The sequence below is a fragment of the Pecten maximus genome, chromosome 11 (genome assembly GCF_902652985.1).
Source record: "Pecten maximus chromosome 11, xPecMax1.1, whole genome shotgun sequence".
Lineage (NCBI taxonomy): Eukaryota > Metazoa > Mollusca > Bivalvia > Pectinida > Pectinidae > Pecten > Pecten maximus.
Genome location: NC_047025.1, coordinates 11,610,980 through 11,677,249, shown reverse-complemented (window position 1 = coordinate 11,677,249; position 66,270 = coordinate 11,610,980). Strand labels below are relative to the sequence as shown.

At 35.3% G+C, this 66,270-nt stretch overlaps 3 protein-coding genes across 3 annotated transcripts; 1 reads left to right on the top strand and 2 right to left on the bottom strand.

The window, feature by feature from the left end:
- Positions 1-9,408: 9,408 nt before the first annotated feature.
- Positions 9,409-14,498, bottom strand: LOC117337916 (mediator of RNA polymerase II transcription subunit 10-like). Its single transcript, XM_033899061.1, has 4 exons — positions 14,132-14,498; positions 11,675-11,758; positions 11,279-11,381; positions 9,409-10,782 (listed from the first exon to the last, which is right to left on the bottom strand). The coding sequence occupies exons 1-4, from the start codon at positions 14,269-14,271 to the stop codon at positions 10,687-10,689; spliced, it is 423 nt and encodes a 140-aa protein (XP_033754952.1). The 5' UTR covers positions 14,272-14,498; the 3' UTR covers positions 9,409-10,686.
- A 2,488-nt stretch (positions 14,499-16,986) lies between these two features.
- LOC117337231 (mitochondrial import inner membrane translocase subunit Tim21-like) lies at positions 16,987-25,865 on the top strand. The gene is made up of 6 exons (XM_033898105.1): positions 16,987-17,482; positions 17,684-17,746; positions 18,924-19,021; positions 19,966-20,039; positions 22,897-22,996; positions 25,625-25,865. The coding sequence occupies exons 1-6, from the start codon at positions 17,227-17,229 to the stop codon at positions 25,712-25,714; spliced, it is 681 nt and encodes a 226-aa protein (XP_033753996.1). The 5' UTR covers positions 16,987-17,226; the 3' UTR covers positions 25,715-25,865.
- A 504-nt stretch (positions 25,866-26,369) lies between these two features.
- LOC117337230 (hemocyte protein-glutamine gamma-glutamyltransferase-like) lies at positions 26,370-49,189 on the bottom strand. Its single transcript, XM_033898104.1, has 16 exons — positions 49,015-49,189; positions 45,434-45,684; positions 44,766-45,005; positions 44,148-44,417; positions 42,809-42,927; positions 42,498-42,611; positions 41,839-42,013; positions 41,166-41,325; positions 39,720-39,823; positions 37,736-37,895; positions 37,210-37,298; positions 35,098-35,177; positions 34,488-34,707; positions 33,180-33,346; positions 30,611-30,753; positions 26,370-29,885 (listed from the first exon to the last, which is right to left on the bottom strand). Exons 2-16 carry the CDS (start codon positions 45,681-45,683, stop codon positions 29,735-29,737), a joined length of 2,442 nt encoding a protein of 813 aa, XP_033753995.1. The 5' UTR covers position 45,684; positions 49,015-49,189; the 3' UTR covers positions 26,370-29,734.
- Positions 49,190-66,270: the final 17,081 nt, after the last annotated feature.

Here is a 66,270-nt window from a genome sequence, read left to right as displayed (position 1 = left end):
CCATACAAATGGTACATGATCGCTGTTCACATCATTTGCATGAGGTTCACTCCCCTTCATCAATCCATGCAAGCAACAAAATTGACATTCAATCCTTCAATGATTCAAGTTGCGACCAAATCCCTAGGAAGTTTCTACGTCAGCCGGGATGAGCCGGATTATAATGATATAAATATTGAGGCTCCCATTAAAATGAGTTAAAGAGAGTGAAAGAAAATTCAAAGGGCTCTAGTCTATTTCAGTCTGATGACCTGGACATGCGTTCTCCCTAGACCCTGACATCTGGTCTGGTCACTTCTTATTACTCATTACTCGCGCGTGCATTTCATTTTCTCTTTGAACTATTTTGTTAACTGCTGCTGTTGTTATCGACACCCCAGTAGCGCCACTTAGTGCTTGCGGTATAATCTGACTATTCCTTTAAATAAGATGATTCATTTTTCTCTGTGTTTTATGTAATCCATTGTTACGAAGTGACAATATGATTTTTTTTCATTGCATTAATCGAAGTGTATATGCATTGTGGCAGCTAGATATTATACTCGGTGCGCGTTAAAAATTACTCCTTAAAAATGAAGATTGTTCTAGCAATAAAGTTAAATATAAATGATAAGCCTTTGTCAATCAGACGCTTGACACTTCCGCTTCATGTTACATTGAATACGGGTTTTTTTTTGGTTTTTTTTTTGCTAGTAATGTTTGAATAGTGATATTCATGCAATACAAAGTAAACTAGTATTAGTGTGTCTGTGTAAATAAGCACTAAATAAATGTTTGCTCTAGCTTGATCGATTTTGTCTTACATTTGTCGAAATCTTCTTCCGTTTACAAGTCGATTATGTACGTTTTATCAAAATGTTCTAGTTACTCACACCTACAGCCTACAGAATACTACGGAAGCCAAAATAGGCCTTGTATCCAATTCCTCGACCTACTTTTATTGTACATACTCAGTTTCCCTGTAGACAGAATTGGGTTGATATGAGAACAATATATCTCTCACAAGGGCATTAAACCATCAGGCGAATAATGGATAGGTATACATACAACATTCAATATTAAACAATTCAAGTGGTAATTTGTTTTCTCTTATCGACAAGACATGGGCTCAAGTAGTACGTAAATTTCTGTTTCACAATAGGGACATTTGTTACAGAATCTGATTTATTGTCGTCCTATGGTAGTGAGGTTGTTTCCGTAGTTTAAGAAGGTCTAGCTGTTTACATATGATAAACCTAAAAAAATTTCAAAGGTCGTATTGTGAATTCAACATAGCTCTCGTATACAACCCGTCAACCGCGAGCGTTCCATTTTGGGATCAGAGGGTATTTCCGTCTGAACAGAAACACAAATACTTCCATGTCAGTGAATTTCATTAATTTGCCACTTACAACGTTTGCTATGCACCAGGATATATATTTTTTGTTTGTATAGGTAGGACTTAACTTCCAGGTAACAACCAGGGACATAAGGAGGTGGGCAATAAGGGAAAATCACGCCTGGCATGCATGAAACCTCCACAATTATAGTCGCCTTTTACGACATGCAGCGGAATGTATGGTGTTCCGTTAGGGCCAAATTTTCAATATCGCTCCTTCGCTCCTTCGACCTAAACGCGAAGGAGCGAAGGAGCGAAAACACGATGGCGAAGGAGCGAAAATACGATGGCGAAGGAGCGAAAACACGATGGCGAAGGAGCGATGGAACTTCGCTCCTTCGCCATCGTGTTTTCGCTCCTTCGCTCCTTCGCGTTTAGGTCGAAGGAGCGAAGGAGCGATATTGAAAATTTGACCCTAACGGAACACCATAGGATTGAATTTGAGAACCGAACGTCATATTAATTTGGTTATATTTAGGAATACACGTGTATAGTGTTAAATATGGTGGATATAAAGAACGAGATCTGGTCTTAAACAAAAGTTGTTGACGAATGATGATTGTCTTTTAGTTTCTGGCCGATTCAAAGAAAAAAATTATGTTTGGTTTGTATTTTTTATAGTAACCTCAAATGAAGAACAGAGATGCGTGGTTAATATACATGTATGAGCACCGGGGGTGTCATTTTTATCGAATTTTGATCAAAGATAATATCCCAACTTCAGTCGCCTCTTAAAGGGGCATTCCGTCTTTAAAATGAGTTCATGCTATAAAATCAAAGATAAACGGGAATCTTTTATTTTTCCTAACTAGCAAAAGTTATGAACTTAACCATAATACAACACCCAAAGCCCAAAAATAATCCAAAGTTAATAAATGGGATATAGACATATTCAATATAAGCGTAACGCAAAACGTAAAATATAGTGTCCATACCACCGTAAACTTAATAAACGGCACACGCGTCTGTGCTCTATGGTGCTCATATTTATGCGACTTTGTGTACGAGCAAGATGATGTTTGTGTGTAATATTTTAATTTTTTGTTTTGTTTTGGTTTTTTATAATAACTAGCCAGGTATGTTACCATAACATAAGTAAATGAGGCATATGGGTTATAATTGGGGTTTGTCATCACAACAAAAACTACACACCTACATCACTCGCTATATGCTGTGATATGTACATGTACATGTATATCTAAATGAAGAGTAGGAGGCGTGGCTGAATATTCCAGTGCGGCAGAGTTTGACGGTTTTTCTGTACAAATATCATAATAATTCCATCATAGTTAGTCATAAATATGAATGTAAGCTTCTTTTATTTATAAATTTTATAATTTACTGGACCACTCCCATCTGGCGTTCGAACGAAGGAATGTCCCTTTAACAGCATACAATGGTGGCAACAGGTACAGTTCATACATCCCACCTGCTGGTCAGAGGGTTCTTCTGACCGAAAGTATACTAACCAATACCTGATAAATCTTTTTTTCTTCAAAACTTCAGTTAAAAACAAGAAAATCCCCTGCATCCTTTTCAAATGAAATTAAAGCGCCAAAAATTCAAATTATATAATATAAATATATAGATAATTGAACTGATTTATACACTCCATGTTTAATAGGTGAATTTAGCCTTACAACAGGAGTTTAACATCAGCCTGTAGTGTGTGCTCGCTTATCAGTAGGGTCGTGACAACCTATCAGGAAGTTTTAAATGATCGAGAGATTTCTTTGCGTTCGCTGAACTTTTTATAGCATAGGCAGCCTATCGGTGTCAATACATGATTCGTAAATGACACTTGACCTCTAAGCACAGGACTCATTTGTCACCAGATTAAAACTACATCGATTTCGCCAAGGGCGTATCAACAGGCGAGGCTAGCACACGTGCCCTGTAGATTGTACAGAAGTCTCACCATATACATATTATATATATTTTAGCACCTTTAAAACAAAATTACGAAACTATGATGATACAGTAGAGTCAAAATAAATTACAAATGTAATTTGCATCATACAGCTGTTTCGTCCTTCAGGGACCTGTCAATAGTGATGTCATGCAAGGGCTAAAGTATTGATACTTAGGAGGACTATGAGTAGACTCAAAGGTCAAGAGAAATGTCCGGATCTAGATATGGATATGTCATAGTCCCGAATTTGCATTGTTTACAGTATTTGATTTCAAAAGAATGCCAAGCTCATGCGTATGCTATAAAACGTGTCATTTTTTAAGTAGTGGAGTTCAAAGGAACTTTAAGCGCACGTGAATTTGATGAAACGTGTTATTATTCAAATAGGGATTGGACGGTGTTTTTATTGCTTTTAAAGCAGTATGAACGCAATGGGATGCGGCTTATTCTATATAGCGCGTTATTTGCATCAAACAAAGAAATAAAAGTCGGGATGCGTTGCGACGTTGGTAACTACGGCATATGTGGTTTCTTAGTTGATATAGTTCTAGTGAATCTACGCAAAGACACAAATGTGTATTGTTAATAAAATTAAAAGAAACAACTCAGCATTTTGTTTAATTCCTTTTACGTCTTTAACTTATTGATGTATGCACAATCCACAATGTCCGTCGCGGATTAACTATGGTTGTCAAGAACAGTGTTTTTTGACACGGATTTAGCTGTGATGTGACCGAATGTTCGAGGAGATGTAAGCTTCAGCCTTTTATAGTTGTTAGCCTACCTCACGAAGAAGTTAAAGATGGAGACGCTTCGTAACCTCATAATAATGTTACCAATTCCCGCGCTTATTAATCCGCACAGCGATTCCTCACTGCGTATACGCTAATATATTCGCAGTCAGTTGAAGAAGGGAGAGATTTAAATACACAATCTTGCAGTGAAGTAAGATTTTCATCAATGTAGACTTATTACTTAGCTCATATACCATAATCCTCGCTTTTCACAGTATGTACAAAATCAGTATTTAAATTTCCTACGGTTTTAAGAATACAAATAGAGATAAGTCACCAACTCATTAAATGGAGCTACAAATCATGATTACAGAAATTGGTAGAAAACTGTAGATCTCCGGATAAGATTCAACTAATGGAAATTGTTTATACAAACAAAGGGTAAGAACGTTTGCGAACATTGTCGAATCGAAATGCTTCTCCTGGAAACACATCTATATATTGATGATTACAGATCATTGTCATGGTAATGAAGTCTTCCGCGTTTCAAAGAATTCAGTTGAAAATGTAAATCTTCAAACAAAAATCAAAATCTGATAAGAAAGGGCTTTAGTTTTTGCAAAAAAAAAAAATAATAATAATAATAATTATGATTTTAAAACAGTAATTAAAATGAAAAAAGATCCAATCAAAATGCACTTCACGGACACCTGTGACATGCAAGTTACCGCAAGTAGATCGAGGCTAACAATAATGTAACTCAGTTACAAGTACACTGAACTTGCTATCTCTGTAGATAATCGTGCTATTAAAGTTCCCGATATGGTTTCCCAGTGTTTGCTCTAGATTCATTTGTCCAAGAACTTCCGAAGTCATAAGTCAATACATGTAGGCAAATACAAGGAAACATTCCGATTCACCGATAGCTCAAATTGCTCTGTTGCTATAGCGTTAACTCTTTGAACACATTTTAATACTTGTGTATATTGTGGATTTTTCAATTTGTTTTTGTATCGAAATGTCAAAGGTCAATACCATTGTTTTCTCTAAACAGAAATTTCATGTTTCGTTTTGGGCGGTGCTTGTTTGGTATCGTTTTTCAGATAAAAAGGTCAGGGTCACTGTTTCCGTATATAACTTTCACAAAATAAGTGTCAAGTGGGCCGATATCATTCAATCTTCAAAATATTTGATATACATGCAATTCTGATAAAGTTTGTCTGGAAATGTTTTCCACTATCGCAATTTAAAAATAAATGTCATCAAACAATAAAGTGTTAACTTCTACATTAACAAATATATCGGAAGGTCAAAGGTCAAGGTCAGCAGGTCTGATAATGTAATACCAATGCAATGCAAAGGTCTTGTCACAAGAACATACATGTCAAATATATAAGGTTTATCTTCGTTAAAACAACTACATATTTATCATATTCTTAATGAATGCAAAGTGTCAAAGAGATTGGTCGTCAAATGTACGAGATCTGCAGTAAAACAAAAGCTTATGTCTGAGGGATGACGCCATACCCGTCAAATTATCTATCACAGTTACGAGTTTATGGTACTTGCTATCTCTATAAATTGTCCTACTAGTAAAGTCCCTGAAAAAAAATCTCTAGATTTGTCTTCAGATGTCTAGGAACTGCAGAAGTCAAAAGCCAATGCCAATATCGCTAAAATACAAGAAACATTCCGATTGACTCCGGTAGCTTGAATTGCTGTGTTTTTTAAAACACTTTTCAATATAGATTTTTCAATTTGTTTTTGTGCAAATGTCAAGTGTCAATACCATTGTATTACAAAAACAGAAAATAAAGCTTCTGTTTGTGAATACACTCAAACTGTGTTTCCTTTTCGGAGGTGCTTGCTTGGTATTGATTTCAGGTACTCAAAGCTCAAGACAACCGTGTTTTTTTTATTATTAAATGACTGTTACAACATAACTCTCAAGTGGGCCAGTATCATTCAAACTTCAAAATACGTTATATAATACTGATAAACTTTGTTTGTGAAATGATTTTCACTATCAGAGTCATATCTGTTTATTTTCTATCGTTAGAGGAATTAATACAATGACAATAAACAAAGTTGTCATAAGACAACATCTCGCCGTCGTGTAGGTTGTAATTGTAATTCAGAATCAGTAGGTCAAAGGTCAAGGTCAGCAGGTCTGAAAATATAGTACCAATGGAAAGGTCTTGTCACAAGGAACACATACAAGAGGCCCATGGTCCTTAACGGTCATCTGACAAACACTTACAGCAGGGACACACACCCCAATCCAGCATTATTACCATAAATTATCTATACACAGCCAGTTATGTTTCAGATCAAATTTTGTTTTTTATCCATTTAGCTTATCCAGGAAGAGCAGCATCTTAAAGCAATATTTTAGCCAAGTTCCCATTTTTGGGGCATGCCCCTCTGTCCCAATGGGTCAGACAAGTCTCAGTTATATTAATCAGGATTGCCCTTCATGTTTCATACTAAATATGGTTGTAATCAATTAAGGCATTAATGAGGAATAGTGTTTTTAAGAAATGTTTAACCTAAACGCTCCTTTTGCCCCATCTTTCTTTCCCCAGGGGTCAGACCTGTCTCATTATAAAATATGATTGCCGTCACCTTATGTTTCACATCAAATTTGCTTGTAATCCAACAAAAAGGTTAAGGAGGATTAGGATTGAATAGCAAATATTCACCAAAGTTCCCCTTTTGGGGCCCCGCCCCTCAGGCCCCAGGGGTCACACTAGCCTCGTTTATATAAAATATGACCACCCTTCCCAAAGGATGTTTCACACCATATTTGGTATTAATCCACCCAAGGGTTAGAGAGAAGTAGGATTTTATAGCAAAAATTCACCAAAGTTCCCCTTTTGGTGCCCCGCCCCTCTGGCCCTAGGGGTCAGACCAGCCTCATTTATTATAAAATATGATTTTCCTCCTCCAATGATGTTTCACACCAAATTTGGTAATAATTCACTTCCGGGGTTTAGGAGGGGTAGGATTTTAAAGCAAAATTTCATCAAAGTTCCCCTTTTGGGGCCCCGCAACTCTGGCCCTAGGGGTCTGACCAGCCTCATTTATATCAAATAGGATTGCCCTCCTCCAATGATGTTTCACACCAAATTTGGTTGAAATCCACCAAAGGGTTAAGGAGGAGTAGGATTCTATAGCAAAAATTCACCAAAGTTCACGTTTTTTGGGCCGCGCCCCTCAGGCCCTAGGGGTCAGACCAGCCTCATTTATATAAAATATGATAATCCTCTTCCAACGATGTTCCACACCAAATTTTGTAATAATCCACTTTTGGGTTTAGGAGTAGTATTTCAGAGCAAAATTTCATCAAAGTTCCCCTTTTGGGTCCCCGCCCCTCTGGCCACAGGGGATCACACTAGCCTCATTTATATAAAATATGACCGCCCTCCCAAAATGATGTTTCACACCATATCTGGTTGAAATCCACCAAAGGGTTAAGGAGGTTATGACCGCCTTCCCCTAATGATGTGTCTCACTAAATTTAGTTGAAATCCACCCAAGGGTAAAGGAGGAGTAGGATTTTATAGCAAATATTAACTAAAGTTCCCTTTCTGGGGCCCTGCCCCTCGGGGCCCCAGGGGTCAGACCAGCCTCATTTATATAAAATATGATTGATCTCCCCGATGATGCTTCAAACCAAATTTGGAAGTAATCCACCCAAGGGTTAAGTAGGAGTAACGTTTTGAAAGAAAAAGTTTACGCACGGCGGACCACGCACGGCGCACGAAGCACGATGGCTATAGGTCATCCTGACCCTTTGGGTCAGATGACCTAATAAAGTCAAATATCTATGCTATATCTTCACTGGCATCAACACAACCCTGTCTTATAAAAACTTTAATCCAGTTGTCTTGGACCATGTACAGAGCATAGCAATTTAAAGTTCCTCTGAACTTCACCCTTTCAAGTTAAAAATGTAACCCTTTAAATTCCTTATGATATTTTAGTGTGAAATATGTGGTATGCCTTCAAAACTAGCATGTATAACGACTATATATACCACAGTAAGTCACAATTTATTTTGACAAGAATAAACAATATTGCTGCTCTTTGTAAAATTATCCAGAAATGAATTAAACTATTACACTGAACCTGCTAGGATGGGGCCCAAATATATCTCTCCTGTCGACATTTAAGGCTGACAACATCTTTTTAATCCATTCATTGTTTTGTGTAGATCCTGCTCCTTCTATTTAAACAGGATTCATTCGGATTATGTCAAACCAAATTCAAGGCCTTTTCAAGGCTTTTTCAGTGTCCTAATAAAATATCCAAGGCCTGTTTTACTCGTCATCTAAGTCAGCTTGAGAGTGAACAAGAGAACAAACAAGAGGGATCTTGGCGCCCACCATTGAATGATCTTTATAGGTTCGTTGTCAGATTGATCTTTTCTCTTTTTTTACCCTTCCTTTTACTAATCTGTGTCAATTGAGAAACATCCCTCCAATGCTTTTTAAACAAGGGAAACTTATATATGAAATTTGAGATTTAGCGATAATAGCTGTCTGTCGACAATGTTTTCAGATTGGTCCAAAAATCACGGCAGACCAAGGGGAACGTACATATGAAATTTGAGAAAGATCCCTTCAGTACCTCCTGTAAAATAGCAATTACAAACTTCAGTTGTCAAAATCCAAGATGACTTTGTGCTATCCGACTAGTCCCAAAATGAAATATGCACAACTAGGGACCAATGGCAACAGATATGTCAAATTTGAGAAAGATCCCTTCAGTTCTTTCTGAGAAATATCGATAACAAACTTCAATTGTCAAGATACAAGATGGCTGCCTGTCGGCAATGTTGTTATCCGATTGGTCCCAATATGCAATATACATAACAAGGGACCATGGGGAACCTACATATGAAATTTGAGAAAGATCCTTTCAGTACTTTCTCAGAAATAGCGATAACAAGAATTGTTTACGGACGGACGGACCACGGACCACGGATGCAAGGCGATTTGAATAGCCCACCATCTGATGATGGTGGGCTAAAAAGCAACTCATAACTATATCCACTTGATCAAAATAAAATTTGACATAGCAATTACCGGTATTAACGTCTGTAGGGGAGGTGGCATAGATAAAGTTGAATCCAAATGATCAGTGGCCAGGGTTTTTACTTATAATCCTAATGAAACCTTAATTTTCAAGTATTTTTCAAGGCTGTAGACTAATTTGCAAGGCTTTTCAAGGCCATGAATGAAATTCAAGGCTTTTCAAGGCCATGAATGAAATTCAAGACTTTTCAAGGTGCAAGGTGAAATTCAAGGCTTTCTCAATGCCTGTGCTAACCTTGTTAAAGGACGTTACAATCAATATACCAAGTATATGCAACTAGAAAATGTTATTTAAATAGTTTTATTGATGAAGCACTATAAACACATCCAACAATGTGTTAAAAGACATTTAATATACCTATAAAGATATAATCTTTTGCCTTCAAACAACTTATTTCAATGCATCCAGCCATCCACTGAGACATTTCTCTTATCCCCAACATCCACTAAGACATCTTCTCTTATGTCTGCATCCACTAAGACATTTTCTCTTTTACCTCAACATCCACTAAGACATTTTCTCTTATGTTTGCATCCACTAAGACATTTTCTCTTATGTCTGCATCCACTAAGACATTTTCTCTTATTTCTCACCATCCACTAAGACATTTTTTTCTTATCCCTCAACATCCACTAAGACATTTTCTCTTATGTCTGCATCCACTAAGACATTTTCTCTTATGTCTGCATCCACTAAGTCATTTTCTCTTATTTCTCACCATCCACTAAGACATTTTTTTCTTATCCCTCAACATCCACTAAGACATTTTCTCTTATGTCTGCATCCACTAAGTCATTTTCTCTTATTTCTCACCCTTCCACTAAGACATTTTTTTCTTATCCCTCAACATCCACTAAGACATTTTCTCTTATGTCTCTGCATCCACTAAGACATTTTCTCTTATATTTTAACATCCATTAAAACATGTTCACTTTTTCTCTCTTTATTCACCAAGACAATTTTTTCTTTACTCTCTGCATCTATTGGGACATTTCCGATTTCTATCCGGTATTCTCAATTTATATACAAAACAGTAATGTCTTTCATTCTATCTCCAAACACATGTATACAAGTTTGTTATACACATAAACTCCTGTACAATAACATTTTGTACATTACAAAAAATATTTACAAATGACACACACAATACACATGTTTACTGAACGTAGGTTTAAAATACTTGGTAGATTTCACCACACATCCAGCGAAAACCTGCCTGCCAACTCTCCCAATTCTGCAGGAAACCTTACTATTTTTACCCTACTTTTGGCGATGAATTATCAAATACCAATTACTTATTTTACCATACATGATTGCCATATTCACATTATTTGACCAGAAAGAGCAATTTAAAGTATGGAGGAATTTTCTTGTCAAAATGAGGTTAATAAATCGGTCTTTTTATGCTTGAAAATCTGTATTATATGCACATACAATAACATTATGACAGATGCTCTCCACATTAGATGTCGAATACAGGTATAAATCCTGAGGTCTGTCAATTGCTGCTTACACTAGCTGCCTTGGACCTATAGATGTATAGGTATATGTTTAGCCATATGTTATAAGGGCCGATCGTCTCCTCTCAGGGCTCTGTATGTGTTTATTTCTTTAGGAAATACTTTGTCCAATTCAACAAGCAGCAATGTCTTGAATTTCTGTAAATTAAAACAAAAATTTTCAAATGTTTTTTTTTTTCAAATTTTTTTTTTCAAGTGTTTCAAATGTGTCGATAAAATCATTGATTCACATCAGAACTTTTCTGTGCTAGATGAATATCAGCCACATTTGAAATAGTTCTAAAAAATTCAGACATAAGTCTTATTCTCATCAAGGTTATTTTTGTCATTTTACAAAACTTTGATGCAAATATCGACAGTACATATCAAGTGAATTCAGACCAACTCTTGGCAAAGCTTGCAAGAAATGGTCAAAGGGCCATAACTCTAGTAATAGAGACCATCTACTATAACCCAAGATTGTCAAAAAATCATTTAAAACAGATACATACAAAGTGATATGTGGTGAACAAAGGCCTGGCTAGCTTTAATTCTGAATGAATTAAGGCACAAGACCTTAATTGATTTAAACAATGAAGAGAAATATTTTTTTAATACTGATCCTCCTTTCTCTATGCATGCATACAAGACTTACCTTCAAATTATCTATTTTCCCTTTTACTTGTTCATTTTTTGCAAGTGCCTTTTCTAAACAGTCTTTAGTGTAGAGGTTTGGGTTTTTTCCTTGATCAATGTAACTGCAATTAGAAATTGTATGTATCATGTAATATCATATTAGAATTGGTGTTTAAAAACTGCAAAGGGAACATTTCATAAAGGAATAATATTACAAAATCGATGAATTTTGTTTATCTCTTATTTATCCATTGTTCGAAAAAGTACTTGAATAGTCAGATATTTTCTGAGAAAAAAAAACTCAACACTTCTTAGTAGATTATCGACAATTCAATTGGGTGCTAAAATTGAAGTCACAAACAGTTTTTCTACAAATTTAAATGAAAATGTTTAAAAGTTAAATGTAAAAACTCACTCAAACACCTCTAATGGGACATTGATATCACTCATCTGAGATTTCAGTTTATCAATCTCCTGCATCCCAGCAACCATCTTCTGTCTGTAAAATTAAATTGTAAATTCCTTGAAAATAAAACAAACTGATATATTAAGCATTATATTATAATTAGTGCTAAGAATCAGAGTTAACGGTGCACATGCATATGTGGACACATCTCTTTTGTGCACATAGTCAGCATATATTAACTTTAAAAACTATTTAACTTTCATGTTATAAGGAGGATGTGAACTTGAAAACTGTTACAATCTAATGTTAATAGTCTGTACTAAAACTGAGATTTTTCTACTACTTTTCCTTTATGACGAGCATCAAAATGCCTGCTGCTTCTGAATATTTGTCCTTTTGATTAATTTTTATATATTTTTTTCTCTGTTCTTTTTATATTTGACAAATATTAATTCAAGTTGAACTTTATCTCAATGACAGAGATACTCAATTTGGTTTACATTGAGTTAGCTCTCTTGGACTGTATAGGTTAACACATGGTAACACGGGATTTATTACACTCATTAAGGAAATGCTACAAAGAAAGTTATTCCCTCACATGATAAGGAAAGATAAAGTAAATATATAAATATAATGCTACCAAATGTGTAAATATGTTTGTGAAATAACAAAAATTAAAACAGCACTGTTATGTGTTATCTAAAAATGATCCTTTCAACTACATAGCTGACTTCATCATTTTAGATAACTTATCGAATATTTGTTATCTCCCCTTTCTTACAGTCTTTTCACATATTTGTACATTCACTATTCATCTCAAACACAGGGGAGAGATTATTATGAGACTGTCCTAATTGGTCATGCATAGGTTTGGATATGATGTCAACCAAAAACAATAAAAAAGCCACATTGAACTGTACATGCATGCACACAGCCTCTCTTATGACACTCTGCCATCATCACTAGCAAGCGAGCTGGATCTGAAATCCTTCAGGTCTTTGTAAATTCCCATGCTACTCAGAATCTACCCTAAATAAGAAGCCTGATTTTATCTTATATCATCAATATATTTATATATTTTAACCATAATTCCTATTATATGCAACCTCCCAGGGTCAACTGTAACTTTTGCTCACAATTTCCATTACGATATATAGTTGGGAAATATATATACAGTCATGAAAATATATGAATATACATATATATATATTTATTTATATAAGACAGTAGGCCACATTGTTATATACCTGTCTGTTAGGAACCTAAAGTAATTATATGATATATATATATAAATATCAGGATTTAAAAATCATTTGATTGATATGGATATAATATAAAGAGTTATTCTAGGGACTTCAGTTATCACCAGATCATGGAGATTGCGTGAAAAGGGAGGTTACAGGAAACTGCAATGTCTAATTTCGCCATAATAACAGTTTGTCCGAGCACATGTTATTGGTAGTGTATATGAAATGAGTCTTGATGCTTAGTGACACAGTAAGGAAAAAAGGAGGCAACCATTTATCTGTGACTTATAAGGTTTTTTCTCATTCCTTAGGCTAAGTGAAATACCTGGGCTGTTTTTGCGGACCAAACGGATGGTTCAGTTTGACCGGTGTTGTTCGTTTATGAAATAAAGACGCACCTGGCGTTTTTATATTGTTTTCAGACGAGCCTTGACAAAGACTCCCAAGGCCTTTAACACTTGCAGGTCCATCAAGATATATGTCTGAAATATTACATTTAAAAACTGACAAAATCCTAGCAGAAGGAAGCGATTAATATTTTTATAAAATTACATGAACTAGGTATATTTATTACCTCCCTTCGTGGTATAGCCTTTTCCAGAAAAGTTTATTTACATCTTCGTTTTTGTTGTAAATTGACATGAAGTATTCATAAAAAACAATTCATGAAATACACAAATATTTGATGATATTATACTATCTGCTGTACTTTGTTGACCATCATTTTAAAACAGAATATTTGTTTTGTACCAGAGAAACAGGCTATACGGCTTGCATTACTAAACATTCTATGAAAGCTTCATTATTATTTGAGTTATCCCTCTTGCTGCTAGATCATGACCAAGTTCCCTATTTATTTTATACCTCATATCAATTCGAAATAAGCAATCTTTAACTTGTTGAGGTATATCAGTAGAATACATAATTATAAGTAGGTAAAAAAATCTGAAAATGGGCCTGTTTAGCCTTGAACTGGCCATGGTCCGTGTCACAGGTACTTAGGGTAAGACATTATATATTGTATATGTATACTATATAGCCTCGTATTACTATATAAACGAGGCTGTATAGTATATCTATATATACAATATATAATTTCTTACCTCAAGTACATGTATCTGTGGTTAGTGTAGAGTGAAAATACACTGCACATTCGACAATTCTTTTCGCTGGAAAAAAGGCACATACTAAAAGTAAACATTAATCAATATTAGCTTACATCTTTTGATTCATATTACTCTGTCCTTGTGGCTGGAAATCGCTGACTACAATGCCTAGTTGACGAGTGTTTTCGATAAACATCTCTAATTGTTGTTCTAAAGCCTCGAACCGGTCCATTCTGTCGGCCATCTTAAGCATGGAACCGGAAAGTGAAGTCGTTACTTAGGCCTATAGCCTGTTTCAGTTTTTAGCTTTGTGGAAACAGCACCAATTAAACATATTCGGATCTCAATACCATTTCTAATTAATTAAATTAACTGAAATAATTTAGGCTGAGGAATTAAATGAGTTTAAGAACTGAAACTATTCTGCTTTCGCATGAAATATTTTAACTAAGTTACCACTAAAGACTATAGCAGCGGAAGTAAGCAAGGGAAACAACGGTGGTAGAGAATTTGTGTATCCCGAGCCGAGCCCGAGCCGAAGACCCGAGCCCGAGCTTTGGATATTTCCTTTTTTCTCCTTCATTACTGAATGGATTAAAGTGATTTTTTCTACAAAGATTTGATTTCAGGTTTTAAATCAATCCGTGTAAGTTGATTTTCTTAAAATGTATTTTAACGTCCTAAATCGACGATTTTCATTTTTTAGGGGGAGAATTTGTGTAGCCCGCAATCAAGCGTGACTTTTCATGTTTTTTGCTAATTATTTCCGATACATGCTATTATTGAGAAATATTACTAAATACAAACAACAAGTAAATATAGCTGATTCTAAAAATATAAATTTCAACAAATATCTAATGTGACTTGATGTCAAATTTTGACATTTTTGTAACCGCGCCGACGATCAATGAACTCGCCGTGTTTACCGAGCTTTCACCGAGCCCGTGCTAAGGGCAGATAACTCTACCGATCCCGAGCTTTGTAGAACTTTTAGCCATTCTGGTATAAGAATGTTTCCGGGCTCTGCGACGAGGACGCAGTTCTACAAAGAGCCCATATCATTTTATTTTAATGATTTTATATATATTTACCCATCTTTTCATTATTGTTTATCACATTAAAATATTTTTATCACCATATGTACTTTTGTATTTTTTTACGTAGAAAATAAAGTTTTCATTTGTGTTATAAACCAATTCACTCGTTTACTTTTTATCTGTTACTAAAGCTATTTCTTTTAGTAAAAAAATATTTTCATCAATGCATGATTTTAATACAACTACAGTACTATTTTCCTATTGTATTCTAGTTTGAATTTTCGAACATTTAGTACAATGCCAAACGAAACTGTCTCTTGAAAAATGAAAATCTGACTGATCACAAACACATCTATTGTGAAACCACCTATCGCAACCAGCGTCACAACTTACCATATCATCAAAAACATTAGAAATATGGCATCTATCTGACTCACAATCGATAAAAATATCATAAGTTAAGGCTTGAGAAACTTTCTTTTTTCTGTATTTACTAAGTTTTTTTCTTTGGAAATTTAGAAAACCTACCATTTGAAATACAATTTACTAGATGCTGTCTCATATAATATATGTCGAATTCTATTTCTTCACTACCTTTAAACCCATTAAAACAAAACTCTACTAAATTAGCGATGGCAAAAACCCCACAGTCAACCCCATTTGTTTGCTGTTGTATGCTAGGTAAAATTGTTTTTAAGATTTTCCTATTTTCCCCGTACGATGAACTTACCTGCATTTCTAAGGACGCTGACAAATGATCTCTCTGCTTAGTTATACCTATCAAACTATCAAGAATATAAACTTCGTTACCACTTACCTCCTGTACTGATACTACCCAATGGTCCTCACCTGTATGATGGATTTGTGCTGCTGATGCTGTCGTCGGTTTCATTCGTAAAGCATAATCCCACTTACCGTTTCTCAAAACTGGAGCGTAGCCTGTATCTTGCATACCGTTTATATTAGGAAATTGTTTCTTTAAAATGTCCTGAACATAACACATAGCATTTCCGCATAGGGATCTTGGAAAACCTGACGGTATTCAGAAATTTAAGAATTGTATTTCAACATAAACATTGCACGTATTATTCACTTGCATCACATTTAAAATTGACAACGGCAAGTAACTTTCAAAGAGTAAATGGAAAGCAGATAGATCTGATAAGAACATGCAATTGAACGTAACATGTGTCTGGATGCTCAAGTTGAACCCCAAATTTAATGCCTCTATTTCGTTGTTCTGTTCTTCCTTAAAATCTGTCATCTTCTCTCATGTTTTGTGCATGCCTCTGTCAGACGTCTGTGTAATTTAAACGCTTTAATTAGGTGGTAGAGAATGTGTGTATCCCGATAAAATGATATGGGCTCTTTGTAGAACTGCGTTCTCGTCGCAGAGCCCGGAAACATTCTTATACCAGAATGGCTAAAAGTTCTACAAAGCTCGGGATCGGTAGAGTTATCTGCCCTTAGCACGGGCTCGGTGAAAGCTCGGTAAACACGGCGAGTTCATTGATCGTCGGCGCGGTTACAAAAATGTCAAAATTTGACATCAAGTCACATTAGATATATGTTGAAATTTATATTTTTAGAATCAGCTATATTTACTTGTTGTTTGTATATAGTAATATTTCTCAATAATAGCATGTATCGGAAATAATTAGCTAAAAACATGAATAGTCACGCTTGATTGCGGGCTACACAAATTCTCCCCCTAAAAAATGAAAATCGTCGATTTAGGACGTTAAAATACATTTTAAGAAAACCAACTTACACGGATTGATTTAAAACCTGAAATCAAATCTTTGTAGAAAAAATCACTTTAATCCATTCAGTAATGAAGGAGAAAAACGGAAATATCCAAAGCTCGGGCTCGGGTCTTCGGCTCGGGCTCGGCTCGGGATACACAAATTCTCTACCACCCAAAATAACTCTGATTGACTCTCAATGGCACGATGTCCTTTCACTTTTACCAGTGTCTAGTTTGAACTACTGTTCTATAGTATTTTGTGTGTGTTTATGTAATCACAAACATCGTATACACTTAATGATATCTTATTTTTCGACATTTCAGAAATAGGAAGGTAAAATTTGGTTGGTTGTTGTCAGTGACATCAAAACTGCAGCTGACTGTCTTAAGTGCGTATTGATAGTACTGTCAGCTGAACGGTATTATGCAGTCTTTTGTTTCAAAATCGAAGTGGCTTTTAAAGATTCCAGTGCTTCATCAGTCGCAGAAAACTTTATCCTTTGTGATTCGTGAACAACCTTTACTAGTATGTGCTAAACCATCGAAACACATAGCGTCTGCGTGGAGTCCGAAATGTTTGCTAACAACATCAGTGAAAGTATGTGCGGAACCAAAGAAGAATACTGAGATAGATATAACGAGAGAGAGTCCATTCTCTGAATTGTCAACAAAGGAAAAAGGGTAAATCATCAAAGTGGAATTTAATCCGGAAACACTTGTTTGAAAGATTAAATGTAAACTGGCTATACAAACATTTATAAAAAAATATTTTGCTTACATTCCCAGTTAATGAGAGCTGCATCCAAAGTTTTTATCATGAAAAATAAACAATAATGTAAAGACTGTTATTTACTTGATTTGATGACATTTTATTGTTTTAGTAAAAGAAGCTGGAAAAACATCATTTTGGGGAGGAGTTATTATCTGTGGAATTGGAGTAACAGGTAAGTTTAAAATGGAAGGGGTAATTTTGAGTTTTGAAGGGCAATGAGTACATAGAACTGATGTGGTAATCACAGGGACATGGCACACATTTCCAAATGGTTGTAAATATACATACTGTACTGTACATGTCTTTACCATGGGTTGGAAAATTGTGCCAATTCCCTGTGGTTGCAGTACTAATTTTTAATTTTGAACAAAGTTAGTGTTGGTGTATTAGGATTACGGTAAAACATTACTGTATTTTTAAGTGTTGAAAGTCAATGTGAAATTTGAAAAAAAAATTCTACTCCTCTACATATTTTGTGTCTGTCCAAGGTTTGAACTCTATGTTGTGTTGTTGTCTCAGGACTATTTACATGTTCATCTGTTTGCAAGCAGCTTAAACATTCAGGACTATTTCCAGGTAAAGTATCAATTCATGGAAACCAATAAAAATAGCATTATTAAAATGCATCCTACATCTTCATAAGTTAAAGAATTTGAATATGAGAAATAAAATAAGAAAAGTTTCATTTTCATAATTACTCAAGTTATTTAATTTAAATTAAATTAATTATTCACCTTTTATGTGCCTTTAACATAATGCACACAGCCTTTTCAAATTTTAAGTCACTGAAATTCCTGAAATTAACATAAAGAACATTTTTAACCATTCAGGAATACACTTGTAATTACTATTGAAAAATAACAGAAGTCTTCCTATTTCACAAGATATTCCTGTAAAGTGTACATGTGGTGATCGATATCTTATCAAAAATGCTAGTTTAGGTGTACATGCTTTGTGTACTGATCGAAAGCTAGTCAACTAGTGTCTCATGTGTTGAGGGCCAAAACAGGACATATTTTGTTTGCACACCAATTTTGAAGAAACTGAGGCCACTAGTACAGTTTTTTTCATAATCATTTGAGTGCCTATTTGCTCTTTGAATAGTAACATATTCTATCTTGTCGATACTCCTGTAAATACATTTGTAAATTGTACTGTACAATTTGTATTTGCAGTTTAATTGACTATAGATTGCCATAACATTTTTTTTCTTTTCCTTTCCATTTGATGTAAAATACCTTTCAATTAACAATCCTTGCAGATTTTCTATGTTGTTCTATGTTGCTCTTTCTTTTGTTTTTTAATAAGAACCCTCTTTAATTAATTAAAATGTTTTCTTACTTCTGAAGGGGGTTTGCTGTACATAATAGGGAAGGAAGTGTTTTCCAGTCAGAGTCCCAGAGGAATTTATAGTAATGCTTTTGAGCTATGCAAGCAGAATACAGAGGTATGTATACCTATGCTACTATATGTGTTCTTTAATAGTTGTTAGTTTCAGATACTTAGACCAGACTTTTGAGGAAAAGCAAATTTTGGACCATTTGAACCTAGACATGTATAGATTGTCAACAAAACTTCTTTCTCGATTTTAGAAATACTGTTAGTCCAGCAACAAAGAGTATCTTCAAATGTGTAATTTAAGGTATTAGTTTGTCTTGAAGCAGGTCTAGATCTACTGTATTTAAAATGTACATTTCTGTGACTTTGACATTTCAAAACTCCCTATCATTCACATGTAAGTTGAGAGTTGGCTAGCATGGAGGTGCTACACTTGGCCAAACATCACACAATCTCAAGGAGAATGTAGACGGATCACCAGTTTATACTGCTTTCTTATCGAAGGTGCTCGTTTGTAATTATTTTTTATTCAAAAGGTCAGATGTCAGTGTCACAATAACTGAAAATGACAAATTGGGAATAGGTATTGTTCAGTATACCTTTTTTGTCCCCTACTAGTGAAACAGGGGGACTACAGGTTTCCTTACTGTCCGTCCGTATGTCCGTTCCTCCGTTCCTCCGTCCACACAGTTTTCTGCACTATTCTCAGTCATGTTTCAAGGTTTGTTGGTGAAAGTTTGTATGTAACTTCAGTATGAGTAGATAATTATCAAGTTTCAGGGTTTTTGTGTCAAGGTCAAGGTCACTTACTTTTTTAAATTGGGGCCCATAGGAAACATGTATTGCTTCAGCAATACCTAGCATGCTTGTTAATATATGTAACCATTTCTACAAATGAACTACAAAGATCTTTCTAATATTTCCTGTATTAGTTTATGATGGCTCTTAGTTATGTATGTGCAATTAGAAAACAAATTGTAGACATGCAGGCATAAAATGGTCCAACTGGAATTCCTGGTCATTAATATTTCTTCATTATTTTCTCTGGTGTAGTTGATGGATGTGCTAGGAGAACCCGTGAAATGTTATGGTGAAGAAACTAGGAGAGGTAGACGTCGACATACCAGGTAATTTATACCACAGAGATGGTGAATCTGTAAAATGTTATGGTGAAGAGACTAGGAGAGGTAGAAATACTAGGTAGTTTATATTATACCACAGAGATGGTGAATCTGTAAAATGTTATGGTGAAGAGACTAGGAGAGGTAGAAATACTAGATAGTTTATACAACAGAGATGGTGAATCTGTAAAATGTTATGGTGAAGAGACTAGGAGAGGTAGAAATACTAGGTAGTTTATACCACAGAGATGGTGAATCTGTAAAATGTTATGGTGAAGAGACTAGGAGAGGTAGAAATACTAGATAGTTTATACCACAGAGATGGTGAATCTGTAAAATGTTATGGTGAAGAGACTAGGAGAGGTAGAAATACTAGGTAGTTTATATTATACCACAGAGATGGTGAATCTGTAAAATGTTATGGTGGAGAGACTAGGAGAGGTAGAAATACTAGATAGTTTATACCACAGAGATGGTGAATCTGTAAAATGTTATGGTGAAGAGACTACGAGCGGTAGAAATACTAGATAGTTTATACAACAGAGATGGTGAATCTGTAAAATGTTATTGTGGAGAGACTAGGAGAGGTAGAAATACTAGGTAGCTATAGTTATACACAGTTTATATATACAGATGCTTAAAAGTCGATAAACTCTGTCAATCATTGCATATTCACTGATTCCTCTTTAAGTAATATTATAAACTTAGTGTATTTTACAACAGTTGCTAAACAAACTATATCAGCTTGTATATAGTCACTCCTGTCTACCTGATTGCAAGTGTGCGAGGGGTCTTACTATAGGAGGAAACTGAAGTATCGGAATAAAATGCACATGGTCGGACACCGGCCCTTTTACCACTGTGCCACCTAACCACACCCTCTATAAGTTCCCTTTGCATGCTGCCATTTTGAACAAGTTGTGAGTTGATATTTATAAAGCTTGATCTAGAGTTGTTATAAGCTATAAAAAATAAACATCGTATTAAGGATTTGAAAGTTTTGAAAAAAAACAAGATATAGATACAACTAAACCTCAAGGAATTAGTCACCTTTTGAAAATGAACAAATCAAAAGCTGCAATCATTTAGGGCTATTCCTGTAACACATCTAACCCACTCCAGGATTCCAGGTTTTGATGGTGGGCTATTCAAATCGCCCTGCATCTGTGGTCCGTCCGTCCGTCCCTCCGTCCGTAAACAATTCTTGTTATCGCTATTTCTATGAAAGTGCTGAAGGGATCTTTCTCAAATTTCATATACAATGTATAGGTTCCCCTTGGTTCCTAGTTATGCATATTGCATTTTGAGACCAATCGGAAAACAACATGGCCGACAGGCAGCCATCTTGGATTTTGACAATTGAAGATTGTTATCGCTATTTCTCAGAAAGTACTGAAGGGATCTTTCTCAAATTTCATATGTAGGTGTCCCTTGCTGCCTAGTTATGCATATTGCATTTTGAGACAATCGGAAAACAATATGGCCGATTGGCAGCCATCTTGGATTTTGACAATTGAAGTTAGTTATTGCTATTTCTCAGAAAGCACTGGAGGGATCTTTCTCAAATTTCATATGTAGGTTTCCCTCGTTGCTTAGTTATGCATATTGCATTTTGAGACTTATCAGAAAACAACATGGCCGACAGGCAGCCATCTTTGATTTCGACAATTGAATTTTGTTATCGCTATTTTTCAGAAAGTGCTGAAGGGATCTTCCTCAAATTTTTTTTTAGGTTTCCCTTGGTGCCTTGTTATGCATATTTTATTTTGAGACTAATCGGAAAACAACATGGGTGACTGGCAGCCATCTTGGATTTTGACAATTGAAGTTTGTTATCGCTATTTCTCAGAAAGTGCTGAAGGAATCTTTCTCAAATTTCATATATAGGTTCCCCTTGCAGCCTAGTTATGCATATTGCATTTTGAGACCAATCGGAAAAAAACATGGCCGACAGGCAGCCATCTTGGATTTTGACAATTGAAGTTTGTTATAGCTATTTCTCAGAAAGGCTGAAGGGATCTTTCTCAAATTTTATATGTAAGTTCCTCTTGGTGCGTAGTTATGCATATTGCATTTTGAGACCAATCGGAAAACAACATGGCCGACTGGCAGCCATCTTGTATTTTGACAATTGAAGTTTGTTTTTGCTAGTTTACAGAAGGTACTGAAGGGATCTTCCTCAAATTTCATATGTAGGTCAAATCCGAAACAACATGGCCTACAGACAGCCATTATCGCTAAATCTTAATTTTTTTATATAGGTTCCCCTTGTTTGAAAAGTACTAGAGGGCTGTTTCTGAATTTACACAAATTAGTAAGACTTAGAGGAAGGGAAAAGTAGAGAAAAGATCAATCTGACATGGAACCTATAAAGATCATTCAATGGTGGGCGCCAAGATCCCTCTGGGATCTCTTGTTTTTTTACCAATTACAAAAAAAGTTATATGAAGGTGATACATTCATTGATAGAAGTAATCAGGCATTAGAATTTTCAGATAAAAATCTGAATTTTTATATTTCATCTTAGAAATCACACTACAAATTAGGATCTTAGACTTTTTTCATTCAGCTTTTCTCATTCCTGTGTGATTTAATAATCTGGAGTCCTGGGGTAGGGTAGATATTTTAATGGAATAACCCTTAAAGTATCTACAGCATCACAGACAATGATTGTACTTGTTTCTCTACTGTTCCACTACAGTAGTGACATTCCTACTGTCTTAATTAAGTGCCCAGTATAATATACCTCTTGAAATTCAAGAATATGTCTTATGTAATCTACAACTAAAAACACTTAATCACATTTCATATGAAATACTATACATGTACATGCATATACCCACACTCAGCTTTTACTTTACAGCCATGTGGAGTTTGAACAAGATGGCATGCAGCATATGAAAATGCTGTTTTACATTGAAGGCAAGGAAAGAAAAGGCAAAGTTCATCTAGCAGTGCAAAGGGTAAGGGTTTCCTTATACGAGTGTGTATGGAATATACATGTAGTACAAGGGAGAGAGTATTTGGATTAATGGTATACTGAAAAAATTATTAAATAAATTTGTGAACTTCATTTATTAGTCCTCTGTTAGTGAAACCGGGGTTCTATTGGATTCTTCCCCTTCCGCCTGTCTGTCCCTCTGTCATTCTGTCTGTCCGTCTACTGTTTTCCTCACTTTTTTTCACCCATGCTTCAAGGTATGTTGGTGAAAGTTGGTATGTAACTTCAATATGAGTAGCTACATCTCAGATTTGAGTTTCAGGGTTTTTGGGTCAAAGGTCAAGGTCTCAAATCATAAAGGTAGAGAGATGTTTTTAAGTCTTTTTTTACAGAAAAAAAGTCAATTCTCAATGCTAGTCATCTTAGATAAAGAAGGAAATTCACGTTGGGAACTTGAAGATTAATTAACTAAACATGTATACAGCAATTTATTTTTGTTAAATGTGTTGGATAATAAAATGATGTATAGCTACCTCCTACATGTCTTGATATTTGAATTGATAACAGATTTATCACAATTAAATAGAAATCAGTTCTGAAAAAAAATCAGATTGTTGTAACACTTCTAGTGTAATAAAAACAAAATGTCAGCTAAGTATGATAAAAAATGTTTGAAATAACTATTTAATCAAATTCACTTGTTGATTAATTAGCTCCAGTTTAAGCATATTTCTATTCCATTAAAATCTGAAGAATATACATTATATGTATCACAATAAATCTGATAAGGTACATGCCATTTTAATTGTCTGGTTCTGAACTTGTTAATTTTGGCGTCCTTGTCTGTTGTTAAAATTGAAGAGCCTAATATGGGCCTCATTGTCTCAATCCCTCATTTTGTATCTGTAATAGGAATGATTAATGAAAAATACCTTGCCCACACTGGGGCTTGATCTAGCAACCTCTCTCTCTCAATTAAAGGCACACATCCCACCACTATGCTACAAGACAATTCCCACTAGACTGAGCTCGTAAAGTGACCTATACATTTTACACTACTCCCTCCTTCACAAAGTCTTCTCCCCCATAGAAAACCATAACCCTAGCTCTATATCTCCAAGGAAGCCTCTCAATCTGCTATAGCTTTCACTTTTGAGTGCATGTGGTCAATGGCACCAAATTTGTAACAGGGGAGGAAAAAGGCAACAACCAGACTAGGACCTCGCACTCGGGGATTTCAAACTCTAGATGGATGTTCTAAACATTGAGCTACTTGGTCGCTGTGGTACAATCTAGTTCAGTTTCACTGCGTGTATACTTATATAGTATGGATAGAATCATACCTGGACTTGTTCCATTGACAGGATATCTCATAGCCAACAGAGGTGAAGGGAATTGTAATCCAGAAAATAAGGGAACTTATTTCTGGATTGCAACTACGATGTATTCCTGAGCAAGGATTTTGAGATTGCCCTGTCCATGGAACTTGTATCTGTGATGATTTCTCTCCCAAATGAATGTAATTGATGCAATATGTAGATATACATATGTGAATGCAATACCATGACATGTGATCCATCTGTTCCTTGGAACAGAAAGTTATATTTTCATATGTAATCTTTTATCTGGGATATTCCACATCTATGGAATCTTTTAAAAGTAGAGTCGATGGGCCCCATCATCTGTAATCAGGACTGGTCACATATCTTTATTACTCTGCTGTGTATACAGTAAAGTCATGGGGTGCTACATCTATTCAGAACTGATCACAGTTAGAATGTAGTTTGTTTCTCTCCTGCATGCTTAAACATTACAATGGATAGGGCCCCTTCATCTCTATTCAGAGCCAACTCCATATAGCATATATCCAGATAGCTTCTTCCATCTGCGGCTTAAACAGTAGAGTCTATTACCCAGTCTGCATCTCTATTCGGATATACCTGCTGTAGTCCCTACTAGCTTCTTTCATCTGCTGCTTAAATATTGAAGTCTTTGGTCCAACTAATACTTAAACAGGCGCTCTCATGTCTTTGGTCCAACTAATACTTAAACAGGTGCTCTCATGTCTTTGGTCCAACTAATACTTCAGACAAGTACTCTCATGTCTTTGGTCCAACTAATACTTCAGACAAGTACTCTCGTGTCTTTGGGGGCCACGGTGGCCGAGTGGTTATGGTGTCCCGACACTTTATCACTAGCCCCCCACCTCTGGCTTGCGTGTTCGAAACCTATGTGGGGCAGTTGCCAGGTACTGACTGTAGGCCGGTGGTTTTTCTCCGGGTACTCCGGCTTTCCTCCACCTCCAAAACCTGGCACGTCCTTAAATGACCCTGGGTGTTAACAGGACGTTAAACAAAAACAAACCAAACAAACCAAATCTTATGTCTTTGGTCCAAGTAATATTTAAACAGGTCTTGTATATAAATCTGGTGAATTTTTAGCTCACATCATCAGTCAGGATATTATGCATGTACAAGACGATTACTTATATAAGGTATAGACAACTGAACACAATTTACAGAATATTAATGTCAGGTAGCATACATCCTTAAGTAAGATTTGATGTAATTACTAAAACTGACGACAGAAGCTATTTGTATGTTATATATCGGCCAGGGCTGGCAGTCATTGGTATTTCTTGTTGTTTCAGACTCCTGGGCAAAAATACGAGTATAGATATCTATTTGTGGAACTGTACGGTTATCCTTCACGCACAATTGTTATTCAAGACAACAGATAAGGACAGAGAAATACTAACATCTCATTCAGTGGCACAAAGATGTACATAATGGAGACAATTTAAAACTCTGATGTTGATTTCTTGTTTGTGTCAAGCTTTGATTTCAAGAACACAATTATTCTGGATAATAAAATATTGTTTTTACAGCTGAGTTATGAGTTCTGTATTTATAATTATATATATGTACCTGTATGTTCTCCACTGCTCTTAAGTGACTTGGTACAAACTGTGGGATAAAAGTGATATAACTGGCCAACACCTACATGTATAATACACAGTTTTCCTTTTTCTTATATATTGAGGCATATGGTTTACACACCCTTCATCCTTAAGCCACAAATTCAGCACAAAGGTTTTAAAGAGTTGGTCTTATCACGGTGAAGTGAAGTTGGGCTTTTTTCTCATAAATCCTCAATACTTTTTTTCTGTTAAAATCTGTGAGTGTTTTGGGACATTTTTACTTCAATTTTAAATTATGCATGTAGCTGACAGCCTCTGTCAGTGGAAATGACTGAGTATACATCTGTATATGTTTCATCTATATTCCCCAATGTTTTTGTTTATTTTAATCTTTTCAATTAATGCTGCTGGAGTACAAACCAATGTCTCAGCTAGCCTACATGTAATTAATTTAGAAAACAACACTTAATGCAAATTGAATTTAAAATCAAATTTATTTTTTGTCTGAGAATATTAATAAAAAAAATATGAGTATATATAGAATCTCTGAAGGTGTCTGAGTAATTATTAGTATATATATATATATATAGCTACTACAAGTGTAAATGCAAGTAAAAGAGGAAAAAAATATATTATGGCACATTCTGTAATTAAATGCCTAAGCATTTCATTTCACCACAGCAATAAACTGTGTAGAATTTAACAAAGCAGCACAACATTTACCATATACAAATGTACATATAGCAGGTTATTTTCGAGAGGATAATATTTTCACAATTTCACTGGATCAACATGATCGTGAACTAGGAGTGCTTAAAGGTCTTGTATATAGACTTACATTGTAAGTCTGTTGTCCAATACCGACAGAATTTGTTTTTTTGTGCTGAAAACTGTAATGAAGCACATATAAATTTTGGTCACCATCAACAAATTTGTATGTTCAAATGATGTTCCATATTAATTGCTACATGATGTTGTTTGAAACTGATTACTCATTTTCTGTTAGGGAGGCCAATATCTCTTTACCTTTGTGTAAAGGTATTGCATGGAACAGGTGAAATGTTTATCATCTCTTTTCTTCTTCACATGTAAATGATCTTTTGATGTTGATCAAATTTTGTAATTTGAATATACCCTCTGTCATCGCTCTTAACTCTGTATAGAGTGGCCTGTGTATATTTCAACATTGATTTTTTAGCCTTCATATCCTGAATAGTATTGAAAATAAAATGAAAATTTTCTATCCACTGGAAAATTTTTGTTGGTACATGGTAGATGTAGGCTAGGCCACCTTAATTGAATACAAATGTACATATATTTGAATTTGAAATATGACTTTAAGACAATAAAAGTTAACATCTTGAATATGTTGCTAAAAAAACTTGCATGTACCATGTCAGTTTATAATCCAATTTTCAAATTGCTTCATATCAAATGCTGTAAAAATATTTTCTTTATCTTTAGTAAAAATGAAAAAAAAAAAATTAAAACTCGCAAAAATAACTGTTTATAGAAAAAAGGTATTAAGCAGTGGGATTTTGTTGGTTTAATTAATAAAGATTACCTGAAAAGCATACTGGATGTTTCCAGAACTAGGTTAATACGATGATGATAATATATATATATTTGATTAATACATGTACATAAAACAGTTGCATTTCATATCTGAAGCAAAAAAAAAGCAAGGCTCTACTCTACCACATGAAAACATTTTAAAAGTTGTTGGGTATCAGTTTTTAAACAAATTAAATGAAAATGGAACTTGTCTCTAAACAGTGCATAGATTTCAAAATTTCAATCTTCCCAAAAGTAAATTTTTCTATGCATTTCGCTTTTTGACAAACTTTATTCTCAAAACAGCAGTTTTTTTCTGATAAATGGTCCTGAGAAAATTGAAATTTAGAATAATAAGTATAGTATTACTAAAAGTTGAAGTCCGAAATTAGGGTCCAAATAATTAAATTATGAGCCTGACTTTAAAAAAGATCTGAATTAAAAGGTAGCAAGCTACAGTATTGGGTAAACTGTGGTGTATCCAATATGGTCATTGTTTATATTTAATGGATTTTTCCAATTTACAGTGAAATTGACATGGACAGAACAAGTTCCCTGAGAAATAAAACATGTGTTGATGCATTTAAGAATTATTTTTATAATAACTATAAGTACAGTTAAACCTGCTCTAATGGCCACCTTGAATAAACGGTCACCTCCGTTAAGCGGCCAGTCTGTGGTCCGCCCGATGGAAAACACTATATAATGAACCTTAAATAAGCGGTCACCTTTCTAACGCGGCCAACGGCCAACACAAATCTGCCCCGAGTCGTTGTATCGTCCTGTATTAAGCGGCCATTTTGTCCGGAAGTAGACATCCGCGATGATCACATGGCCAATTATTTTCATCAAAGTCATCAAAACTTTGATCTTTGTTGGTTTTCATTTCAAAATACACTGTACATGATATATTGTTATCAATATCAATAAGTGCATTATAATATGATAAATTCAATAAACTGTTGAAAAAAGAATTGGGCAACAGGCCGTTTCTGGCCAACCTGGTTTAAGCAGCCACCTATCTCTAGCAGCCTATATCAGTCGGTCCCTTGGATGGCCGCTTAATATATATAAAAAGCATATATTTTTTTAATTACTAAGGAATTTTGATCAAATTTTGCATTTTAATGTGTACAATAGAGATTAAAATTGAATGTTATGGCACAGATTCACAGGAAAAGACTTGACTAGCTTTCCCTGTTGCTGAGAACCAGATAATAGCAAGAACCAACTGAAAAATACAGTATTTAGTATTTCTTTTTTCTTCCTCGCAGTTTGCCATATATTCAATGTACGGATAGTAGCAATAAGACCCAGTAACATTTAAGACATTGTAAGAATTTAACTGGCACTATTAGGATCAGCTACTCTTATAATATCATATTGATCCAGCTTAGATAATTGCGGTTCTGTAAAAAATACTAATTATGAAAAATCCAGTTCCCTTATAGTGAGCCAACATGGCCTGGCTCCTTGCACTGCATGAACTTTTCATAGGAGAAAGAAATTTGCCAACCCAAATACATTCACTAAAGAATTAGACAACATAACAACACAAATAAAAATGAGACCGTTTCCAGGAACGGACTATAGAAGAGTAGAAGCTACATTTCCATTTCTCCAACCCCGCCCCTTATTTTACTGGAATAGCTTTAAAATGTATTCGCGTTTACATCACTATTTCAGAAAATTGCATGAACGTTGTGCACCAACGAATCGTTTACCTTATACCTATATACAATGTACACAACATGTAAATCGATGACATATCTACTAAAATTAATTCAAAGCAATTGGGAAACACAAAGGTGAACTAAAAATATTAGAAGTCGTGCTTTATGATTATATCATGTAAAGTACTCCAAAATACTAATGTGCTTTATCGAGAGTGAGAAATTATGATGTTCTCTTCTATATTTACCAGTGTAAAATTGAGTGTTAACTCTTAGACGTTGATATGCATTTACAATTTGCTAGGCCAACCCAGTGGATAGAGGCCATGATATTTCAATGAAACCAAATCATGCATTTCTTCCCATTTCAAAACTTAAATTTTGTCACAACTTTGATTGTTGGTAATCTACAAATGATTATTAAAATCTTTTTATTTTTGTCCGCATAAAAACGTGTTTTTTTTTTTTTTTGAACAAAGTGATCCATTTTTGATTAATTCTGTTGTAACATTCAGTCTTGATAAAAACAATTGGTAACCTTGATGGAAGGAAATTGTAATACCATCTGTCTTGTACGCATGTGAAAACACATCCTTTATAACGGCACAAGCTCTTAGTCGACATATATTTTGTTGCTCATGCCGTTGATGTTAGGAATTTCTTGGCAGTCAAATCCGACGAGAGCGATTTCAGTTCCAAAAAATGGATACTCCCTAGCCTTCTTCTTCACAGTAATGCACCATTCCCCATTCGGAGGCACATCTCTGTGGAAATGAATGAAAATATTTTGTATGTTAAACATTAGTTTGCCTGGTCACAGGTAATACATGCTGTCCAGCGGTAAATTCGCAGTTTTCTCGTCCGCATCTATTTGCCTTTAATAAGATTTATTCTCTTATGAGTAAATCAATTAATTATGGAAAAAAACCTCTTGTACTGTAGGCTACTAGCATCTTTTCGACAATAGTTGTGTGGTTATCTCTTTTTGTATTTGCAATGAGTGTTTTATGTACAATTTGCTCGCCTTTGCCAGAAGATGCTTCGGAACAATATGGTCCAAATCTATTCACTCGTTCGTGACTAGCATTGATTTAAAGTACTAGCCTCTGTTTCTCCCTATTGGACCCCTTCCTGCTGGCCCTAGTCACCAATCAGGCGAAGTTTGTTTCCTAAAGGGAATCTTCAAACCTAATTTTTCATTTCCGGTGAGCACTTTATGACAGTAGTACTTAGCAATTTACAGGACCTTTTCACCCATTAGACCACACCGGCCCAGAAAGGGACTAGAGTCACCATTTCATTTATGCGAAAAAAGTATTTCGCTTCCTCAGAGAATGCTTCTGACCATTAGGTCAAAATCCATTTGTTGATGAGCTAATTAATAATGAACAGCATCAAATGACATAGATATCTTGACAAAGGGAGTAACTCTTAGCTATAAAACACATCAAATATGACATACATTATAGGTACCCCTTTTCAAACTTACTCGACTTTCGTCTCTTCATCTTCCAGTTGCATTGCTTCCGAGCAAATTGCGTAGGAACAGTGGGTCAGAGGTACATCCAAGGGATTTTTCAGGCTCATTTTGATCTCAATCTCTCCATTTAATTCAACATGCTCTGGGGTCAGCTGCAAAGATGAAAACATAATGCAAGTTATGTGCATTTGTTTTGTCACAATGTAATTAGCAATCCACTAGTAGTTGAAATAGATGTCCTATAGCTATTTAAAATCCAAATGTATGTAAACCGTATTGTTTTCAGGCCCATCGATAGTTTGAGTCATTTAGGGCCTAATTTTTGTACACATAAACATTGAATACAAATGCATGACGATGTTTAATATATTAATAGAATCTTCCACCCCCTTGGGGTGACACAGAGGAATCTCAACCCGAGAGGGGAGATTCCCGTCTCAATTCTAAGGATTATTTTTCTCTTCCCTGTTTACCCTCTTATATATCTAAAATAACTGACGTTACATCAATGCAAGGACAAGTTAATGTGACATGATTAAATTGTCGACGTGACGTCATTGTATTTTCCCGTGACGTCATGGTATTGTCAACGTGACGAGATACAATTGTTGAGAACGTGCAAAGAGCCTGTGTAGCTTGTCTTTTCCCTAGGGTGAGATAAAATCCCACTCATGATGATGATGATGTGTCTGTAGAACAAGAGTGGACTAGATAGTCCGATGATGTTTGTGCTTTCTCTGTGTATATGCTAGATGATGTATGTTTTTGTTTATATGTCTATTCTTTTTATATTCTTTATAGAATATAATTGTCTTCAAAACAAATAAATAATTAAATAAAATAAAAATCTCGTCATCATTTACGACATGACTACTCAGAGTAAAATGATGACGTTATATTATTGTTAGCAGCGTCTATCTGTCTTTACCCCACTGTGTGGGATCGATTTATCTTTTCCCTGGCAACCGCGGGGTAACCTTGTGCAGTAAATCGTACATTTGTTTTTGTTTGAAATTCTTATTTAACTCTCGGCCTCGGTACACAAAAATTGCGTTTATCCTCAAATAAATCCTCTTCCCTAGTGTAAAAGATTTTTAGGTCACCTGAGACAAAGTCTCAAGTGACCTATTCTAATCCCCTTTTGTCCGTCGTCGTGCGTCGTGCGTCGTCCGTCGTGCGTCCGTAAACAATTTACATTTTCGACTTCTTCTCCAAAACCTCTAAACCAAATTCAATGAAGTTTGGCTGGAAGCTTCTATGGCTAAAGGTCAACCAAAATTGTGAATTATATGGTCCCCACCCCCCAGGGGCCTGAGGGGCGGGGCTAAAATGGGTGAAATTGACTAAAATTTCAAAAATCTCCTTCTCTACTCTCAGATATGGTGGAATCAAACACTCTTCATAAATGGAAGGGTCTTAAGGTGCTTTACCAAAATTGTGAATTTCATGACCCAGGGGTCTCACGTTTGCCCTGGGGAGGGGGTAAACTTTACTATAGTTTATATAGTGAAATCGCATTTTTGACTAAAATTTGTTTGATTTCGATTGGAATTCATTCTAACTTGGTTAACATTATCAGCATTGGATAACAGTTTGATGGTATGCACATGTTGGCACTGACTGACCCCCAGGGGCTAATGGACGGGGCCAAAAAGGGTCAAATTGACTGAAATTTCAAAAATCTTCTTATCTACTCTAAGATTTGATGGAATCAAATACTCTTCATAAATGGAAGGGTCTTAAGGTACTTTACCAAAATTGTGAATTTCATGACCCTTGGGTCTCATGTTTGCCCCTGGGGAGGGGGTAAAATTTACTATAGTTTATATAGGGAAATCACATTTTTGACTCTAATTTGTTTGAATTCAATTGGAATTCTTTCTAACTTGGTTCACATTATCAGCATGGGAAGAAAGTTTGATGACATGCACATGTTGGCCCTGACTGAACCCTAGGGGCTGATGGGTGGGGCCAAAAAGGGTCAATTAAATTAACTGAAATATTTCAAATCTCAGGTGACCGTTAAGGCCCTTTGGGCCTCTTGTCTCTACTGGCTATTTATCCTGAAATACTCGCCACCTCGTCAAATGTAAAATTTAAGTATCGTATTTACTCTAAAAAGCCACCTCAGTTTGGTACTGTATTTATCCTCAAATAAACCACTTCTCCTAGTGTAAAAATTTAGCTCCGAATTTATCCTCAAATAATATTTGAGGATAAAAATAATCTCCCCCCCCTCCCCCTTAGTCCTTAAATACGGTAAATCAGAAAACAGTTGACCCACTACGATCCCATGATGCATTGTTAATGCTGCTGTTTTTCTGACAATTCAATTTTCTACAGATTAATTTAAACACTTGAAACAACGGAGTATTATTTTTTTCCCGTTATTTTCATTTTTCCATTAACGTTTTTCATATTAAGTTCTTTTAATACCTGAACACCTTGAAATAACCCTAAATAATTAAATAACAACCTTTTCAGTTCTTGAGGGAATTTTTTTTTTTTTTTTTTAATTTATGCTCCAAAACATACTTGGGTGGATGATAGACACAGGGTAGTATACAGTTTTCCTTACCTGTACATCAACATCCGGTCTCCTGACTCGGAAATCTTCTTTTTCGATAATGCAGCGTTTAGTTTCCTCGATATAGGCATATGCCTTTATTTCCATCCCTGCCTGTTCTATACAAAGAAGTTTTTTCACGTAGTCGTCGCTCTTGATGACCATCGGCAAAACACGCTCTACAATGTTACAAGGAATTATAAGTCGATCTTTATAATATTAAAAGAAAATAATCTTATCATAGTCTAAGAAGGTAACTCCGATGCCAGATATTTGTGTTAATTTGAATTTTCTGTTCATTAGAAATACTGAATCCGGATTCACTAGAACTGGTTTAGTTAGTTTAAAAATTAGAGTAGTTTGGGCGATGAGGAAACAAATTAAAGAAAAGCATCTATGCCCTATTTTCTACTAACTCTACACCTAATTTCTTCCATTAACTCAGTTAAAGTTATTATTATTGTTCGACAACTCACTTGGAGTTAATCACCCTGTAAACTTCAAGGCGTTGTATTTTACTCAACAATAATATAATAATTATTATAGGCTTTATAACTTTACAGATGGTCAAGGAAATAATAATTGGATACATAAATATGTAATACATGTAGCTGTTAATAGTTTGAATTAACAGAACTTTGGTTGCTCACAATTTGGGTAAAATAACAAAGCAGAAATGACTTAACAGAACTTGGTTGCTCACAATTTGGGTAAAATAACAAAGCAGAAATGACTTAACATAACTTGGTTGCTCACAATTTGGGTATATAATAACAAAGCAGAAATGACTTAACAGAACTTGGTTGCTCACAATTTGGGTATATAATAACAAAGCAGAAATGACTTAACAGAACTTGGTTGCTCACAATTTGGGTATATAATAACAAAGCAGAAATGACTTAAAAGAACTTGGTTGCTCACAATTCGGGTATATAATAACAAAGCAGAAATGACTTAACAGAACTTGGTTGCTCACAATTTGGGTATAATAACATAGTATAAATGACGTAGCAGAACTTGGTGGCTCACAATCGGCTATAATGACATAGCGGAAATGACTTAACAGAACTTGGTGGCTCATAATTAGGGTCTAAATTACTTAAAAAACTTGTAGAAAAACAATTCAGGTAGGAATGACGTAACATATATTGGTGGTTCACAATTTGGGTATTAATGACGTAGCGAAACTTGGTGACCCATAATTTGGATGTGAATGACGTAGCAGAAAATGGTTACTCACACTTTGGGTATAATTAACGTAACAGAATAAAAGAACTTGGTTTATGTTTTGGCCACCTGTGTACTTATTACAGGGCATACCTTCGCCAGCCTTTAGGGCAAAAGATTTGAAATCCTCCCTTATGATAAAGCCCTTATTTGGGTCAGTGATGCCGTTGTATTTCATTCTATACACATCAGCACGGAATCCTGTGACAGTTCGAGTCTCCTTACTCTTGGCGATATTCTTCACCTTCAATCTGACCTCAACATCTGTTCCCATAATGACGTCATCAATATCCTTGATGTCGATGTCGATGTCCTGTAATGATCAGTTTTGTTACTAAACCGCATCTGCTCTATTTACTTTAAGAATGACAAAGAAACGCTCAATTACACATTTGATTATAAAGCAAAATCTTACATCATATTCTGTTTAGTTCACACACAATTAATAAATGAGCTGATTTATCATTAAAACTAGCTAAACAAAATTTCAGAACAGAGAAAAATATCAGTTTATTTTTAATGATAATTAAAACACATATTATTTCATATTGAATTGATTAATTAATTCATATGTTGATACAAAAAAAAAATGTTTCTTTAAAAGTTAAAGTTGAAATTAATTATTCACCATTGTGTAATATATACAATTATGTATGTGTAGACACAGAGAGAAACTTTATATACAATACAACTGACATCTTACATTTTCTTCCTCTTGAGTAACAATATTAGCGAGGGATGCAGACATTGCTAGCGTGACTGCCTTTCGCTCGCTTTCTGATCCTGTAACGAAATACTGGTAATGACTTTGTTGAAAGAAACTTTTTAAAGCGAATGATGAAGTTTTTATAATTTCATTATTCTCAACATAACAAAAACCATCATTAGATTACTCTTTGCTATTTTAGTTAAGTCTTGATACAATGTACATGTATTGTAATGCATGAAATCTTTTTTTTTCAATTGAAGGTTTAAAAATATCGCAAACATATACAAAATAAGTATTTTATATGTATCTCACTTGGCCGAAAGGGCCAGGCGAGCTCATGCTGTGATGCAGTGTCCGTTGTCCGTCGGTGGTTCACCCGTTAAGTGTCATTTCCCCTTTCATCATATATATATATTCCTAATTAATCACAATAGGCCCTCGGCAAATTAATTATCGGCCGAGGGGGATCGTTTTTATAACATAACTATATTTATTGTTGTATATACCTACTATATTTATGTAACTGTTCCATGTTCTTTGTCTATATGTGATCATATGTAATTTACCTGTGTCTTGATAAAGGGGCAGATTGCCTCGAAAATTCGACAATTTACTTGTCTGTACTGTCGTTATTACTACTTGATAATTATATATATATATATATATAGTAATAATAATTAAAAAAAACACAAACCAGAAAATCACAAGCGCTTTCACATGCTTTGAGAGCAAGTTCAAGCTCTCAAAGCATGTGAAAGCGCTTGTGATTTTCTGGTTTGTGTTTTTTATTATTATTACTATGTATATCCATCACAAGGACATTATTTACTTTTAATTATATATATATATATTGTGTGTCACTGCTTCTCAAATTCCAGCTAAACGAACAATTTTAACAAGGTACAAATAGATTGAAAAAGTCCAATTAACGGTGAACAGCAGGGGGAATTCAGAATCTGATATGTGCGTTTAGATGGGCATGCAACGATGTCAGTGTATTCACGATTTTGATTATAACAGCTCATTTAAGTAAATATATAGACTAAGATCAAAAGATAAACCATGTGCTGAGATGATCTTGCTTATATTAATAGCTAAAAATCGGTTTGGGATTAGATCAAGTGCTCGAAAACAAATTACCTTTACCCATAATCAAGGTTACAGTGGTCAATTGTGTACGGCATTCAAAATACTTTTTCTTATAAGCTAAGGACCTGTAATCCAGATTTTTGGTTCGCAGGCTCCGTGGATGAGTTTGCGAAAGTTTGCAACAAATAAAATTGACCAATATTCAAGTATATCCTTCGAATTAGCTAAAATACTTCAAGATAGTTCACTGTTAGGCTTCTTCGATGATATACGACATATTTTGCGAAAATAGATGTCCATGACCTATATTCAAAGTTGTCAAAAAACACTCAAACTTCTGATTAACTTAATGAACTAGAATCGAGATATTTGGAAGGAAGGCTTTTGGGGGTAAAGCCGACCAATTTTATAAAAAGAAATGCTTTGGCCCTTAGGCCCAGAATAAAGTTCGGTTCCTGGGATGATGCCGGAGAGAGATTTGCGGATATTTGGTAGATATGGTTTTGGGGTAATGCCGACCAATTTTGTAAAAAAAAAAATGCTTTGGCCCTTAGGCCCAGAATAAAGTTCGGTTCCTAGTATGATGCCCGAGAAAGTTTGCGGGAAGAAATGACCTTGACCTATCATCCATAATCAACCTGGGTCGACTCTCGAATCACCTCTGATTAACGAAAAGGACAAGAACCCAGATATTTGGTAGATAGGTTTTTGGAATGATGGGCGACCAATTTAACAGAAAGAAATTATCTTTGCACTTTTCCGGGGTAACATAAGTGGATTTTGTTAAATCACTCAGTTTCTCCTTATTAATCAATACAAACACCTAGAACCGAAATATTGACTGGTAGGGTTTTTTGATGATTTTGCGCTATATGTTTTTAAAGTACAGAAACAAGTCTTTATGATATGCTGAGAGCAGAAAAACAAGGAGGCGGATACATGGTGAGCGATGCAAGCGATTCGAATTTGTTCTCTTGTCAATAGTTTAAGATGAATAGAAAAAATATTTTAACTAACCTTCTTCATGCTTATAAGTACGTGTAATGTCCAACCTTGCACGGGGATCTTCGCTATCTGGATCCCTTGTGCTAATACACTTTCCAACCCTGAAAATATTTACAAACTGAATTACATATAATTGCAAAAACATTATCACCATATCAATATCTACCAATAATCTGTGTCATGTGATCACCATATCAATATCTACCAATAATCTACGTCATCTTATCACCATATCAATATCTACCAATAATCTGTCATATTACCACCATATCAATATCTACCAATAATCTATGTCATGTTATCACCATATCAATATCTACCAATAATCTATGTCATGTTATCACCATATTAATATCCATCATTAATCTGTTATGTGATCACCATATCAATATCCACAATAATCAATGCCTTGTAATCAGCACATCTCATATATAGCATTTGAAATATTTCTTGATGAGACAAAACTTAGCAATAGGTATAGTCATGGGCATAAAATAAAACAGTAACTTCAAAGAAGCGAAATATTTCACAAACGTACTTGTTCTTTTTTACGTTTAGCACCTTCCAAATGCCATCATCTATTACCCAATCTACGCAATCCGCATTGACCTCAGCAAATATGAATCTGGCGTCATACTTCATAATACAGTCTCCCTTCTTGATTGCAGCGACGGGAGCAGGCCCACAGGCAAATTTACCTACAAATTATAAGAACTAACCGGTCAATTATAACAAATAATCACTAAGTTCTTATACAGTCATGTAACATATCTAAGAAGTTTATAATATTTCTACTTAACAGCTTTTCGACACTCTTCTGTCGAAGATGTCTGGATGACAACGTACTAAATTATCGTATCTTATTCGAGGTTACAACCAACATAAAACAGGTATCCGAACTCTAAGAAAATCACATAAATTATACTTCTCGAAAGGAAAAAGTTACCTTAGAATTTGCTGAAGAAAATCTGCTTTCCAGAAACTGTTACCAAAAGTTTGCAATAGTCTGCCTCTAGCGAAACCTTCTGATAAGTACTTTCTGGAAGACACATACTTTTTGGGGGTTGAAGCTTTGTGACTAACTGAGGAGTATGCCAGAGAGATTCCATAACTTTTAATGCTAAAATCATGCTGTGATTTCAGTTCCGATTTGTTAACTATCAATTACGCATCAGTAAAAAAAAGAAACCGGATTATTTATTTGATACTTATCATTTTTCCCTTGTTAAGATATTTGTATTTTTTGCAATAATAAATATCTATGATCTGATAGACAACCCAGTATCTATTATGATATTGTCGTTCTATTTTATACTCATTGTATGACTATTGGATATGTTTTGACATACTGATAAGCAGCAAGGGCACCCTGCGCTGTTTCCTGATCCAAATCAATAGTGTGTGTACCTATCCCTGGTATCAGTCGCGGCTCTTACTATCCTTGACATTGACCCCATCAAGGTGTTCATTGCCCTTTGAGCGATATTATGTTACTCCTGAATAAGTGCCTGCGTGAGTTGAGCCACATTATATGTGATGCTGACGCGCTTCTGAACCCTCCTGTCTAACTCGATTGTGTGGACATCTCTTGGCTTTATGGTGGCCAATCAGGAAACGGAACGTTACTGTGAGCCAGAAAGTCACGACAAACCCGAAGCAACATGGGATCTCGCGTTGTCCTGCAACAACGTAAGGTTACGTTGATGGATAAGAGGAAGAAAGAATTGTCTCAAAACTTGATCAAAATATCTTACAGTTGTAAGAATATCATGGATAACCACGAGAGGTGTTTTCACGACTTAAAATATCCCTGCCCATACCATAACAGAACCTCCCTCGAAGAATTATGTCGCTTTCCGTTTCACAAGCGACAGGCTATCGATAAACTCCATTGTCGACCATCTGACATGTAAAGAGCGAGACTCGTTAGTGAATAGCAAGCGTCTCCAATAGGCCAAACGAAACCGATTAGGTGCATGTGCAAGCAGCCACTGTATTTGACGTTGACGTCGCTTCTGTGTTAATGCCGGACCAAGATAGGGACGTCGTTGCTTTAAATGAAACTCCCGCCAACGATTTCTAACTGTTCTTGGACACACTGGCCGATCTTGAGTGCCGACAACTTGTACCGTCTCCGTCGCTCTCTGAAATCGGTTAAGGAGGTAAACCTCTATCTTGACGTCGCAACGTAATTCGCGGGCGTCCGCTTTTGGGACGGTAGCAACAAAAAAAATCACATCACTAACACCTTTGAAATCACCTTGAATGCGAGGTAATGAACGTCAAAATGTCAAAATGCGGGGGCGGCAATCTTCAAGGATTTCAACTATAGTTACGGCTTTGCGGTTAAAAAAAGAATGTTTACATGATAGATCTGATGGACAACCAGCCAAACCTCAATATTAGCTAAAACGAGCTGATGTGGGTCGAGGCAGCTTATGGCTTAAACTCACGTCAGTCTTTGGTTAGTAATGAATACACACCAATTCTTGTATAGCTTGAGGGTGTGATTCATAGCTTACCTCCGCTGGCTTCCTGTGGTGTAGCGTCTATCACCTGCCATCCATCATATCCTTTAGGGAGATCATGTCTGTCCATCCAGACTTCATTCCAAACATGGAAATTCCTGTTCAATTGAAATCTTTGTTCATTAAAAGCATACTGTACATGTAAACATTTAACATGACTTATCAAGAGACATGCCAGTACCTTATTTAACTGCATGGCTTAGGATCGGATTAAAAAAGGCAAGATTATGTATCAGTACCTTGTTAGGTAGGGGGCTCCCCAACCACTTGGTACTGGTACCATGTTGTTTAAATTTAGAAAGTGTATTGATATTAGAGATTTATTTTTATCTCCCTTTGATTTACAGTACGCTTCAAATGTTTTATTATAATTAGAGCAAAAACTTTATATTTACCGTATAATTGCATCACCAGAAGAAAACAGAAGTCCCTAATAATTATTCAATTACATGAAAATTAATTTTTCATCCCCCCCCCCCCCCCCCCCCAGTAAAAAACACTGTAGTTTCTATTCTAAATCTAACAACACAAACTGAAGATGTTTCGCAATACCAGAGGCAAATGTGCCCCTGTATTACCTATTATTTATCTCACTACTGTGAACATACAGGAAAAAAATCACTTTCAGATACATTAAAATCGACTAACGACCATCTTACAGATACTTGTAGAGATCTATGATGCAACGCTGTGTGACCAGCGGCCAAGAAGCTTGGAAATACCCTGCGCGTGCAAATACCGAAGTGTTAATGGACGTTTCGTCCCAAAATGATTGAACGCGCAGGATATTCTCAAACGTCTTAGTCGTTGGTCACATAGCGTTCCATCATAGAGAACGGTTTTGTATATGTTACGCTAGCCACCGCCTTCGGCCCACGCCTGCCGAAGGATTCATGATTGTTATTTTAACTACTACCAAAAAAACTGCTCTTACTGTATCTTGTAGTATTTTCTAGAACTGTTTATATATAATGCGATTGTATTTGTATTCTCTGTGTCTTGATAAAGGGGTGGGTTGCCTCGAAAATTTGACATTGTTCATGTCCACACTGTTAGAATTACTTCTTTGCCCCATATATAAATATATATGTATATATCAAATAATTATCACAATGAATCATATGCTCTATGTGTTGGTGAGCCGAATATAAAGATTTGAGTTTCCTGTCGTAGTTGTACTGTAATGAATATATATATATATATGTAGTAAAATAGCTAAGAATGAACCTTCCGGACGAAGTAACACATCAAGAAAAATAAAAAAAAAAAAAAAAACACGACAAGTTTTTAGCACTTTCGTCGAAGTTCATTGTGACGTCATATATTATAACGTCGCTTCCATAGTGATGGAATAAACATTTGGTACATATTCTCTTTTAAGACAACACGTGTATCAACCAATACAATACAAATATGACTACTACTATATAAAGTACCTACCAACATGAATCTGCGGAGTGCTCTTCTGAAGGTTTAAGGAACCCTGGTTCCTTCTCCGGGTCTTGTACATACACGTTGTCAATAGTGAGACTGGAATTGGTATCGTGTGCAGAAGCAAAATTTGTAACACTTCTACAAGGCAAACCCAATGCTCTACAAACTGAACAACAGATATGACTTAGTTTGTATAGGTACATCAAAGCAATTTTTCCCAAAAATAAAAAAAGACTTCACATTTTATTGTAAATCTACCGAATTTAAATCAAAGACATAGTTAGTAAGTTGGAAAAAAGAGAAGTGTCGTTTTTCGATTCGTATGTATTCCAGAAAAGCTGTGATTTTTAAGTTATAAATAAATATGTATATGATGAATATCTTCAAATGTACTTCAAAACATTTAAAAAGTATACATAGGGCTACTTTACTACTCTACTATACTGTATAGATTTTTTTCCGTGTGAATAGGATGCCAATCCAGATATATAGATATTCATAATTTGAATCCCAATGACAATGATATTAATTTTGTTACTCATTCCTATTACAGAGTCGGTGGTGTTGTAGGTGGTCTTCAACTGCGAAAACTTCGTGAGATAGTAGTACGAGAGTGCAGAGGATAAAGGTACCTTATGTTAGGTTATAGTGGGAATTCCCCTTTCTTTTACACACTTACCAGTGACAGTTATTGCCGAGAAGACCCAGCACTGTCCGTACATGACTGGTTGATAGTTATTTGCAAAACATCTCAGGATATTAGCACTGCCGTTCCAGGTAGTAGGACTCTTTCCATCACCATACTGTCCGTCCCATCTTCCGACCAAAACTCCGTAGTCGTCACAGTTGTTCACCTGGGTTTAATCAATAATGCCTTAATTATTAGGGCACAAACAGTTCATACCTCGGAACGAACAACGAAATGTAATAAAGAATATCATACACAACCAATTACCAGGCTACAATTCATTGTTTGGTGTGGTAGCTTAGTTACATACTTAACGTAGTATCACTATTGAGTTATTTTTCAAAGATGTAACATTTACAAATACGTTTTGCACTCCTGCACCTTTGACCTTAATGTTAAGGCCATTACTTTGTTTAGCACAACAACAGTTTAAAATTTACAAACAAGATCAACATAAAGATGAACCCAATATAAAACGATTGTGTGAAATATGTATAATGTTCTCAAATGGATTGACTGTTGAAAAGTTGTCCCTGTGCTTTCAATATAAATAAAAATAAGATTCCAGTATGTTGATCAGACTGTTGGCATGCCATACTGATATCAATTTAACAGACAAAAGTCAATTAAGTAAAAACATATAAACATACGATTGCTGATATGGCTCTGGATATCATGACGGGGTCGGCCAGTTGTGGTCCTATGCAGTAGTCAAACGCCTTGTTGAGGATCGTGATGCAAATATCCAAGATGCCGTCTTCGAACTGATGAAAATTCATTTCATTAATGTACATGTGACATGTTAAAAGAAACATTCTTGTAAAACCTTGGTTAATTGCTTGTTCTAATTAGAAAAAAAATATCTATGAATAACGCTTTGTTAACAACATAAATTTATCTAATGTATAGCAAAAAAGATTTTGCTATATCTTTTAATAAAAAGAAAACCAAAATCATATACCTGTCCAAAAAGCCAAGGTTTGGCATGTGGTTTATGCCAATTGCCCTGAAAGACAGCTCCCTTGTTGTTCAACACATACTCGTCCAGCTGCTTGGTTGTTGGAAAGTAGCATGGGTCCGCTACAAAGTCGAAGACATCAGAAAGGGTTGTTAACGTACTGGTGCAACTCACTAAGATAGTAGAGGTATTGCCACGCGAGAGTTTTAGAAAGACATCTTTTTAATATACACAAAAACTCCAAATGTTCCATAGAGGCAGAAAAATGTTGCGGTTCACTCTATGTCACAAAAACCAAATGATATACGAACACGATCCCTATTTTGCAGAAAATTACCAGATTATTCTCCCAGTCTTACTTATACAGAAATCAAACCCTAATCATTTAACATTTCAGCAAGGATTCCACTTATTTTTCATGATGTCCATTCAAACTATACCGAAGCCCCTCATTTAATCTGAAAATGATTCCTCTTCTACGATTCCGAATTCAAAACCTGATTAGAGAGTGAGAAGGAACAGAAGGTGCTTCATCTACTTTAATTGTATTGATGTTGATAGTTGTGTTTTTTCTTTGGTCTTCTGGTATTACGTTTATCCAAGTGATATATTTGCCGACTGAGGATGTAAACATAATCTTGTATGCTATGATAATGCCACAATAGTATCACTCACTTTGCTTCTCGATAATTTATAGCAAGGATTTACACAAGATATAAATAAATTCACTATATATATCTTTCACACAGACACACACGCACGCACACCCTCACACAAATAATGATACTGTGATTTAATTCAATTACCAGTATGTCCTGATTTTAAATCAGGATTTTTTAAAAATAATTTATTTCACTGAACATGTACGTGTTAATGATTGATGACTACATCACCATCACTGCAGAGAAATATTCTAAACTCGCTTAAAGACTCACAACCTGATATTTTCTTTTGTCATCATTTATATCAATTCAGAAGAGGACATTTTTCAGGAAAACAACTATACACAGCTGAAAAGTATTGAAACCAATTTTCTATAACCCTGAACAGGAATAGACACACTTTATCAGTGTGAGATTTTCTTATATTGACCTTAGTTGGCGACAAGCTTCAGGTACATTTTGAAAGTTCTCAACAATTTTATGACGTCACGTCGGAATATGTACATTGTCTTCCATTGATATGATGTCAGTAGGGTAAGATAAAAATAATCATTCAGCTTCTCGGGTGCGAGAAAAAGGAATTTCCCCAACCCTACTCCACCCCCGGTTGGAATCTCCCTGCGTCACCCTGAAGCGGTGGTGAACTATTCTATCAAATTCAAGTGAACAAATTTTATTACCTGGACACCAAGGGTTGAGAAGGATAAGAATATCCTGGTCAGATGAGTAAATTAGTGATACAACGTCTTCTTTGTGTTTGGTGAAAGACTCAACAGACATAATCCATTCACCAATGATGGTATTAGGAGCAATGGTGATCTCTACCAAAATTGTCTTCTTTTCCACAGAAACCAGCTGTGCATGCCAATTCTTCCTGTCTTTAGAGTCTTCATCTTGTATGTTTTCATCCATCGGGACCTTCATCCATGTGCAATTTGTTTTTCTTTCACCTAAAATTTAACGAGATCTTTTAACATTTAAAAGAAAATTATAAGGATTTCCAATTATAAAGCAGAAAGATTACCTACACTGTCTTGTTCATTTGAATTTTGAAAAGTAATACATTGTACAAGGTATTGTAATTCAATATACAAAAACATTAAAAGCAAAGAAATGGAAAACGGGAGATATTGGAGGGCATCATTGCACATCTATTGAAATATACAATGTGGTCTAAAAATAGGAAAAGAGAGCATTTTAATGAACTATATCTTCGTCAAACCAGGCATTGAAATTCCTAGGTGTCGCAGTATCCTGAACTTAGTACACATGCAATGCAATGTAAATGTCTGTCTTACCTATTGAGAAAATGAAGTTAATATCATGATCAGCCTTGCTGTATTCCCTATCCAGAGTGAGACACATCTGGAAGGAATAACCCCGCCTTAGAACCAGATCCGGCTTTTCCTTCCGCGTTGTGCTTTTGTACCGATTGGTGTGGTGTTTCTTGGTGTTGGTTGGTATTTTGAAATCAATGGACTCTATATGGAGATCTCCCTTGATTTCATCTTCTGTAGCATCCTCAAGGAGTCCAAACACTACAAACGCAATTAGACTTTTGAATATATTATATTTCATTGAATATTTTCTTTTATATAAAACATGTAGAATCTTACAAGTTCAGTATTACAAATATGTATCTATATATGCTTTCTGAGGTGTTTGCTATTTTTTCGGAATTGTGTAAATGTGCTCTACAAAATACATATCAATTTATTCATTTTTTTTCTCTTTGATATCTTATGTTATTTCATTTATCAAATATCATGATTGTTCCTTCAACTTTAATATACAACTCAAGTAGCGATTGAAATTACCAAATTATCTTAACGCGCGTTTGTTTAGTTAAGTTAGTGAGTCACATTCTTTGGCAAGAATTCCAAGCCTGTTTTGGAAATCAATAATATTAAACAGCTGCTATATTATTGAATTCGCTATCAATTGTACATATACATATCAAACTCACTAGCAGATATCACATTTGCTGCTGTTTCAAGACCAAAATTTCTCTTCTCTTCCTTTTCTTTGATTTTCTCTTTCACCTTCTCTGGTTGTATCTTCTTGTCTCTTTCATTCCTTGGTTCTTTTGTCTTGCATCCATAGAGCTTACTTTTGCTAGGTACCATCCTCATGTCCTTCTTTACAGTTTTCTTTGTATTTTGACCCTTAGGAGCACAGTTGTCCCATACACCTCCTCTGTAAAGCTTGGTATACATCCTAAGAAAACAAGTTAGTAAACATGTCAATTGTATGGTGATAATAACACAAATAAAAACGAAAGAATAAAAGAATTGATAAAGATTATATGATTTGTATTACAGGATGAAATAAAGATAATTATTGTATCAAGACCAGTAAGTCCATTATGTCTCTTCAATATCTCAAGAACACACTTGGAGGGTGCTGTCTTACTTTTACGCTCATCCTAAGATCAGAATGAAACACCTTTCTGATTGTAGATACATTCCTCCATCACAACTATCTTATCCCTAGCTAAAAGATTCCCATATAACCTTGTAAAATGTCTTAAAGGCTTGGAACAGGTTAACATTGGTGTTGTTTTTTTTTAACTTTCTTTTAGTATTGTGGTAAAACACATGAAGTGATGATCTACTCAATAAAATAGGGTTATGTACTTTGAATCCAATGATATGTATTCTATGTCGCCTTCGTTGTACACTAATTATGTTTTAACTTCCGACATTCTTTTTCTTCAGTATACTTAAAAATGTTCTAACCCGATCAATACAATTTCCGTTTTTGTTGTTTGCCAGACTAGGCCATGTGTCATGCCCCCTTAGACTTCATTGTTCTGCACACATTGAAAGCGAGTCAAGAAAATTGACTATGCATGCATGAATGCACAGCATTGATCCAGTGGCACATTGCCGATTGTGTTATATTTGCTTCTCGACAGCACTATGTGAATGTCAATTATCGTCAAAGGACAAATTAATTTCATCCTCTTCAAATATTTTTGCATGTTCATTTAGTTTTCCTCAATGAAACAGTTGCATATAAGAGTAATTATATGGAACGTACAACAAACAAAAGCTAGGTCGATTTTGCATTGTCTAGCGTTCTATCAGAAGCTATTCAAGATGAGCCTCCCTTTTGTTAAGGATTGATTGTCAATTTTGTTGCTTGCATGGACTGATGAAGGGAAGTGAACCTCGTGCAAATGAAGTGAACTGCGAAGCAGTTCATGTACCATTTATGTTAAGAATGAGTCAAACTACGACAATAATGTGTCCCTGTACTCGATATAGTATACTGCTGCTACAGTCTGTTTTGTGTTGTTAAATAGTGTTAAAATTGAGGTTTGTTTTCTGTGACCACTAAAATGGTATCAAACATGGCATTCGAGATACAGCTAACGTTAGACCTACTGCACTTCGTAGGTCATGAGCTCGGTGCTATCGGGAGTGTCAGCGTTCTGTCAGATCCTGTTTTCTAAACTGTCTGCAATATACTAGCATTTTTTACATAAAGCGGCTATTCCACTTGTGTTTATATACGTTTATAACAATGTTACACAATTCACAAAATGAAAGTGCATTCAAGTCTGAGGCGGTACAGAACTCGATCGTCATTGTAAACTCAGTGAATGTATTTTCACATGCCGGCAAGAAAGTGATTCGTCTCTAAGAACAGAAGCACGCGACCCATAATCTTCAACGGGAAATGAAGTGATCTGAGTTTACTATGTTCATTGAGGCGGAGCGAAGTGAAAATGTAAATATTTAAAAATGAATGCATGTGGTCAGTGCGTGTTTTGGGAGGCTGCGATATATTCTTATTTGTTTTTTTGTGACCATCAATATAACAGATCAGCTTTAATAAATGAGTCCCTGTAGATTAACCGTGAAAATTGTACCCATTGCGTGATAGAAAGGGATGACAGAATTTGGGATATTATCCTCTCTCTAAACAACCTTCTTCCTCCTAATATCTCCCCTGACATAAGCAAACTTTTGACCCTAAGTTGAGTGTTAACCCTTATCAGGAAGGCTTTGTGTACTTTCCATGGCCGAGAGTTTATAAAAATGGTAGTTGCTGCTCCTGCAGAACGTTCAGTTTAATTTTTGGAGTGAAACCGTATGTGGTGTCCTGCTGGCTGTTTTCAGTATTATGCTTCAGTGAAGTTGCACTATATAGTAATAAGGAACCATACGATGTGAAAGGGAGTGGTGGTTGTGGGATGATAGGGTGGTGTTGGTATGTGTTTTAAGGACCGTATCCAGGAATGGTTTGATAACTGACGGACTCTTTTATAGTACCAACACCACACTGAATGAAATGCCTTGACATTGTAGGGTGCGTCCCACCAAGTCACATAGTGCCAACAAGCAAATAAGTCCTTACCGCCAACTTAAAGCTTAAACTCACGGAGACATCAAAAAGTACCAATTGGTCTAAGGTTCGTCTCGGCCAGATGGGGTTAAACCCATAACTAGTCTGAACTTAAGGCCACCAAAATGTGAAGCGTTATCAAGGGAGAAATAAGGAGGGAAACGTTTTTAAGGAAGATAATCAACAGATTTGGACAGCTTGTGCAATTCTTACGAGTTATCTACATGGATATATTATAATAGTGTGTTTTTGCAGTATACGAACTTTCTTTCATATGAAATGGTTATACTTAAAGTTCACTTTAAAGAGCCCAAAATGTATCTCCTGTACGCAACTCTCGGGATCTTAGCAATTCCATTTAATTTCTGTCTACCCTTTCTTTTGTTTGTTTTTTCGTCACTTGGTACCCAGCTGGGGTTGACGCAGACCAACACCATACCCCGTAGAAAATGCATGTCGATATCAAGTAAAACCTTGCTTTTTATGGTAGCGTTATATTTTACAGAGAAGTTCCTGCATGTGCTCCCATTGTCAGACTATATTTAAAGGTATTTACCAGCACTAAGTACTTAAAAGCCCATTGAGATCCTTGGTCAGCCATGATGTCATAAATGAATCATTGAAATATCCATTAAGCAAACTAATGCACATCTAAAGCTCCAATAAACATTTCTTATATTTTCCCCTTAAATTTTCAAGGAGTGCGGGGAGGAGGAGTTGTTGTACTGAGTACAATGTACATTTATATTTATACTTTCAACATACATGTATTAACTCTTTAAAACTATGAATAACAAAAACGTGTAACCGATTATTAATGAAAAAGGTTTGTCAGTAATGCTATCAATTTGACTATATTGGAAAGAGCTGACATTTTATAAAATATTTGTTGTATTCTTGTGCTAAAACAACAAATTGATTTTCCTGATAAATTCTTTTATGCATTGTTAAAAACCATACACATACCTACTATTTACCTCTGTAACTAACAACACGTTGCATAGGTAAAGCAGTATGCTAGATATCAGGTAAACACAATCAATACAGGTATGGCCGTCTGTTGAATGTCTAAATATAGACATCAGGCGATAGGTATTATATTGATGAAAGTATACGTAGCGCTAATACAGGTAAACTAAGGTTATCTTATGGCGATCCGATTAATGCCGCTACGTCGTGGCTAAAGATACTTACTTGGATTATCGGCTTCAACAGTGCTTATTAATACAGGTATGGTCCAAACAATAGGTGGCAGCGGTCAACTGTTTCTCTCATGCCAAATTATATACACAGACACAAATGCCGGGTAGATGCTAGACCAGTAGCTCACCTGCCACTAGTTACTGCAATACAAACAAGAACTGTTTTGTGCCATAGTAACAGCCGCTCGGAGGTCTGGTCACGCATCACAGGTTTTATATATTTAAACCTCTAGTTGACTTGTCTAGTCGCTATTGAGTAATAGTACACAAGTGTGGTTTTTATATCGAGCTGTCCTTGAACTAACCACGACACAATGGAACAGATATCTCGCACGCCCACGTACATGTATTATATGAAATGTCTTTAAACATGTTTAATACCAATCGCTCAAGATTTTAACTGCATGCCAGGGGTATGTTTGGTTTATACATGTATTTATATTCGAAACTGCTCATTAGGAACGCTATGTATATGTATATATTGATATAATATACATTGAAAATTCACGTCTCTGGTGTCTAAAACAGAATATAATGATACTTAAAATGCCCTGCATTTAGTCGAAACACTTTTCTGTAATAAATATTAAAAACTTCACGTCTAAATAATTAATATAATGATACTAAAAATGCATGGGAACAATCTTGTTATCAACGGCTACGATATGCGGTACTAAATTCGATCGTTGACATGGATATTTGATATTTAACATAGACATCATAACAACATAAATTAAAAATCCAAAACTATATAGATATCAAATATGAATGCACAGTAGAGTATTTTGAGTTTTACTACAAAAATGTTTGTCTCAAGTTAGAAAATAATTCACATTAAAAATACACTGTATATTTTGTTATGTGACAAAAGTGTTGAACAGTTGGCTTTACAGACTGTATTTATATAAGCTCTTTCCATGTCGTCCATCATACTTTTCCATATTTATATACATAAATACTTAGCTCATCTCACAACACTTGGTTATATGTATTGCATGATACGTTAAAATAGCTATATATTGATATTTAAACGTTTCGACAAAATGACTTTTTGTATCATGTAAAACATGTATATAAAATTTATATCAATTTATGAGTACATAATTTGATATAAATTTTGATATACCAGGTTCATGTTATCCCGAACTCCTGTATGTTAGTACAGAGCCGCTGGCGACCTCGTCTGTCAATACACCCATTGAAGATATAATGGAGTTTTCACACACGAGTCTAGTGCCTGCATGGTATTACATGTACAGCTACCTGTCTGAATTAGGTTTTGAATAGCCAAGTAAATATGTAAATATTATCGAGAATTATGAATACTATGTGTACCACCATTGCCATAGGTCCGATTGATTATAGCATGGATTGACTAATAAAATCTGCCGTTGCATAAAAATAATGACTGGATGAATTATTATTTGTTCGGGTCGCTAAGTTAAAAATGACTTCACAATGAATAGCTTATTGATTCGCGCCTTTTAATATATACACTACCGGCCAACTTATGAGCAGCTATCTTACACATTTATTTAACTGAGAGACCCCGTTTTGGATTTTAAGGAACATTAACTTGATGCATTCAGCTCAACAAAGCGTTTATTTCATAAACAAAACAAATCACGTAATAATACGTTAGCTATTACGTACAACAGCCTAAAACTAGCATTTAGCCTACTGCACTTCCCCAGTATCACCAAAAGGAATAAAATAGCATGGTAGGCAGATCTGCATAGGTCTACCGGTATTCTTTTTAATATGAGAGAAGGGGGGGGGGGGGCGTCCCTTTCTGATTTTGCATATTGAAGGGGGTAGGTGGCAGTTAGTCGACACTTACGACATGCAGAGATACAGCAAATTATTTCCATGTTCCTGACCAGCCAGGTCACATAAAGTAACTGTGGACTTATGCAAAATTTCACTACACTTCTCCGATATCACCAATTGTAATCGCAACCATAAATATGCACCTGTTCTGTTATTTGTTAAAGGTTATTCACCGGATCACTGGGTTTGCTACCCACATGTTAACTTGAGAGCAAACGACCAGTAAAAATGCAGAGTAATGGTGCTTTGCCTGCTATTTTGAGCCATCGACGAAGTATCAGGGCGAAACGAATCCGCATATCAATTCAATCTACAAAGAATTTTACAAAATAAAAGACAATATTATAGATCAATTAAAAAAAAGATGCAGGATTTATAGGGAAAAATAACACAAAGCAATCCAGAAGGGAACTTAGTAAGGTCGTATTTGAATTTTAAAATACAACTTTAACTTGATAACTATCAACAAACCTGAATGAACCGACGCTATATTTTTTCTGCGGTGTCGTCTGCTCATCTATTATAGCATAATTATGTGTGTAATTAACAGCGTGGACGCTATAGGACTCGGCCTTGACAGAGATTATGTTTTGTTTGGGGGGTTTTCAAACATGACCTCAAGAGCTATCGGGTAACACGGGGACGTATTTTAAGAAAGAAAAGACAAAGAAAAAGAAAAATATGATCTAACATGCTGCAATGTGAGCTCCAGCTTTGGGTTTGGCTAATAACGTTGATAAGGACTAGTAATGTTCGCTCGTTGTCAATACACCATTAACTGGCTAGGCAGTTACACTAACATGCCAGACATTGTCAAACTTCATCGTCGGGCAAAAGACACTAGAAACAATTGAACCTCACTCGGTAACAACCATGTATATGCATATTGTAATATTTTTAAATATTAAAATAAGACTTTTTAGTTTGTATTAATCGATCGTTTCCTAATGTTTAAGCAGAATATCGGGACTTTTTTTTTTTACCTCACTCTGCTACATTTGATTAATGTGCAATATTTCTAAATAATTAAAAGAAAGTTTTTTTTTAGCTAAATATTAATCGGGCACTCACCGATTTTAGAAATGGATGTTAGGTCTATGTGAATGCGTGTTCTGATTAAATACAGTATAATGATACACATTGTTAATCAAATCACATATTTTTTAATTTAAAAATTGTATATTTGCTCTTCGTTGGATTATCAGCATAATAATACATTTTAACACGGTGAACCGTCATTCTTACTTTAAATCGAATGTAAGCCTATGAAGAGAAAGATAATATCACAGTAAGGAGAAACAGTATTTTTTAAATTCCGACGGTAATCATAGCTGTACCAGGTTAATATCAATTAACGTATCTCGTAACAATATTACTATGCGTTTTATAATTATCTATTGATCACAACATAATTAAGATAAGTCCCACTCGAATGATATATGATTTTTAACTCTTTTAATTCCTTCTTTAACTTTATTTAAAAACATGAACATACCGCAGCCTCCCAAACAACACACGCACTCACAAGGCGCACGTATCTCACACATAGGGGAGACCCTCCTTCAAATAAATATGCAAAACAAAACCACTGGTAGGGAGTCACACAAGGCATGGTGGATTTCTATAATCCCTGACGTCTCCTCTCCTTTGTAGACACTGAGACTAAGGATTTCCCAGTATCACCATGAGTTCTACATCTTTGCCGGACAAATCTTCTCCAGACACCAGACTGGTCTTATTTCACGATTTTCTGACGTTGTGTCTAAATAAGGCAATGCTCCGACTTCCCAACACGCGATGCACACGATTAATGCGCATCCCAATCTTGACGTCTCTACTCCACATGTACCTGTATATAGACAACAAGAGTATAGGAATTGCAAAAACTCATTATCTGAACTATATAGAACTATCTTTATCAAATGACTTGATTTGAAATTCACTCAGCCACTTGTTTTACATTTTAGAAGAAATGTGTAAGTACAGGAATGTGTCGACAGTTTAGATACGAGTTCTGTTCTAAGATATATAATATGCATACCTTTGTAATGTGACAACAACAGTCTAAGAAATATTGTTAAAATACATATAAAAATGCAAATAACGAAAAATACTTTTTAATGATATATGTATGTTTATAAAGTTAAGATGTATTTCTTACTAATCAAAAATGAACATAAGGGACCTAAAAACCATGACAACCCGTATCCTTGTTATTTCTACATCCGTTCGTCTTGGAAGATAGGCTTGACATCAAACTAGAGGCAAACTAATCCCGAACGCTTGCTTGAATAAAACCGCAAAGATTGTATTTGAAATTATTTTCTTGTCGGGAGTGACATAATGCGTGTTCAATGCAAATGGGGAAAACTGTACACTCTGATTCCCCTGTTATATTCCGACGGTATAATGGACCAGGAGGGGCACCATCCCCAATTTTCCAATATGTTTCCCAAACTCAAGTATGCAAACTAATTAATAATATAATTATGGCTATAGGACAATTAGTCCAATTCGGTGTCTGTATGACTGTTCAACCAACCAATTTTAACTGTGTCTATAGGACTGTTCATCTAGCTAATTCTAACTTATGACCAAGACAACAAAATGATTTTCGGACTAATCGTAATTCAAGTTTTTCATGGTAACTCCAAATTTCAAATTCATAAGATCGTCTACATCATCGAATAATTGTATTTTCTATTCTACTTTGTATCTATGAACATTATTACATGATGTTTTCATTTTTATGTAATCAACTTTTCTCGTGCACACTTTTAGACCCCAGCATCACTGACGAGTCCTAGAGGGACGGACATTTTGTGTGGTGCCTCTGGCATCACTGACGAGTCCTGGAAGGAAGGGAAATATGAATGGTGACCCCTAGCGTCACTGACGAGTCCTAGAAGGACGGCAAATCTGTGTGGTGCCTTTAGCATCACTGTTGAGTCCTAGAAGGACGGGAATTTTGTGTGGTGCCTCTAGCATCACTGACGAGTCCTAGAAGGACGGAAAATATGTGTGGTGCTCCTAGCATAGCTGATGAGTCCTAGAAGGGCTGACATTATGTGTGGTACAGTTCTATATGTATTCATTATTCGGCATTATCTGTATTTTTATTTTTTACATACAAAATAAACAAGATTGATATTTTCCCGATGAATTGGGATATATTTCATACTTCTTTATTTCCTGACTTTGATACCAGTCAATGATGGAGACAATTGTATGAAGACAGGAATTCGAGTTACCGCCCTTTAAGCAATATAGATCGATTGCTTACACATATGTAAGGTACAACCTCAATTAGATAAACCAAGGAAATAATTGGGCTTGCTAAATTGACGTAAGCGAAGCATAACATAGATATATCAAAATGATTTATATAAAGATTATCTTGTGTATAAATTGTATGTTATTAGTGTATAAAGAAAAGAATCGCTTCTTGGTTTATTTAGAGTACTCTCCGTTTTTTTAGTTTGTTGTTGTTGTTGTTGTTGTTTTTTTTTTCTTTTTCTTTTTTTCTTTTCTTTTTTGTTCGTTATTGCTGTTTATCCATAACAGGAAATGTATTCAAGTTGATACTTATAATTTAATTAACTGTACACACCTTATGTGAAAATCAGATTGTATTGATGTACTCTTTTCTCTAAGAAATTACTACGCCGCTGTATCAGCCAATCAAAAACGACGTTAGAGACGGCGACGTCTTTCATTACGTTATGGGCTGATAACATTGTTTAACCAATGACAACGCTTGTTACAAGAAAACTTAATTGATATCTACCATCCAGGATATCATATTACGTGATATCGTATTGGTAATTTGGAAACAATAGAATTGTAACAGCTTCATAAATCGTCATTTGCATATTTCACTGTTGTATAGGTGTGGTTAGCACCACTGATATGCATACTTTTCACATCCCTTGTGTTAAATTATTTGCCTGTACACTTTTCCTCGATACTTATTTCATGGTTGGTTTTTCCGGGGGTTGACTTTTATTCGAGAACTTTGGTTTGGTTTGTTCTTGTTTAACGTCCTATTAACAGCCAGGGTAATTTAAGGACGTGCCAGGTTTTGGAGGTGGAGGAAAACCACTCGGCCACCGCGGCCCCCATTTATTCGAGAACAGAATGAAATTAAGACAGAACCAATGCATTAAAGATAAAACATGATTCGATCATTAATATCTGCTTAATAATTTAAAACCGCTCCTAAAACAGTGGATAAAGCAACCGTTACATTTTATGGATATCATCCCGGCTTTTACATGGCGTAGTGTCATTCTGTTTATCGTTTTCAGAATGTTTAGGCATGATTTATGTATACCTTAATTGTCCAAGTTCACAAAAGGGTACAGATTGGCTAAGCCTGGTGACACTAATTGATAGGTTATATTTATCCATGTGTCAATTAAAAGATCCATTCAATTTTGACAAATGCTGCTGTCACTTGTGGTACAATTGTCATTCAGTTGTAAATCGACACCCTGCTGTACCTACGTCTTGTATATATATACCTTACCTGTAGTGTCCAATCTGCATTGTTCTCAATAATCACTTTTTAATAATTGAAGCAGGGAAGGTATATCAGATTGCCATATCAACAAATGGATGACTTCATGACTCTATGATAATTTACAATAAAGTCTTCTACAGAAACAAAGATCGTCAGTAGACATGGTGTGATGTCTGTAAAACGTCGTCATCAGCTGGTAGTTATATGACAGAGACGGAAATAAGCAGACAGCAGTTTCAGGATATTAATCCTACCCCTGAAGATATTTGGACAGAATTCAAAAAGTATTATTGCTCGTTCGTATCATACCTGCGAGGAAGGTGATTTAATTTTATTATTTATTGTATTTTTGCCAGTGAAATATAGAAATTTATCAAAGTAATAAAACTTATGTATTCACCACCGCGATGAGTCATGAAAATATAAGATTTTGCAGTGAAAATATGAGATTTGCAATGAAAATATGAGTTTGGCTGCGAAAATATTTTTGACGAATCAGAGCGAACCTTTGTACATTGTATTCATCTCATTGAAATTTGCCGATTTTCCAATCGAAGCGAAGAGAAATAGATGGGTTATTTTGCTGAAATATTTAGACTAGTTTTTGTCACTTGACGTTAGCTATTCATGCACACAGATTCTCCGATAACAGCAGAACACGCTTAAATTGTGCTGATCAGTCCTTCCGAAATGGCGCCGTCAAGTTGACGTGGAGTAACGTCAAAAAGGGACGACGTCATGAATTATGTCACTGATTCCCGCAATTTTTGACAATATTAATTTTTCGATGATTTTGATTTTGTTTTTGGTATAAAAATGCAAGTTAAAAATTATAATTGTTTCCCGTTAAATATGAGAGATATTTCACTTATATCGATATTCTGTCATACTCTTGAAATATCTGTAATATTCAACGGGAAACCATCCAATATCGTTTATGTACAGTATAATTAAATTATGTCTAACACGATGGAATCGAATACATCGAATGAGTCAAATGTTTTGTTCTGTCCGGATGTTTTCTCTTCTCTATCTTGGTAAATTGAACACATATGTCTCGAATACTGTTAATTAAAACACAGCGGATGTGTCGAATATACTTTGTCGTACATCCCGTCTAAATTATACCAAAGCTTCCTTGTTAGTATCTAACAATTGATTTGTCAATAAATATAAAACATGGCATTTCGAATCTAACGTACACGAACTATGACAGAAACGTTTTAATGTTATCACCAACAGACAACTGCTTACGTAATTGGCTACAATATGTTGTTTTAGTATATGATTGGTATGTAACACCATCACTCATTGGTCCTAATGAGATCACATGACATTAATTATTTCCTTGGAAACACCTCATGACATCAACGAAGAGTCAATAAAATGCTTTGTCAGGTTCGTAGAATCTTATATTGACTCCTGCTAAAAATAGAAATTCTGTACATGTGCTACGATATATTTTCAACCGAGGTTAATATAGCATTCCACGAACCTGGCGAAACATTATATTGACCTCTCGGTGATGTGATGAGGTATTATTAGGAAACTTTCTTACTTTTTTTTTTTTTACTTTTTTTTAAACTTTTTTTTTTAACTTTTTTTTTTCTTATAGATTAATATAAATCATATAATAATGTAAATGCAGACTTTACTTTCGGGCAATCCATTGTTTTACGGAGCTGCACGGCTGAACTTGATCGCCTAGCACTTCGACCTCGAGGAATATTATCCAGGGCAGGTCTGTAAAACCATAGATTGCCCTCAACCAAAGTCCGTATTGGGTATGATCTATCAATGTATATTGAACTGTTTGAATAAATAATTCACGGTATAGGAAAGGTCCACCCTTATATTACTTATAGGATTGAAAGATGTGGACATGTTTTGTATATAATGTGCCTGCATGACAGATTCTCATTCATCCTGATACTGTCAACATGAGTGTGCGTGTGTGTAATCACGTGTGTCTACATCACGTGTGTGTAATTACGTGTGTGTAATCACGTGTGTGTACATCACATGTGTGTAATTACGTGTGTGTAATCACGTGTGTGTAATCACGTATGTGTACATCACGTGTGTGTAATCACGTGTGTGTACATCACGTGTGTGTAATTACGTGTGTGTAATCACGTGTGTGTAATTACGTGTGTGTAATCACGTGTGTACATCACGTGTGTGTAATCACGTGTGTGTACATCACGTGTGTAATTACGTGTGTGTAATCACGTGTTTGTACATCACGTATGTGTAATTACGTGTGTGTAATTACGTGTGTGTAATCACGTGTGTGTACATCACGTGTGTGTAATCACGTGTGTGTATATCACGTGTGTTACACGACCAGTGCTAATCACACGAGGTTTGTATTCTTCTGTATTCTATACATATATAATGATTAATTCATTTAAAATTTATTGTTATGATAAAAATGTTTGGTTTCATATGTTGCTTTGTTATACCTTTTTGTAGGGTATGTGAATTGTAAACAGCCGTCGAATTTAAGCTATTTATATCATTGCATATGTCTGTACATAGAGACACGGTAATGTCGAACCATCGGATAAGTCGAATATTTTACTTGGCCCGTCAACTTCGACATATCCAAGTTTTTCTGTAATTATTTTCATAACTCTATTCCAACATAGCCGATGATCTTGTTGAAAACCTGCATCTAGGAGATGAATACCTCACTGGCATTTAACACGATATTGCTGTGGCACATTTGCATTAGATATGGAGTATTATCGGGTCAGCAATAAATAACACAAAATTAACCTCAGAAAATTAAAAATCGTCGATTTCTAATGTTGGAATACCGTTCAGATTTTTTTTACCAGCACGGATGGCTGAAAAACAGTAAGAATTAGGATTGTTGTGGACAAAATTACTTTAATCGCTGTGGAGAAAACCGACAATAACTAAAGCGCGCGCTTTCGTTCGGCTTTGCGCTATGTCTCATTCTTGTTGTCTTGACAACAACCATTTTTTTGCCGACTGCAGTTGAAATGGAAACAGTAATTGATTAGTTAACATTGTGTAAAACGCTAATTGTAGAGGAAAAGATCAACAATCAAATGGAATTTGAAAGTTAGAATATTCAGATTGCAACAAAGAAAGAAGCGTTATATTTAAGCAAAATGGAACTAGAGCAAACTGAAATACAAAGTAGATACATACAATGAAGCAGTATCGCTAACAACAAACATCACGTTAAAATAACAGTAAATTAGAATGAAATATAAGCATTAGGAATTAGGCGGCCATTTTGTATGATGTCTTGCATTTTGTGCATGGCTCATATTTCACAATTTTTTTACATAACTTTTTCACTTAAACCATCATTGCGTTGGCAATTTTGAATGTTTCTAATTCATTTTTGCTTTAAAACTTTGCAAAGTTAAAAACACTGAAAATAATACACAACAAAGTGGGAAAATTATCATTTTTTTTTCATATTTTTTTTTCACATTTTATTATAACTTGAGCACTTTAAAATGTATCCCCAAAAAGCTGAAAAATAACAAACATTGGTTCGGGTCAAAAGAGTAAGCACACTGACCCCGGAATATGAACAAACACCTCTCAATATAATTTAGTTAATTTCCGCGTGATTGAGGAAGTAGTGACAATTAAACAGCAGGGGAAAAACTATTCTGATTAGAACAGATAATATTGAAGGAAGGAAAGTGTTCTGTGTTGGTATAATCATAGGGCCGGTTTACATTAATTCATTCTAACGAAATAATTTATTCATTCTCACGAAATTATGAAGGAAATTAAATTTTCAAATCCGTGCTTTTTTTACCATGATATTTATAGGATAGCACTAATGGCAATATACCATATAGTGTCGTTATCAGAGGACACATGCAGAATTGGTGCTATGCAACCTGAAGCCTAGTTGGTGGAAGTTATATTGAGTTACCTCCCTGTTAAATGAAGAACAACGTGCAATCGCAACATCTCGGGGAAATTTCCGGCAACACTCGGAAATCTACTCCGAGTAGATTTCCGAGTGTTGCCGGAAATTTCCCCGAGATGTTGCGATTGGAACAGCGTGGACCATTCATAACTTAAATGTTTTATTTCTTCAATAGTTCGATGTAATACGTTTGAATTATATGTGATGATTATCAATCCATCGGAATGAAATATTTGACATTTGCAAAATAGGATGTTTCCCCAATATTGCAATATCGTAAAAGAAGGTGATTTGAACCATATAAAATAGATTGTCTTTCATCTGTCTTCAATTTTTTTTGGTGATATTCTTTTGGGCGCTTAACGTCCCTTGGCCATTAAGCTTTATTTACAATAAATCAACTGATATGCAATTTTCATTTGAATCTTTTAAAAAAGCACTTAAACGATTGGATACATAATACTGTATTTAATTCGAAATGACTGCAAAAACTAGCAAATGTGTTTTGCTGTTGACTAGACATGTCATTAAACAATTATTCGACATTTTATCTCTAGTCCCAACCGCTGGGTCACGAGTTCGAAACCGACGTGGGGCAGTTACCCGGTACTGACCAGTGGCCGGTGGTTCTCCGAGTACTCCGGCTTTCTTCCACCTCCAAAACCGGCCACGTTCTTAAATGACACTGGCTGTTAATAGGACGCTAAACAAAATAAACCAAAGTAATGGACTTACTTGAAATGTGCTTCGTTGACTAATCATATTTCAATTCCCTAATATATAGCTACCGTTTGACCCGTTTAAATTTTGTGATATGTGGAGTTAACAGTGTAAGCAACATCGCTATTTTGGTTGACTACTGTACGTAAACAGCTTAGAAATTTCGTTATATCTTTGTCAGATACATAATTAGAAAAATAAAAAAATAAATAAAAGGAATGACTATTCATTGCTCACAGATACTCCAAGAGATTACCCTATTGGGTAGACCTGATGGGATTTCCAATATGTCTTTATAAAATATTCTATACAACACGTTCCATCACTCGCATACAATCCTATTGAGAGTTAGTGTATATACTATTACTAAATTATTAAAAACCCATCAACATTGGAAAATTAATTACGGCAAACAAAAAAATGAGTAAAAATGTGTATCAAACGAAACAACATAATAAACAAGATATACTAACAAAAAAAAAAAAAAAAATTGATTTAACGCTCACATATCAAGTTATTAATTATAAATGAATTATTGAGTTGTATTGTTGAGCTATCTGTTGTAGGTTGTAGATCAATATAATCTAATACAATGTGTTAAACTGTTAATGGTTCGTTACATGTTAACTGAGGCTGGTCCTCAAGCCTCAGTAGGTAAGAATGTATTATACATGGCCCATCCTAACGCGGAACAGGCAACGTCGACTTGGCGACTGTCTCTGTGTAGCAAGGAGACAATTCTACCACCAACGATACCTGCTTCAATCGATTGTAGTTCCTTTTAAAGAATCATTGTTAGAGTTTGTTGACGAGGAAACTAATGTCATTGTAATATAAATTAAAGGAACGGTAATCCTTAAAGGGGCAATCTTTCGTTCGGACATCAGAAACGTGTAAAGTTTCTATTGATAAAAACTTTGCTTTGGTTTTGGTTTATTTTTGTTTAACGTTCTATTAACAGCCAGGGTCATTTAAGGACGTGCCAGGTTTGGAGGTGGGGGAAAGCCGGAGTACCCGGAGAAAAAACCACCAGCCTTCGGTTAGTACCTGGCAACTGCCCTACGTAGGTTTCGAACTCGCAACCCAGAGGTGGAGGGCTAGTGTTAACGTGTCGGGACACCTTAACCACTCGCCACCGCGGCCCCCTAAATTGAAAAAAAAAAATGATAATTTATTTTTATGTATTTTTTTCTTTTGATAAAAACTATACCCGAAGGATTATATGAGTTTTCGCGCCTAACAGTAATGGATTAAAAGTAATGACGAAATGTACAGAAAAATGACGTTTCGTACGCAAATACCGTCAGGATTTGCGGTAATCAGTGACATTTTGGGTTGAACTGAGAATTAATTGAATCACTTTGGTTTCCCTTTGAGATTAAAACTGCCCAATTAATTTGAATTTCATTTTGGTGACCTAAACGAATGAATTCCCCTTTAAATGACCTTAGATGTTGATAGGATGTTAAACAACGCCAAATCAAACAAAACACATAACATCCATATATCAGCACATGTTGAGAAAAAATCAAAGGGAGAAGAAGTAAGAGAAAATAGACATATCAATCGCAGTATTCATAAATTCACAAAACTGCTCGTGATTTGATAAATTTGAATGTTTATCTTTTCGAATTCTTGCAAACTTAACGAATGATATATATATATATATTTTTTTTACTAATAACTAAAGAGTTTAAAAACATTATCCACAAATAACATCTCAGCATTACACACTGCCGTTCTGAAGACCCAGTATAAACTTGTAATTACTTCTGTAATTTTTGGTAAATTTAGGTGAATTTTAGTGCTGAATTCAATCCCAGATGGCAGGCCTCATATAAAAAACAATTCAAGCTGGTAGAATTGTTAAATGTTCTATATACAGGTGTGTGGGATAACCGTCTTCAAAATCATGATTAGTGACTTTGACTTTAAATATATTTTATTGTCAATAGATTGAGGGAAAGGATAAGCCACATTTTTTTTACAACTTTTGGACGCCCTCGTCTGTCATACAGATACATTACATGAAATCATTGAGATAGGCATAAACATAAAGTATATTTGACATAGACACAAGTTCGCAATAAAGTGTACAAGAATACACATCAAAATCTTTTGCTGGAATACAATAGAGGCAAGATCTACAGAGAGATCTGAATTACCAAACAAGAGAAGTTTTAAATCCAAAACCAAACCTACAGCATTTAAATTTTGAAACATATTAAATCTTTCAAATTCATGCAATTTGCATTCAAAGAATTAGTGAAAGGCATTTCGCAAGGATATCAACAGGTGCAAAACGGATTATCAATAAGATTAATTCGATACAGATCATACTTGAGAGCACCGTAATTGTACCTCAATCTAGTATGTAAAATGTTTAACTTTATTTCACAATAATTGTAGTAGAAAGGTCGAGATGGTTGTAAATTTGTGTTTATAGGTTTTTGAACAAATTAAGGGAAGCCAAAGATCGTACAAGTAGATCAAACAAGTTCCAGCTACGAATATTGAGAAGACCAATGGAGGAACTCGATCATCACTGTTAATTTTAAGAGCTTATCGGTTATGTTCTGCAACAGTAGGTGGAAGCAGTTCATTTAAGTAGCCCGGAGTTAACTCTGTATACATTTTATATAGGTACAGGTATGCCAAGATGCATATGGCTATCAGAAAAAAACAAATCTTTTCAAGCATATATAAACTCTAAATCTTCATTTATTCCAACAGAATTTGAAATAGAAATTACCTCAGTTTATCTGGGTTAAAAGTTACCAACCACGTTTTAGAACATACATTTAGAGATTCAAGATCCCTATTTAAGACAGTTTGAATTTCAAGACATGACGAGGAAGACATTAATAAAGACGTTTCATCAGCAAAAAGACCATCAGCTGAGTCAAGGACATCAGCAAGATCATTTATATAAATTGAAAACAAAAGTGAACCAAGAATGGAACCTTGAGGAACCCCTGCTAATTTCATATATTTAAATGTGAATAGGATTAATTTAAAACTACTTTTTGGCGCCTGTCAAATTCTAGTCTGGTATATGATTCACCACAAATTCCATAAGATTTTAGCTCACTCATTAAACCTTTATGCCACACACGATAAAAAGCCTTTGAAATATGACAGAAATCCATACATACATGGTTCTTTTCTTCGCGGGAAATACAAATGCTGCAATGATTAAAAAAAACCTGATATACAGTTGAATGGGCATGCATAAAGCCTGATTGGTATTAGTAAAACATTAAATTATTTACGAAATAGTTATACATAAACAAAATGGGATAAGGATTTGCAAAATAACTAATTGCTTTTGCTTTTACTTTAATCACTGAAATAACCAGGTGAGTGATGAAAGCCCATTGGGACTCTTGCTATTATAGAGCGTCTGAACCATGACGAAATTCAATGTAAACAAGTATGTACCGGGTATTTCTCAAGCAATACATGTCCCCTACAGGCCGCTAAAAGTCGGAACTGTGATCCTGAACCCAAAAACCTTGAATCCCAAACTTGTTCGAGACATTATGGTCCTTGATCAGTGTATGAAAGATAAATAAAGCGAAGGAATTAAACTGCAAGAACACTGGCGTTACGTTCATACTTTAGACTACAGTTGAGTGTAGACTAAAGGTTACACAAAGTGCACTCCGAGTGCACTCCGTTTGGACTTGGAGTGCACTCCGTTTGGACTCCATGTAAACTTGGATTGCACTCCGAGTGCACTCCAAGTTTACCTGGAGTCCTATCAGGCTCCAATCCTACCTGGGTTCACATGTATCACATGTACCTGTAGCCAAGTACATATATACATAATGTTTGTAATATGTATGTATGTAATATACAGGATACGGCAGACCCGGGGGACTTAATATTTCAATATATGCATGACTGGGGTCTCGTCATCAATAGTAAATAAGGACGTGGACATACATCATCGGCACACAGGGTTTGATAGCGATAAACTATAAGTTTAACTCATGCATACTATAGAGAGCCGCGCAGGCGTAGTGATAAACAATGTAAATGTTGTTATATGGATATTTAACGGAACAATGCCCCAACTCCATACGTGTACTGATGACTAGGATAGATATCGACTATAGCACCACGCGCTAAAACAGTCCAGGATGGATGCGATGGATAAACAAAAACCAAGAAGGACGCTAATAATTTTGTTGTTGTGTTCCACTTTACAGAAAGCATGGACAGGTATGTTTTACTTTTATTTAATTTTCAAAGTTAGAGTTAGGGTTAATTTTATTTATTTCTTAATACTGAAAAGTTCCTGTTAACATTATTTACCTACATTAGAGCAGAAACTAATTTGCATTGAATTCACTAGTGTCTATAGCAAAAGAAGAAGAACATAGTTATATTAACGACTTGACACCATATATGATTAATTATCCACTTGAGTTGTTGACAATGTGACCTCGAAGATTGAAATGGTTTTGAACGTAGTTAGATTTGTCTCCCAGCATTGTTCTTTTTTTTAAATTTCTTTTTACTTCAAGAATCTCCATCAAAAACCTATGCTTCTATTCATGTTTTTGGGTTAGTTAATAACGAATGATACATCATTCTACCTCGAATATAAAACGAGGACTGGTTATGAAAAAAGAATTATATTCGCGTGGAAATCCTTGGAAAAATACAGGAGAAATATGACAGTGTGTTCCGTAGGAGGAAGGTTTTATTCTTCAATGACGACACGCACCACGTAAATTATATTCCAAATCTGTTATGTCACATTGCCAATATGAAAACCATGGTAATGACGAATCCGTCCTACAAACTTTGGTAAGATTTAAGATATTCTCTGTTGTTTTTTTAAGAATGAACATATATAAGCATTGCAGAAATCGTATTGAATAAGCATTTCATCAACGTATAACGAAACAAAATTGTCTCAGTAGCCACAATGGATACCCTCCTCAATTATTGTGAGGATTTAAAACTCGTGGGCACCAGCAGAACAACAATATGAAATAATCAAACATTAGAATTGTAAAACTGGTATATTTCATCAGAAAATGATTGACATCATTTGCGTAATTTTTTTTAACCTTTTCCTCAGACCAAACAGGTCGGAAAGGTTTATGTCTGCTACAGCTGACTTGATGATTTTCAGGTACATCTTTCAGAATATTTGTCACTTAAATGATTTCAGACATTGTGGAAGGATTTTAGCTCATCGTGCCCACACCGAAACATTACGAATCTGTTTTCTGCACTTCGTGCCCACGCTGCAACATTATGAATTTGTTTTCTTCTCTTCGTGCCCACACTGCAACATTAAAAATCTGTTTATTGCTCTTTGTGCCAACTCTGAAACATAACGAATCTGTTTTCTTCTCTTCGTGCCCACACTGAAACATTATGAATCTGTTTTCTGCACTTCGTGCCCAAACTGCAACCTTACACGAATGTGTTTTCTGCACGTCGTGCCCACACTGCAACCTTACACGAATATGTTTTCTGCACTTTGTGCCCCCACTGCAAAATTACACGAATCTGTTTTCTGCTCTTTGTGCCCTCTCTGAAACATTACGAATATGTTTTCTGCTATTCGTGCCAACACTGCAACATTACGAATATGTTTTCTGCTATTCGTGCCCAAATTACTACATTACGGATCTGTTTTAGCTATTCATGCACACAGGGCAAACACTTCATATCTCTATCTACATTGCGTGCTAACATACTTTAGTTAAATTTTCGAATTACCTTAAAGACATTGATCAGTGTCATCTTTCTTCTACTCATTAATGCATGTCACACATTCATTAAAACAAATGGAAACTTTTCCCCTATATGAACTTAATTGGCGGTATTTTGAATAATTCGTAAACATTAAGTAATCTGATTAGAATATTAGCATTTTTACAAATATGATATCTAGTCCTCGTTGCGACCTGTACAGGATTTCACTCCCGTGTAAAGCGACTTGTTTATGCCCCGCCCCTAGAGCGTAAACATTCGCCCATCCGGAACTTCTCTGGGGATGTCATTCCATAATTTTGATATAACAATCTAGCAATAATATAGTCAATTTTTTACGCCCCGAGTAGTGTACAAGATAAATATTTTGATCAAAATTTTATATCATTCAAATTTCAAACAGTTTGTAGACTTAGTTCATTTCAATAAAATCAAATGTGTATTCCTTTAGAGAAAAAAAACAACAAATACAAATATCCTGAGCCACGCATATGGTCTTAAAACGCTTA

Coding starts and splice junctions, on each gene's coding strand:
- LOC117337916 (XM_033899061.1), bottom strand. CDS start 14,271: ATGCTTAAGATGGCCGACAGAATGGACCGGTTCGAGGCTTTAGAACAA. Junction 11,759..14,131: donor AGTAATATGAATCAAAAGAT/GTAAGCTAATAT, acceptor TTAATTTTACAG/ACAGAAGATGGTTGCTGGGA. Junction 11,382..11,674: donor GTCCCATTAGAGGTGTTTGA/GTGAGTTTTTAC, acceptor TTCTAATTGCAG/TTACATTGATCAAGGAAAAA.
- LOC117337231 (XM_033898105.1), top strand. CDS start 17,227: ATGCAGTCTTTTGTTTCAAAATCGAAGTGGCTTTTAAAGATTCCAGTG. Junction 17,483..17,683: donor ATTGTCAACAAAGGAAAAAG/GGTAAATCATCA, acceptor TTATTGTTTTAG/TAAAAGAAGCTGGAAAAACA. Junction 19,022..19,965: donor TATGCAAGCAGAATACAGAG/GTATGTATACCT, acceptor TCTCTGGTGTAG/TTGATGGATGTGCTAGGAGA.
- LOC117337230 (XM_033898104.1), bottom strand. CDS start 45,683: ATGTATACCAAGCTTTACAGAGGAGGTGTATGGGACAACTGTGCTCCT. Junction 44,418..44,765: donor TAACTTCATTTTCTCAATAG/GTAAGACAGACA, acceptor GTTAAATTTTAG/GTGAAAGAAAAACAAATTGC. Junction 33,347..34,487: donor TGCCCTAAAGGCTGGCGAAG/GTATGCCCTGTA, acceptor GTAACATTGTAG/AGCGTGTTTTGCCGATGGTC.